Source organism: Bicyclus anynana, chromosome 8, assembly GCF_947172395.1.
Source record: "Bicyclus anynana chromosome 8, ilBicAnyn1.1, whole genome shotgun sequence".
Taxonomy (NCBI): Eukaryota; Metazoa; Arthropoda; class Insecta; order Lepidoptera; family Nymphalidae; genus Bicyclus; species Bicyclus anynana.
Window position 1 is genome coordinate 13,076,755 of NC_069090.1, and position 72,089 is coordinate 13,148,843.

The window sequence follows — 72,089 nt, forward strand, 5'->3', positions numbered from 1 at the left end:
TCGAATTCTTTTATCACTAGAAAGCCACGTCATTTGTGAATTTCATACGCCATATTTTATCCCCATATTCACAGAAAGAAAACCACGGGGCACTGACTAGTATTAAAAAAAAATAACTATCCAACGTTCTACAGGAGCTAACATGTTTCATTTATTTTGGGTAACCGTTAGGTAATAAACACACATATGTGTGTTTATTACCTAACGGTATAACTATAATACATACACAGCCTGAATAATTTAGTGGTAAAGGAATTGGACGTTTCACCGAGGAGTGGTAGTTCAATCCCCACCCGTTGGACTATTATTATACCTACTCCTAACAGTCTTCTCTAGCTAGTTGGAGGGAATGGGAAATATATCATTGAATAGGTAGGTACTTACCGTTCTTGGCTGGTTGATTTGTACTGCAATTGCTTGAGCCATAACTGTTTGAGCAGCACCGGCCGGTGCTTGATCGCAGCGAATTTCACTTTGCCCGAAGTGCCACTGGTGCTAACGAGGAAGGCGTATATTTTCTCTTGGTCAAAGTCTGCTATCCTGCAAAATGTGATGGTACCAATGATTTTAAAGTATTAGATATGGTACTAGCGCATCGAAACTGAGGCGAACAGTTACCCAATTCAGAGTCTCCGAGGAGACATCTTTAGAGAGTCGTTTTGCCCATTTTGCTTCTGCAATCGGACCCCATCAGGCGATGCTTCTGCGCTCGCCATAAGCCCCTGGCCCCCTGGTGAGGTCCCGATAAGAAGCCCACGGCACTTACACAATCGAAAAAAACAGATCGCACAGTCACAGATAAAGCGCTTAACTAGTTTAAGCTTCTTTACGATTGTTTGTGTTCTTTGGGATTCAATTTAAATACCTAGTCAAACAAACAGTGAGAACAGTATCTACGTCACGCCTGGCGCCATTTTAAACATACTACATATTTTAGTACAAAAATGGATGTGGTAAAGGTATTTAAAACTGTTCGAGGCCATATTTTTCTGTCTCATTGGTCCTGTGGTTGAATCTTGTAATTCTGGGTTCGAGTTTGGTATCAAAATCAATTGACATCTTGTTCAAGAATGCTCGAAAAATAACGAATATTCCGTAGCGTGCGCGACATATTTGGGATCAAGATTGGGAGCAGTATGATATCTACGTCACGTTGTCGTCCTGCCAGTAGCGCGTCACCGCTTTGTCCAGTGGTGTAACTATACGGTAGCAGGGCAGGCATAATGCCACGGGCCCATGGCTCGAAGACGTTCCTATCCTGTGAGGACGAAAGCCAAAAGTAAAAGTTTAAAAAACATAAGTGACTATTTGTCTGGCCCCATCCTCTGAATTCCTCACTGACCTCATTGGTATAGTTACGTTACTGGTAACCACTTTCTTCTGAAAACTTTACCTGTTCAGATAAGTTAGTGGTTCGTACAAGACATATGAACAATGAGCGGAGCATATACTCGTAGATCGAAGAGCCGATGAACGTTGGAGACGAAGGCTCAAAGACACGTTGTTTTTAAGTTCTTAAAATAGGCCACTGTCCAGGTGTGAACTTCCATCAGCTGACTGCACGACATATTGTGCAAACATGACGACATTTATTGCACAGCATATTGAGCATATACGATGACATTGATTGTACGGCATATGGTACATACACGACGACATTGATTGCACAACATATTGTGTATACAAGACAACATTGATTGCACGACATATTGTGCATCCATGACGACATTTACTGCTCAACATGTTGTGCAAATACAACGACATTGATTGTATGGCATATTTTACATACACAACGACATTGATTGCACGACATATTGTGCATACACGACGGTATATGCACAATATGTCGTGCATCAATGTATCAATGCACGGTAACGGTAACAATGAAAAAATACTTACTCAAAATCATCCTCGGACCCTTGTCTGTAGTACATCTCTAAAAACTTTTGCATGGTGCACTCTCCTTCGTCAAAAGTCACCAGTTTAACATCCAGCCCGAGGTCCGCTGCAGCCTTCGCGTAAACGTCGTGGGATTCATTTTGGCAAAACGCTATTCTTGGACTCGTTAATTTTAAAAGCGCCCGCACTTCCTCTGAAAAGAAAAAGACGTTCATTATTTTTAGCAAAACAAGAATTCTAAGAAAAATTCTTATTATAACAAAGGCTTTTTTAAAGTTTGAGCTTATAAAATTATTATAGCTTGAACAGAAATATGAAAAACATGGATATGGGGCGCCACGTTTTTAGGCGTCTGTGCTTGGTAAGTAAATTACAAAAAAAAGTTTTATTTGTGTTTTTCGCAACATTATCTTTCCAGTCAGGTTTTTTCTTGTTCTATAAGAAGTAAGTTCTCACTTGATGTTGATTGATGAAGCAGTCCAAGAAGGAAGCGGCTAAGTTAGCCGCTTCCTTACAATTGGTGAAAGAAACGTGAAAACTGAAGTGGTACAATTTTATTCTACCCATACTTTGACGGTTTCTATACGCGGCATCGTACCGGAACGTCGCTTTAGGCTTGGGCGCTTTGGTGGTTCGTCTTTGCCCGTAGGGTGCTGGTATATAGCCACGACCGAAGAATTTTAATGTGGCGCTACATGCGTAGGCACATTAACACCGTGTCATATCAGAGAGACATAATCAAGACCGGGAGCCGCAGCAGACAAAGCTGAAACCGGTAAGTGGCACAAGTATGCCTCTCTGATTGAGAATTCCTCTGTTCCTTTTGCCATGGAAGACCCTTGGACCATAGAGTTCTAGAAAAATTTCTCCGAATGATTTCGCCGCGGCCAGTTGCCTCGGAGACAGAAGGGTTGGCTGTGGAAGTTTTATTTAAACAACTTACCATATTTAAAATAGGGATCGACGCCAACAATTGGTAAACCGTTAAACAGTGCTGCGTAAAACGGTATGCAAAGGTCCAAATGGTTGGGTCCGCTTATAGCGACGACATCTCCCGGGCTCAGACCAAACGCTCTCAGCGCTTGCGCTAATCTGATGGAGCGATTCAATACTGATCCGTAGCTCTCTTCTTCACCTGTCGCTGCATCGATCTGGACATATTAAAAGATGATCATTATCCACCCATATTCGACTCACTGCTGAGCCCAAGTCTCCTTTCAGAATGAGAGGAGTTAGGCCAATAGTCCACCACGCTGGCCCTATTCGGATTGGCAGACTTCACACACGCAGAGAATTAAAAAAATTCTCTGGTATGCAGGTTTCCTCATGATGTTTTTCCTTCACAGTTTGAGACACGTGATATTTAATTTCTTAAAATGCACACAATTGACAAGTTTGAGGTGCATGCCCCGGACCGGATTCGAACCCACACCCTCCGGAATTGGAGGCAGATGTCATATCTACTGCGCTCATTAAAAGATTTATTGTTATTTAAATAGATGTGAATGGATTATATAGTCACTTAGATTTATCTACTTAAAACTACCTTCAAAGTCGGTGCCTTTGTGTATAATTTTTTTATTTGTCGTTTTGTAATTTTCCATTGATTGTGCACCTATTTGTGGAAGGTACACTCTACAGTTCACCTTTGTATGTTCCAAAGAGTAAATTAATATATTTAGTATGTTCTCTTACTTTAATTTCTTATGGACACGACCATATAGAATAAATCACGCCTGACGTTATTAGAAAATTTCTTGACAAGAAAAATATAAGCCAAAGACTCGAACCTTCGACCTAACTAACCGTAAACGAACACTGGTACTAGGTACTCGTTTACACAAACCACAAGGTTCAACAACATCGGCGTGTTATAAATAAATCTGTCACAGTAACATACTTTATAAGATAAAGATAAATATACTTTATTTGCACACCACAAAGACAAAAACAAGTGAAATAAAAAACAAATTAGGAAGAGATCAGCATACAAAAGGCGGCCTTATCGCTAAGTAGCGATTTCTTCCAGGCAACCTTCGGTTTAGGAAAACTTAAGGACATCAGCAGGTGGCGTAAAACAAAAATAACCATAGTATTAGTAATACACATACATACAAATAATTTACATCCTAATACATAAACAATATTACACAAATACCTACAATATTGAATAAAATACATATCAAAATATACTAATAAATACCTTATATTGAAAAAAATAATATATACAGATCGACTTTACTGCACCAGATAATGAGACTTTACCGCATTTTTAAAAATATCACGATTTTATCACGAGTTTTAAAATTAAAATAGCTTTCTTCCATAGACAATGTAGACTCAAGGCAAAAACAAATGACAGGGACATCTTACGAGATATAGTTTGTGAGGGCTAATCTCTGGATCTACCGAACCGTTTTCAAAAATTATTATACCAATAGAACGTACGTTACTTGTGAGTATCTTAAGCTATATTTATTCCTCATATTCCCACGGGCACGGGAACTACAAGAGTAATACCGAGCGTTAGCTAGTTTGTCATAAATTAAAACGTACATACCTGAAAAACAATATTTTCGTGACGACGAAAATTGTCAAACGCTAAATGTCCGAGATGATAATTAAGCGGAACTTCCTCTTCGAGACCCATAGCTAATACGTTAATAATATACTCGTACGAGATAAAAACACTTGTCTCGCTCGCTTCTCGACTGAACTGCGAATGAGTTAAGACACTTGTCAAGAACTGTACCCACCAGTTACGAAGTAATTGTGAGAGGTTGGCATACAAGTATACTAGCGGATACGTTCATTAGGTACGATGATTTTAAATTAACTGTATTTCTTGCATGGCTTCGATATTTCTTTTTAGAAAAAAGGGTAAATGTTACTCTAAAGGTTATTACTAAAGGGTAAATCAGCTCTTAATAACCAAGTTCCAATTATCTATACTAAGTAATGTTATAAAGGGGAAAGATTTGATTCTGAAATCTGTGATTAAACCATGTTTGTAAAATGGTTATTTGTTTTATTTACTTATATTAAATTACATTTCCAAAATCCAAAATAACCCTGATAGTTTAGATCGATACTAATGCCAAAAGTGCAATCAGTAAATTTTTATTCTGTCTGTCTGTATGTTCGTTATAGAAACAAAAACTACCCGACGGATTTTAACGAAACTTGGTACAATAATTCTTCATAATCCTGGGCAGGTTATAGCATTTTTCATTCATACTTTTCGTCACGCTACGATCAATACGAGTTGGGAAAACGGGAGATGTTACTCCATTTTTACAGCGATACTACTGTAAGGCTGTATTAAAGAGGTCTAAGGGCGGACGAAGTCCCGGGCGTCCACTAGTAAATAATAGTAAGTTCAAGTATTTTAAAAGGATTGTTTTAAATTACGTCATCAATCTGGTAGGTACTTCCTGTAAGTAAACAAGGTTCATCAAATGCCTACACGCTTCTTCACTTCAATGTCAAAAATTTTCAAGGGCCTACTAAGGCCATGCTGGCATGCCTTCCTCCATAGAGAGGGCATAATAAATAATATAAGCCTTGGCAAATTCGTTCATAAATGGTCCGAGATGGCGACCCCCCGAGCGCACGACTTCATACCCGCGCAGTCCTTCCCCCTGTCCCGCGCTACATATTATAACTTGGCAAGTTATAATATGTAGAGCTTAACCTCCATGCTCCAATGCGGATTGGCATTTGAAAATGTTGAATTATTTAACTAGCATTTTCAGATGTTATGATAATGAATGGGACTATTCTGCAAAAATCAGCTCTCTCTTCTATTAATTTCCGATAGAATTCTAGCTACGCCCATGAGCGCACGCCAACCTCTGCGCCATCGGAGAGAAAAGTGTAACGACAAAAACATCTTTTGTAGTGAAACAATACACTGTAATCTTTGAGTGAAACTTCTCTATGGACTTTCGGAGTAACCTGGTGGTCAATGTGTGACGAAAAATGTTATTGAAAAGCGCCATCTGTAGTACCAATGCTAAACTACGACATAAAAAGCAACCCAAGCGCACTCTTTTAACGGCATTATTGTGAAATAGAACGAGCTTGTGTAGTAAAGCAAGTCTGATTCGAGAGATGGCGCTACTAACCACTAATTTTTTTAAGTTTCTCAGACATAATTTGTATTTTATTTTTGAAAGCAGTTTTACTTCCGTCGTCTACCACACTCGTTTTTCTGTGCTATGTCTGTCTGTTCATACTTACTTCCGGAACGACTAGACCAGATTATAATGCGATTTTCACAGGCAATTAAATTTGGATCAATAATAAGTAGTAGTTAATTGATATTTCATTCCTACAAGAACCGTAGTCGTTTGCTTTCGCTGATTATAAAATAAAACTACAATTTCAATATCAAAGTATTTTATTTAAAAACATCCTAATTTTAAGACCACGAATTACATACACCATTGCACTTAAAACTGGAATGAAACTAAAACAGTACTTTAAAATAAATAAATGCTTTTTATATACATAACAGTAATACAACTATTCAGTATCCTATATTAAAATAACAGCTGCCGATCTATATTATAAAAAAAAAACATTCGTACTTCACTAAGAATTTGTAGGTTACCTTTTATTTAGGCATAGGCCGCCAATCGTACCGCAAAGCGATTTAGCGTTCCGGTACGATGTCGTGTAGAAACCGAAAGGGTTGTGGATTTTCATCCTCCCCCTAATAAGTTAGCCCGCTTTCATCTTAGATTGCATCATCACTTACCAACAGGCGAGATTGTAGTAAAGAATAAAAAAAATAACAAACAAAAACAAAGGTATAAAGCGCAGTGTTGGAGGACCCACCCGCTAGGTGTACCGAGGACATTAATCAGGTTGCAGGGAGCCGGTGGATTATGGCGGCTCGACAGTGGAGATGGTTTTATTTGGAAGACCATGCAAGAAGTCATGTCCAGCAATGGACAGTGCTCGCCACGGATCTTTATGTTTGTGAAGTTAGCTGCGGAATGCGCTGCGCATTCGTACAGACGCGAACGGGGAGTGTTCGCACCAATGATGTTAAATACCTACTTGTTAGATGTGTCATAAAAAAATGAGGCGCCCAAAAGAGGAAATTTCGACATCTCATTGTTAGTTGTGGTCAACAACGAACGTTATTTAAACAAATAATACCTAAATATCGTCTACAATGTCGAGTTGTGTGTTCAATAATGCGCTCAGTTTTGGAACCTATTATTCGGATCACTTTTTGAGGTGATTTTTTAGGGACTAACGGATCTATAGTATAAATAAAGATATTGGTAATTTTGTTTCACCGCCCTTACAAATCTAACGATCATTATGACCTAGGACGTCATTAATATAATACCATTTTGTATGGGCCGTTTTTCAAGCATCTGATCAAATCTGACCCTTAAATCCCTGCTTTACCATTAGCATACTCTTAATTTATATACAATATAAAAAACTGTCATCATCCCTATTATGAAGTCGTGACATTTTGCAGCAGTGCGCATAAATTTTTACGTAAGTATGTACGTATGTAAGTACTTCACACTAAATCGTTATCTTGCTTCACAATTAACACTTCTTGTTGCAAATTACCGGCGCCGATTTTGCAGCTCGAAGCTATTTCAAGACCGTCCATACTGAAAAGAACATATATTTTAATTAAATAAATTTAACCCTAAACCTCTTAACCCTTGCCTGAGGCTTGTGTCCTGAGTGTAGGCCCGGGACACATGTCTTTTTTTTATTTTTTACAAATTAGCCCTTGACTGCAATCTCACCTGATGGTAAGTGAAGATGCAATCTAACTTGCAGATGAAAATTCACACCCATTTCGTTTCTACACAACATCGTACCGGAACGCTAAATCGCTTGGCGGTACGTCTTTGCCGGTAGTGCCGTCTTGTAATTCCACCGCGCATACCACTGCATCATCACTTACCATCAGGTGAGATTGTAGTCAAGGGCTAACTTGTAAAGAATAAAAAAAAACAAAAAGAAAACATAGTTATTTTGAAATTGAAACTGACGTTTCAATTTTATTTATAATGCAATACTTTTAGCAGAAGACTTCAAAACTGGATTTAAAAAATAAGAAAACTAATGTGAAATTCTTTGATTCAAAATATTTGTCAGGACAACTTAATTAACAAATCAAACGGTAACCAAAATAAGACCCTAGAATGGCAGAGAATGACCTTGAGTGTAGTCACGCACTTGTGAACGTTGTGTGTAGGGTTAAAGGATCATTTGAAAGTTAACAAACACATCCTTTTCCAATGAAGTCACTCTCCCCGCCTATCAAAAGTAACCCATAAAGAATTACATAACAAGAGATGTGGACGGCTCAAACGCACCGAGCATACAGAAGCCGACCGTACGACGAGCACTTTAGGGTTCATTTACACGAGCAGCAACTGCTACCAACGGTTGCAGTCGATTGAAGTCATCGACGTCTCGGCAGCAGTCGACGGCGGTCGCTGACTGCAGTCGAAAGCCGTTGACTGCCGTCGACTGCAGTCGTTGGTAGCAGTACCATCTGCCATTGGCAACGTGCTTCTCCTATAAATAAACCCTTATATCGCAAGTCGTTCCCGCCAACCGATCGCTACCCCTCTCTAACTCCCTAATCTGTACGGAAACAGTACATATTGATAAGTCCTTACGTAGCATTGCTGGACTGCACATTGGTAGTAATTTCGCAGCGAATGCTCTGCTCCGAGCACTCCGAGATGGCGGTGGCATCTAACTTCACGTTGGCGCCCGAGTACATCTGTATGCCGACACCGCATCGCTTTATTGTACAGTTTCGTAGCTCTACCTGAAAATTATTATGCATATTCATACATTTATAAGACCTAGCGGACGCCCGCGACTTCGTCCGCGTGGAATTTAGTTTTTCACAAATCCCTCGGGAGCCATGGATTTTTTCGGGATAAAAAGTAGCCTATGTGTTAATCCAGAGTGAAATGTATTTTTAATCCCAGCAATATCGGTTCAGTAATTGCGGTGTTAAATAGTAACAAACATCCAAACAAACATCCATACAAACTTTCGCGTTCATAATATTAGTAGGATTAGTATAAGTTCATATTATTTTGATACTACCATTTCATAATCTACTCAATATAAAACCTCAAGCCATATAACAAAACTATTAATTCCTACATGTTTAACTGTCGTCTTCAGGCACTGAAGAATTTAGGACACATTTTTTTGCACATTTTTTTTTAGTAAATATAGATGCTTCAATATATAGCACCAGACTTTTGTGATATAGTTATTACTAGCGGACGGCCGCAACTTCGTCTATTTGGAAATCAATGTAAGCTTTCAAGCCCTATTTCACCACTTTAGGGGTTGAATATTAAAAAATTTTAAATTTCATTATATTTCGTATTTGTTTTATGATTTTTAAATAAATTTTTAAAACTGTAACTCTAAAAATTAAGGACTTTCCATACAAACTTTCAACCCCTTCTCATTTTATTTTCGCAATAAAAGTATACCAAAAATTTTCTTAGAAGTCTAATCACCAAAACAAACCCGTCTTGTCACTAAAATCACATATTTCACTTACGTTATACGTAATTTCTAAAGAACAAAGTGTCTAAATCCTTTATTATACGCGTACAGTACGAATTACACCAAAAACTACACCGAATTTACGATTTATTCACATTTATTTTCTGAAAAACAAAATCACAACAAGATTAATTTGCACAGCTTAACTACGATTACGGCAATTTGACATTTCGTAACGCTAGATTGTCTATGAAAAGCAAGGATGGGTAAATAACATCAAGCGTTAACTTATCGATAAATGATAATGAATGATTCTTTAATAATTGATATGTTGTTAGTTTAAAGATGAGAAAATGAAATATTTTATAATCATTTTATTTTAAAAAATAGTTTTTTAATAAAAATGTTATACAATACATATGCTCACGTTATTCTATAGCGTAAAAGATATCTTACGAATAGTAGCATTATTCAAACACTGGTATGGATAACATTATCTCAATACGATTTTTAATAAAAATCGTCAAATCAAGATTTTAACAAAAACTAGCAATGTAAATTTAATTTGCAAAATGCGCGCGATCAGCTGTTTTCCAAGAGGTCAAATAGGCAGGTCACGACTAATAGGTATCTATCTATACAAAGTCACAAACAAACTGCGCGACGTTGTATTGCCGACCGCCGCCGGTGCCGAGGAAAATAATTGCTATCTCTCTCTAACCTAAGCCGCGCGGCGTGGTTAATAGGTATTTTCAAAATATTGAAACTTTAGGTCCTTTCGCTAGACGCTACGCTATTTTTTCTTTAGTTCGTGTTCGGCGGTCTGTTGACAAACAAACCAAAATTCAAAAACCTTTGTGTATGTTCTATGTTATGTTAGTAGTGATTTTCTGTAACGAATACTCATACAATTGTGTCGTTTGTATTGTGTGTGTTTGTGTGTGTTGACTGAGAAGTCTTGAAATGCTTAGATCAAATCAATTCAGTACTCATGAATATTGTACCTACTATGACGACAGAACGTCTCGTAAACGAGAAACAACCTAAAGTAAGTTAATTACCTGTACCTAGTTAAAAACTTGTAAAGTATAAAAAATAGGTATTAGATAGGTAAGTGTAGCCAGCCGATTTGCTGTCGATGCGTACGTACCTACTCGTACGTACACAGTAGATTGCGGAGCGTTGTTATCGCATTGTTCGCTGTACATTGCGTGCTCAAAATTTTCAAAATCTGAATTTTCTCATTTCCCACGTAATTGTTATTTAAAATGTCGTTGTGTAAACTAAATTTAACCTCTTCACGCAGTTTTCGGTATCATGTCCCTTACACCCAGTATGTACGTGGATACGTGCACACTTTTTTGAAGTATAAGCAAATCTTGGACGTTAGTACGTCCCCAAAAGATTAAAGAAAGAGACGGCCGCGTGGCGCAGTGGGTAGTGACCCTGCTTTTTGCATCCACGGCTGTGGGTTCGATTCCCACAACTGGAAAATATTTGTGTGATGAACATGAGTGTATATAAGTATTTATATGTAGTATATAATTGTATATTAATACTATAATATCAACTATCTTAGCACCCATAACACAAGCTACTCTGTATGCTTACTTTGGGGCTAGATAGTGATGTGTATTGTTTAAGTATATTTATAATAATAATAAAAAAAGATTACCCCATTTCTTAACCACGCGTACCCATAGGCCGTGCCCATAGGCCCATAAACCGTGCACCGTTCACCGTTTGTGACACGTGATATTTAATTTCTTAAAATGCACACAACCGACAAACGTTACTATACGTTCCCTTTTAAGATAACGTTGTATAGTAACGGATGTTTTAGTTTAGGTATTTCAGTTATAACGATACCTACTTGATATCGTTCCGATGCCCGCCGTTAACTTCTCAACCCTACTGATTGTCTTTGATTCATAGTCGGCCATTATTGTTGTGTAAAAAAGTCATCTAAGTAAATTTCGAGTATATCCTATAACCTTCTCCGTATTATGGTTTTAAAGTGTGCCAAATTTTATTTGAATTCATTCAGTAGTTTCAGCGTGATGCCCGAATAACAGAACGAAAACACGGACAGACAGACAAAAAATCGAAAAAAAATATTTTTAGCTTCAAAATATCTTCAATGTCAATATCTTGAATGTAGAAAATATACAGAATTCGTATTATAACTACAGATTCTAGATGGCGCTGGCGTCTTTTATGCAACGGTAACATTTGGTGTTACAAATGGTATAGTAAAATCTCAAATTGCTAATAAATGTTTAGAACTCGATCAGTTCTATTATATTATAGTATAGATAGATATAGATATAGAATAGATAGATATAGATATAGAATAGATATAGATGGGCACCATCTCAACTCAATTTATATCAGAATAATCAAATGCTGTATTATCCATGTATTTTGTTTACCTGAGCACCTTCGTGTATAACCAGGCCGGAGTAGAAATTTTCAAATGTGCATTCTTCAAGTAGTATTTTGGCGTCTGACATGGCCACTATTCCTTGTGCAAAGTCACTCTGCAAACAAAACAGATGCAATGAATGTAATATAACTCCAATTTAACATTTTTTTTTTATTTTAGTTATTTTTTATCATTTTGTTCAAAGTACAGACATTAGATTTCTAATTTCTTAGTAGTCTTTTACCGGATATAGTTTGGAGAGACACAGTATGTTTGTGGGCACAGAAAACTTACCATAACTCTAGGGTTATATCCACAACTCGAGGGTTATATTCTTTAAGTAAAATTAATTACATATGTTCAAGGAACATGTGTTCTAAAATGAATATTTTCGGATTAAATAATGTTTATTTTGTATCTTAAAATGTGTCCCATAAATACGTATTCTTATAATAATGACGTAGCGAAACTTATTCATTGATAAATATCACGAAGTAGTTAGTGAAGTACGGAGTGCCAATTGCAACTATGTCGTCGATATCGACAAAGTCAGATACAGGCTGCATCCATACCACTATCAGAAAGTATATCGCTCGTCGATAAGTCGCTCAAACCATGGATAAATTCGGGATAAAAAGTAGCCTATGTATTAATTCAGAGTAAAATCTATTTACATTCCAAATTTCAGCCAAATCGCTTCAGTAGTAGCGTTAAAGAGTAACAAACATACATCCATACAAACATTCGCGTTTATAATATTAGTAGGATCAATATACCGTGATTGTGATAGATTATTTTAAGTTCACCTGCAAATTCTGTGAATCATCAGAGAACAGGCAGTTCTTGACATGTAGCCTGCCAGCTCGCATCACTATGACAGTGTTGACCAGCGCACAGTCCAGGTGCAAATCCTGTATGGTGCAGTCCTCGCTCATCATAAACAAGCAGGACCTCATCATATTGGCTTTGAGAGTGGCTCCTGTAACAGAAAAAGGAGAAACCAAGTCTTTATACAAACTCGGGCCCAACAATTATTCATGACTAGCTGACGCTGCGCGGTTTCACCCGCGTGGTTCCCGTTTCCGTAGGAATATGGGGATAATATATAGGCTATAGCCTTCCTCGATAAATGGGCTATCTAACACTGAAAGAATTTTTCAAATCGGACCAGTAGTTCCTGAGATTAGCGCATTCAATCAAAGAAACAAACAAATGAACAAACAAACAAACAAACTTTTCAGCTTTATAATATTAGTATAAATACAGAGCTGAAAATTGGCCATAAATTAGAACATTTAAGGAGATCGCACAAGGTCAATTTACAGAAAAATCTACATTGGCCAAATCAGTACAAATAAAAGGCAGAGGTAAAATACTTTCCGAGATTAGCACAACTCGAAAAATAGAAAAAGGTTTAAAGTTGGACAAGCTTTTTTATAAACACTATTTTTTTATAATTTTATTTATAGCGATTTCTATTATTTAATTAACTGTATCTAATTGTTCTAAGCTTATTAATAAAATTTATTTTCATTACATTAAGAACAAGTTATAATTATAGGAAACATCGATAGGAGATTAAAAAGTGGATGCACAATCAGTGACCAAAAAAAGTCCCCAAATTACATAGTTATTCAAGTATTTGTTTTTGCAAATTTAACCTTAAACTCAATCATTAAGGTTGAATTTCCTCTGAATTTGGGATTTTATTGAATATTCGACTATATTTAAAGGCCTTTAGGTACAATTTTCTTTACCAATAATTCGAAAACTGTCAAAGCAAAATTGGCCAATTATTAAGTGAATTTTTTCACATGATTGTGCATCCTTTTTATTATAAGAGGTCAATGTTAGGTTACCATTAAAACTGAACAAAGATATTTTCAAAAGCGGCATCTCAGGTATTTCATATTGACTACTGCAAAATACCACTTCCTCTGGTTCCAGCGATAGACCTTCCTCGGCAGAGATCATTACCATCAGGTTGTGATCTTTACTGGCTTTTGATTTCAGAAATTTTGTTATGTTTGTGAACTGCTGTATACTACCACCTTGCCATAAAGCCACCAACTGGAACAAAAATAATATTAACAATGATCTTTTCTATTCTACATACATACATTCTACACAGAAGTGCAAAACTTCTGGTGTGCCCCACGGTATTATTATTATTTTGCACTTCTAGCTAATAGGAATTATTTGAATATTAAATGTTATATTTTTTGAAATGTTCCTTCTTAATAATAAAAATAAAATTGGCGGAAAATCATTTGTCAATTGTTTTTATCACACAATAAATTTCTACGTACGATAGCGTTCAATCAGCACGTAGAAAACATGTCTTTAGATCTGTGGTCCTTCTGTTTCAAAAATGGTTCAATTGCATGAAAAAAAAATTTATATGTAAAAACGACACCCACGAATTCATCTGTGTGAAATTAAATTTTTCACAAATACCGCGGGAGCCATTCTTCGGCATAAAAGTATACGTCGGTCAATAACCTCCTCTATCATCCAGTAAAAGTCCCATTAAAATCGGTTCTGCAGTACCATTGATTAGACAAACTGACAAAAAATTAATGATGAAAATTTAAATACTCAAATATTCACTTGATCACAAAACTCAGGTATTTCGAAATCACAGAGACTTCAATTTTATTTATATGTATTGATATTATTGTAACAAATTTAACATAATATGTACCTACATTTCTTTTAGTCTTATTTTCTTCCCATTTCGCCTTTGCTAACGCCAGGTAATGTTCTCTAACCAGAGGGTCTTCGTACAAACTCCACTTGGGCATCAAACTGTCGAGGTGTGCGTTCATCTCTGCACACTGTGATATGTAATTGGACGGTAATAGTGAATCTAAAACAATAATGGGGATGATGACTAGGTTTGAATATATTGAATTTAATGAGATATTCAGGTAAATAAGGTCATCATCATCCATCATCATCATCATGTCAGCCGATGGACGTCCACTGCAGGAGATAGGCCTTTTGTAAGGACTTCCAAACATAACGATACTGAGCCATCTGCATCCAGCGAATACCTACCTACTACTTAAACCTGTATTAAAAACTTTTATCATAATTAGATGAAAATTCATACAGTTTTATGTCATGATTTAATAGTGGTAACTATATTCGAAAACTTAAAATCAAAGTTACGAGGGTTCCGAACGCGCCTCGGTCCGAGAAGAGCCCGCAACAATCTCAGCCAAGGTTTTATTTTTTTGTTTACCACCATTTTACAAACTTACTTATCTAGAACTTAGCACACAATCGTATATTGCAGCTTGTAACATATTAAGCTTTACTGTCATTAAGTAAATTATCTACCTCAAAAAAAAGGCAGTTTTTCAACTCACCATCTTCATCAGCCATGCCTTCATCACACAACGAGGAGTCAAGGTCTCTCAACTTTTCATGAGCATCGATAGCACTGTTACGCATCATTGTTATAGATCTTGCTATGTAACTTGGTATGGAACCATTGTGGATGTCCAACCAGAGGCTCATTCTGTTCTCTATAGTTTTGGGCAACATAACTTTATTGTCTTGATCGTCCCACGGCATCCATATGTTGTCATAAAAAAATCTGGAATGCAATACAAATTTAAATCATTAATAAAGCTGATTATTTTTAATCAGCTAATTTAATGATGTTCTTTTGTAAGAACAAAATTATAGGAGAGAACCCCAGAAGTAGAAGAAGGAAGGAACCACCTAAAACTAATTCTAATATCCGCTAGTACAGATTCCATTTGGATTTAAAAAGTTATTATATAAAATTTTTTTTTAAATTTTACATTTGCAAATATCCTGTGGTTTTACCTAAACCCGTTTTACACCTGTCTGGACAGATTGAGGTTTCCTTAATTTGCTGGTGGGGTTACCAACCCACCGGCAAAGACATACTGCTAAGCAATTTAGCGTTCCTGTACACTGTCGCGTAGTAACTGAAAGAGGTGTGGATTTTCATCCTCCTCCTAACCAGTTAGCTCGCTTACAACTTTGAGAACTCATCATCAGGTGAGACTGTAGTCAAATCATTTAAATACCTACCTCATCAAGTCTATCAACTGTGCAGTATCCTCAGCATTCACAGACTTCTCTCTCTGCTTGAGAGTGGGCCACAGTTCTATAAGCGGTACAGCAGAGACCTGCTCTGGTAACGATACAGCTGCATGTTGCACACTCAACACATCTACTTCTGCCGTGAGCTCCTCGAAGTCTACTGATGTCACAGTGACTAGAGCTACGCAGGGATATCTCACTTCTGTAAAATCGGTGTAAAATCGGTAGTAGAATCTTTACAAATAGTCAACTAACATTTGAAAAGTGCTTGTTAACTGGACCTACTTGAAAGTTATTTACATGATACTAAAACATAATTTCTAATTACATTACATATTTCTTTCTGTCTATTTTCTGTATTGTATTAGCTTATCTCTGAAATAGCTGAACTGGTTGTTAGCACCAAAAAATATATATCCAGGATTTGTGAAAAACTGAATTACATGCAGATGTCACAGGCTAAATAATCAAAATTAAAGAAAGAAGATCTTACCAAATCTTTTACAGAATCTCTTTGACAATTTCCACAGGGCGTCCCACCCTACTGGTTCCACACGTAACTCTGCATAAGTGGTCAACTGCTCCCTCATAGAGCCTTGGCAAGTGAAAATATCCACCAAAGCTTCAAGGGTCTCTTTGTGAGAATGCATGAAGTTATATACAACTGGCATCTGAAATAAGATTGGTTATTTTATATTAGGAATGCTTAAGTTTAGATGGGTGAATGTATTACTCAATCACACCATAACTAGCTAAATGAACTTGAATGAAATTTAGTACAAGTTACTGTCAAGCATGATTGCAGCCAAGCGCTCGCCTTTGTAATATAAAAAAAAAACAGGGACAGCCTATACTACAGACTATACTACAGCCTTTCTTGATGAGTACCAACAAACAAATTAAAAAACTGGTATAAATCACTAGTCATTTCACAGCTAATAATAATTATAATCAACTTGTTCTTAAATTAATGAAAATAAATTTGATTAATAATAATAGCTTAGAACAATTAGATTTTATAAACAAACCACACATAATTTAAAATAAATAAGTTTAAGTTGCGTATAAATAAATTTGATGTGTTTTCTACCTTCATTTCTAATTTGTTTAGTACTCATCAAGGCAATGGCTGTAGTATAGGTAAAAATCGCTAGTGACATATCTATATGTTTAAAATATTGGCATGATCCCTATAATCCAGGGACAGGATATGTGAGTAAAACTGCAGGGCAGTACCTAGTGGCTAGTGAAAGTCCATATAAATTATTTTTCTGGGATATGTGTAAGTAAAATTATTTAAACAAAATATTTAAATCGATTATAAATTAATAAATAAATGGATGTATAGGCTATAACAATGTTTTCAGAAATCAGAACAATATAATGGAAAATAGTAGCCTTTAAAAGAAAACAAGTCAGCGTTTCGCAAAGGAATGATCACCAAATAAAACTCTGGCTATATAAATTTATATAATAGAAATAGGAAATTGAGCAACATATCTGCACAACATAATTTTTTAATAATTAACGCATCCTTATTAAACATTTAGGTTACTATTTGTAATTTTCTGGACCAATTACTATAATAATGTAGTGAGACGTGAGTCTGAGTCATGATCAACGATCTTTTCAAACTCTAGGTCTAGTCTAACGTTGTGACTATGATTACAATTATTTAAATAGAAAGGTAAACATGCTAAAAAATATATTAATACTCACTTTTCGCTTATGTCTTACTAATTCTGTACTATAATTCGATAACAAATAATTCAATATCACAATCTTATAATTTTCACAACGACATCATCCGTTTTATTTCAAAAATTCGAAGTTCACTGACATTGACATTTGATCTATTTTCTAAACTGACAGTACATTCTACTCTATGGTTGACAGTTGCCAGTTATTTGACGTCTGTGGTTGCCAGCATAGAGGAAATTATTTTTTAGCTTAATTATTTCCTTTAAAGAAAAAGCAAAGGTCTTACACCTTACAGCTGTATTTACCATACATATAAGCATAGGTACAGAAATGGTGTCTTAGTGTCTACAGCTGTCTACAGTGTATTCTCGTTCATATTAGTCTATCGTCCGACGTTGTCTGTCAGTCAGTCCCTGAGTCCAGTCATGTCATGCTTTAGTAAAGCGATGGCAACTTTAACATAGTATAAAAGCTGCAAGCCCAGGCTTCAGCCCTTGCCCACCTATTATAGTCAATTAATAATAACATAACTTTTCATCATTGATTCAGGACCAGGGGTCCACGGGAAACCCGTCGGAGATTATGATGACGAACGTTTGCTGTTGGTATTAAAAAGTCGAGGAGTGTTTCACCTGTCTGCCTTCACGTCGGAGGACCTGTGATGCTAACGATATCCATCGTCTTACTTAGGGTCAGGGTTAGGGTGTTTGTCATTATTTTTCTGATTGTGTAAGTGTCTCAATAATCTCCTTAATGGGACTTCAGCGGCGTCACCGGGGATTTGAGTGGGCGCAGAAACATCGCCTGATGGGGCCCAAAGGCAGAAGCAGAAGGTGTGGGCGGAACGACTCTCTAAGGGCGTCTTCTCTAAGTCTCGGACCTCGACTTAGAGGGCCATTCTAGAAGGGTCTTTTGGCCTGAGTGTCAGTCCGGGCACCCCCAAAATCGGGTTAATAAAAAACATCAGATATCAGTCACCTCGTCTTCACCGGCGAAGACTGTGTACTGTTTGTGTTGCCTGGAAGACATTGTCGGTCATTATGCTATCGTCAGGACCGTTTTTCGGGAGTCTAGATCTACGATCGGCTTTGGGATCGCCAATCGGAGATGTAGTTACAACTTGCAAGCTTCAACCACTAGTTGGTTTAGGGAGGGTTGGGAAAAGTGTTTGGGATGTAGGTAGTGTCTTAGGTGCGTTTGCTTTGGCGGACATCCGCTAGCGGAATTCGTGGTAGTCAGTCCCCTTGTTTCCGCCGCGATGCGATGAAATGTAACTTCATCAAGTTGGTGTTAGTCGGTAAGATTCCGATATAATCTATGCGTCTCGAAGGTATCCAGTAAGATTTCTCCACGTACAAAAAAACATGAATGGGTACAAGTATGTGACCTGAAAAAATTTAGAAAATATAAAATCCTAAACTGATCCGTGCAAGGAATCGAGCCCACAACCTCTCTGTTGAGAACCATAGCACTGCCAACTGGCAAGGCAAAGTTTAAATGTGAGGTGTTAGTTCGAGGCGATCTACTAGTATTAATTACTAAGGCGTAATAATTTCATACGTTCGGTTTATTACCTTAGATACGTGTTAATCATCATCAAGTCATTAGATTAAAACTCAGACCAAATACATATAATATATGGACTTGTATCGTACCCAACTTGTCCAACAAAATAGGCTAGTTGTTTTGAGCTATTTTTAAATGGTCTTAAATTATTTTTCTTTACCGTACTACTAGATTGAAAAAAAAAACATCATATTTTTGAGACATGAAAACATAAAAAAAAAAACGTTAACACTAAATCTTAACCATACGGGGTGTTTGACAAAAATATTAGTTAGGGTTAGGGTTAGGGGTAGGGTAGGGTAGGGGTGGGATATTGGTAGGGTAGTGGTAGGGTAGGAGTAGGTTAGGGTAGGGGTAGGATTGATTCCCTTATCTCTTGTATGGAAGGTAGGGTAGCTGTAGAGTGGGAGTAAGGTAGGGTAGTAGTAGGGTTTCACGCGGACGAAGTCGCGGGCGTCCGCTAGTCTCCAATAAACTAGAAGTTGTTGATCCTTTTTTATATACAAACCTGCACTTTTATGGAGCTCTTTACACAAAGAAAACGATTACAACAATGAAACATTGATTGTATAGCAACCAATTTTTAATGCGTTAGATCGTCGACTTTAACAAAGAGGTAACTAGCGAGGCAGGTCCATAAATAATTTGTCTGAGGAATACAACGAGATATGAATAGGACTTTATTACTATACTTTTGTTCCTAGTTAAGTTTTCCTTAGAAGACAACAATAATTTCCTTGTAATTTAACGGTATGACATTATAATTATTTATGACAATTAGTTGACCCGCTTGTGTGACTCCGGTATGGAACAGCTTGGGATTATATTAATTATCATTATAGTTATATAAGTGGGTTTAAATACCTGTGTAATAATATCTGAGATTATCTTTAAAACAGGTTCTATAACAATAGGAAATATTATATAATTAATTTTCTTACAGTTTCCTATATCTAGTAAAATAAACTGATTTATAAAAAAAAAAAAAATGCTTTTCGTTGTAATCTTAAAAAAAGCAATTTTCTCAATGCGACCGTATAAATATTTTTTCTTAAATCATCGCATTTGCAACGTACTTAGTTATGTAAGTAGTAAAAAAATAGTAAAAAGTAAAAATAGTAAAAGTAAAAATAATAAAAAGTAGTCTAAAAATTTAAAAAACGATGTATGCTATTTTTCCGCTCACTGAGCGTTTTCGATCTTTGAGCGTAACATATTAAAAAATCATCCCCTGTTCTGCTACCCTTAAACTAACTGATTAGATTATTTTTTCAAATTTATAAGTATGGGACCTAATCTATATCTTTACATTTTATCTATATTCTAATTATTCTATATCTACACATATAATAAAACTGGTTAAATTCTAAACATTAATCGCAATTTGAGATTTTACTTATACCATTTGTAACACCAAACGTTACCTTGACATAATGAACTACTAGTGCCATCTAGAACTTATAATAAAACTGTTACAGGTCATTTTGTGCATTTTGTACATTCTGTACATTGAAGATATTATGAAAATTTTTGTTGTAAGGCATTATACAATCGCTAATCGATTTTTTGTTTGTCTGTACACTGGCCTACGACCGGGGGTTTGTTATAGAGCCTCCGACCGTGGCTTCGGCTAGTCATTCTACTCAAGCACATAAAACGCGCAACTTCCGGCCGCGCATCGAATAGTATATCGGCTTTCGGCCGGGGGCATGTGATAGGGCCTCCGACTTCGGCAGGGCATTTCACCCAAGAACATAAAACGCGCGGCCTTCGGCCGTGCGCTTAATCGTACGGAGGTTTGTGGTAAGGTCTCTGACCGTGACTTCGGTTCGGCAATAAGGTTTCCAAAATCGGTTCAGTAGATCCAGAGATTACTCCCTATAATACCACAAACTTTACCTCTTTCTAACGTTAGTATAGGTTTAGCAGACTCAGAAGTGGATTACAGAAATTAGAAAACCAATGTCAAACAAAGGTGATGATGATAATTCACAATATTTTCCGGACAACTTAATTAACAAATCTAACTGTAACCAAAATAAGACCCTAGAATGGAAGAGAATGAATCTCTCAATTTCAAGTTATTATGCTTGGTAGAGAACTCTGTTTTTCTTAGTCACACCGCAAGTAAGATACGGGGTCACTTACACCTCGTATAGCATCAAACGTGTTAACACAAAACGTCTTGTTTTAGAAACGCCATGAATAATGACAATATAACAAAGTTTAACCTTCATTCACTCAGAACTAGGTCGCATAACAAAATGTTATTAAGAAGTCATAAGAATTACCTACTCATATTAATATGTCCCTAGAAGCATAGCTCATGCGCGTGATCCGATTTAGTCGCGTACAAGTTAAGGTGGAAACACACATGCAACATTTTTAATAAACCTATTTTAAAGGCCCACACACACGGCCAGGCCTCCCTCCTTATAGTCAGCGGCGTGCACTTCAAACATGCATAGCCTAAGAAATGATTTTCTTAGTGCTTATTCAATGCAGATTTTCCCACTTAGGTATTTTTCTTAATAGTGCATACCCTGATCTACATCAGGGTAGATGACACTTTTTTTTAAATGGTCTTGAATTGTTCATTATCGTTCTATTACATTTCAAAAATCCGGAAACACTAATGAGGCAGTTGCAACATTTGATGCATGTTCCTAGCATAAGTAAGTACAGTCGCCAAATTATGGAGTTTGGACCGTGTTGGCTTTGAGAGGTAGCAGGTTTTAAGTATCCAGACCCTCAACCGTCTAAGTTTAGAGTAAGTATATTTTTTTTTATATTTTTATCGGCTTATTATGAAAAATCTATAAAATATACCTATCCCCATTTCTCAGGCTCTTGGCTTCATGGCAACCCTTCGCAAAACACTATTTAATTTGAAACTTTAAGGGTCTCTAGCGAAGGGTTGCCATGAGTCTGGCAAAAATGGCAAAAATATAAAACCAACCATAACTTTTTATCGAATTAAAGGTACGATTTTGATAATTCTTTTTTGTCGGAAATTTATATTGGACCATCTTCAAAATATACTCTATTCTGAAGATGGTCCTATAAAAATTTGGAAACAGGGGATTATTGATTTTTTACCCAAATATTATAATGTAAAACCAGTTTAGATATAGGCAGTTTACATCTGCCTATATGCAAAAAATCTTGTAGCTTCAGAGTAAGCCCTCATTCACACGAGAGTTTTTAAGCGTCCGTTAAAAAAGCTCTCGTGCGGCCGGTCAAGCTGCGTAAAATATTCTCTTTCTATTAGAACTCTACTATAAATGATGTTTTTGTTTATTATAGTCGTTAAAATTTGAGTCACGTTAGAGTTGCAACCTCATTTACCTAGTTAAGGGTCATATAAAAATATGTTGCGCAGTACGGTACAAACAAAATAAATTTGACACTAACAAAATTACATTTTTGACATTCTTAGACATTGATATTTTAATTTATATAAATAGGAAAAATTAGATTATAAAGAGGTAAAATGAGAAATCCCACTCCCCATACATTGTTTGCCCCAAAAAAATAAGCGTCATGATGAAAGTTTTACCTTTCGGTTAATATTCTTGGATAGATCCTTCTAATATTATAAACGTGAAGGTTTGTATGGATGATTATTGCGTGTTTGTTTCGATGTTTGTTACTCTTTATCGCCGCAACTACAAAACCAATTTGGCTGAAATTTGGAATGGAAATAGATTTTACTCTAGATTAACACATATGCTACTTTTTATTCCTGAAAAATCCATGGTCCCCGAAGGATTTGTGAAAACTAAATTTCACGCGGTGAAGTCGCGGGTGTCGGCTAGTTGAGTAACTACTATAAGAAAATTGTGCAGGTTTTCTCACGATGTTTTTCCTTCACCGTTTGAGACACGTGATATTTAATTTCTTAAAATGCACACAACTGAAAAGTTGAAGGTGCATGCTCTGGACCGGATTCAAACCTTCACCCTCAGAACCGAAGGCAGAGATGATATTCACTGGGCTATCACAGCTCTTATCTTATCTACCTGAAAGGTACCTAAAAAATTATACGATTTTTCAATAGTACGTGAAAGTAAGTTGCCTTTTCAAAATTATTAACTGACTTCCAAAAAGGAGGAGGTTTTACGTTCGGTGTACCTATGTATGTTTTTATATGTATGTCCAACGATATATCCGTCATGAACCGATTTTGAAAGGGTGGTCCCATATTTTTCATGTTAGGAGCTGATGATGGCATCCTTGATAAATCGAGGGAAACTTTCAGAAATTGTAGAGACTACTAGTACGATTGTTAGTTTTTTCATTTAATTTAGTCAGTATTTTATTGCACAACTTGTCGTCGAGTGATTGTCACAACAAAAACAAACTATAGTAGGTACTTAATATTTTTTTTTTCGACTAAACAGTCTATTCTTAGGTATACGGAACATTCGGCTGTGCCCAATATAGGATTCTTCGCTACTTAAAATATTATGGAAATTCTAATATGATACAGTTAATAGACTTTGTGTCGGGCGCCAGGCCCACCCTAAATAATCCTAGATACGCTACTGACAAAGGCACTTGAAAAACTCCTTGATATCAGCCCGAAAAAATGTAAACTGGCTCTTATATAACAATGGCATTTTGGTACTGTTCTATAACTAAACGTGACTAGATAGATGTTAAAAACAATCTTCAAACCTTGTGCTGTATTATATTTCACGAGTAACTATCTACGATGCCTATTGCGATATATCATTGCGGCTTCTTTTACCTACCAGTTTTCCTTAAGTGTTCTATGAGAATTGTCGTAATAAAGTGTGAGGTACGTATGTGTAAGCAACTCTGAAAGTGTTTTTTTTTATTTGTTTACAAAGTATAGTTGTAATAGAAAGAGGCAAGGACATTGAAGCCTTTATGTCAAATTCGGAGAGAGGTGTAAAAGTGTATAAAAATCAAATCTCTGTAAAGATTTTTCAACATTTATTCCGTATCGTAACTCGTATTTAACCCGCGACTTCGTCCGCGTGAAAATCGATGTATACTTTCAGCCCCTATTTCACCCCATTCTATTTGTATTTTCGAATGTTTTGTGTATAATAAATATTCCACTAATCATTATACAAAATATAACTGAAACTATGAAGGATTTATACCTATTTAAAAAAACTTTCAACACCTATTTCACCCTCTTCAGATTTTATTTTCACTACAAAAGTATCCTATTTGTATTATGGTCTGAAATCGTGCTACGTTTAATTTGAATTCATTCAGTAGTTTTTGCGTGATTCCCGGTCAACAAAAAGATAAACGGGCAGAGGGACAAAATATTTAAAAAAAATATTTTGTCTTCAGTATCGAGTATTTATTTATAATGCCCTCCCAACTAAAATTTTCGAAATATCTTCAATGTACAGAAATGAACCTGATACAGTTTTAAAAACAGATACGCTCAAAAAACATTAGCTTCTTTCTGACACAGTCGGGTAATAACACTTCGCAATTAACAATTACAAACTTTGCGCGAGTCAATTTGAGTACCTGTAATTTTGCCAAGACATACTCGAGCAGACGCCCTAAGAGAGTCGTTACGCCCATCTCTTCTGCTTCTGCCATCGGGCCCCATGCTTTTGCGTCGTTAAGGTCCCATTAAGAACACTCATTTACATAAATATTTAGAAAAATACCACACTTCAACCCAATTTAAAAAAACGGAGAAGGTTTTAAAATGGGCGCGTATGCTTATATTTTAATGTTTGTTACCGTACAACTTCGTCATTTATAAACCAATTTTGAAAATTCTTTTTTTGTTTAAAAGAGTATACTTCCAGATTGGCTCCATTTCATTTTCATGAAAATCGGTTTAGTAATTTAGTATTAAAATCAAATCAAACCAAAATACGTCTTTGAAGTCGGTTTAATTTTTTTGGAACAGACCAGAAATGCCATAGCTTCTTAGCGGCTGAAATAAGTATTGTGGTAGGTCATTATCACATAGCCGGAAGCTCTGGTGTAAATTGTAATAAAAAATGCTCCGTTAGCATGTTACATAGAGATACATATATATAAATAAACAGGAAAATAGTCAGTTATTAGAGTGTGTATAAATATATCAGCCTATTTGGATTGCGAATGATAATAGCAGTTTACGTCTTCCAGCTACTACATGCACTTGCATTTACGTAAGTCTTAAAAAGTTAGTAATTGTACTATTATTAATTGAATTTTTTTTTTAAATTCTTTTCAAGTTAGCCCTTGATTGCAATAATATATATATAGCCCTTGAATGCAACTTGTTAGGTGTAGGATGAAAATCCACACCCATTACGGTTTCTGCGCAACATCGTACCGGAACGCTAAATCGCTTGGCGATACATCTTTGCTGGTAGGGTGGCCGAAGTCAAAAAAATATAAAAATTAATTGTACAGTTAAATGCTTACTCAAAAATATATACTTTTTTTTATTTGTCTAGACATAAATGACAAAATCAAAGCAATCGTTTTAAAGATACGATTACGATACGAGATTTGTGTTTTTTTTAATATTTTTTAAGCTTTTTTGGAATCACCTTGTTTATTATAGTACAGTACAGTACAGTCCTTTGACCGGACCAATCTAATTATTAAAATTCACCACCAAAAATATCTGCAGTCTTACTAGGTTATTCTAGGTCTGAAAAATTTTAATTAATAATAATTTATTTTTAATGGATACTCTATTCTTATAAATATTTTGAAAATCCGTTTAATAGTCCTGTAGAAATAAAAAAGTGATTTAATGGTGGTACTTACTTACGTAGTTTTTGTATGTTGTACCTATACCAAAAATAAAGGAACTCTTTATTTGATACCCGAAAAAACGTATTCAATGCAAATAAATAATATTTAAATGTCTGTCTGTGATATTAAAATATCTATAATAAATGTTTGTTTGATTGTTTGCTTGAACGCGCTAATATCAGGAACTACTGGTCCGATTTGAAAAATTCTTTCTGTGTTAGATAGCGCATTCATCGAGAAAGGCTATAAGCTATATCTATATTATCTCCGTATTCCTACGGGAACGTTAACCACGCGGATAATACCAGTGTCAGCTAGTGTGCTTAAACGAGTAATTATTAACACGATACCAAAACACAAACAAGTTTTTTTTTTTAAATTTATGCCTGGCTGTTTATCCAGGCTTATCTTTATAACAGGTGAATCGAATTTTAATGGAACTTACACTATTTTTTATCCCGAAAAATCAATAATTTTTTTTGAAAAACTGAATTTCGTCCGATCGTTTGTACTTACTCGTAGATACCTAATGTACCTTCCAGAATGATGTGGATAATAATAGCGAGTGTTTGTCTACTGTTTGGTGTCTCGCTGCACTGGATCTACAGAAACCACCGTATGATGAAATTGTCTAGACAAATCCCCGGCCCGCCGGTCTTTCCCGTCGTTGGAAACGCCTTTAAATTCATGGTCCGGCCTCAAGGTAATATTTATTAATTGTGGAAATTAAACTTAATCTATACTAATAATATAAATGCGAAATTATTGTATGTCTGTCTGTTATCTTTTCATGGCTAAACGGCTGAATCGATCAAGATGATTTTTTTTTAATGGGACCTTAGAGTAAAACATAGGGGTACTTTTTGACCCTAAAATGAAAATAGAAAGGAGTGAAGTGAAAATGAAAATAGGGGTTGAAGTTTTGTATGGAAAATCCTTTATTTTGATAGTTACAGTTTTAAAAGTTTGATCGTAAATCTTAAAAAAAAATACGAAATATAATCCGATTCAAGAATATTAAAAATTCAACCCGTAAAGTGGAGAAATAGGGGTTTAAAGTTTACAAAGACATTTTTAATTTTTTTTATTTCTTTTTATTTTATTTTATTTTTTCATTTTATTATATTTTTAATTTTTTAATTATTTATTATTTTTTTTTTAATCTTTTAGTTTTTTTTTTAGTGGTAGGTAGATTTAGTTTTTGTTTCTTTTTTTTTAATGGTAGATTAAGAATTGTATTAAAACAAACGCATGTTGAGTTAGCCTGTAAGTGGGGTGTATTATGTAGCATATTACTTTTTAATGCATGTTATGTTTAATTAGTCATAATTTTTTTGTATACAACGTTGGCTTCCGAATAAATAAATAAATAAAGACGAAGTCGCGGGCGTCCGCTAGTATATAAATACAATAAACATAGCAGCAGCTTGTCTAAATATATCAACTAATATTACATACTTTAATTAATCACGAAATCCATTGTTGCAGATTTCATAAGGGCTATAGGTGATCTTATTAAAGAGTATGGAGACGTGTTTAGAATCTGGCTTGGATCAGACTTAAATATAATTGTGAGTAATCCGGATGACGTCAAGGTCAGTAAATTATTCTAATAACTATTAGATAATAATTTTGAAAAAATTTAACACACATTCGTGTCGATGATGGATTGTGCAGGCGCTGCTGCATCAGCAGAGACCCTCAAGCATATTAAATACAGCAATCTTGTCGAGAATTACATAATTATTTGAGCCTTTTGCGGTCGAAACACTCAGCCCGTAAGCATAGGCGTATATAGCGGCTGGGCCGGGTGGGCCGGGCCCACCCTAGAATGGTCCAGTGCCCACTCTAGAATTCGGGGCTGCCGATTTAAAATTCTATGATGGACGCTTAAATACAAAATATACAAAGAAAAATCAATAAAATCAGTCCACCCGTTTCAGAGGCCAGCGCCCACAAACATTGTAAACGACATTTCTATAATGAGTGTCAACTATGTTCAGCGGTATGTCTGGAGCCGGTACCTTAAGGTGGGCCTGGGCCCACATCATCATCATCATCATCATTGTCAGCCGATAGACGTCCACTGCTGGACATAGGCCTCTTGCATGGACTTCCAAACAAAACGGTCTCGAGCCGCCAGCATCCAGCGGCTCCCTGCAACCCGCTTGATGTCTTCGGTCCACCTAGTGGGGGGTCGACCAACACTGCGCTTTCCGGTGCGGGGTCGCCATTCCAGCACCTTGGGACCCCAACGTCCATCGGCTCTTCGAACTATGTGGCCTGCCCACTGCCACTTCAGCTTCGCGACTCGCTGAGCTATGTCAGTGACTTTAGTTCGTCTGCGGATCTCCTCATTTCTGATTCGATCACGCAGAGAAACCCCAAGCATAACACGCTCCATCGCCCGCTGAGAGCCTGGGCCCACGCTAGGCAATAATTCTAGATACGCTAATGCCCGTGGGTTCCGAGTACTCGCTCTATGTTTAAAGGAATCGCAAATCGATTAATCGACGCCTCCCTTGATAGGCTGGGCTATATTTAAGTCAGATAAAATCAGTAATGCCATACAACGTGGCAATACTGCCAGTCGACTGGGCACTTTACCAATGAACATCGGTATGGACAAAAGAAAAAAGAATAATTTTATTAAAGAAGTGTCCCTTCAAGAAGTTAGTTAGTTAGCAAATGACTTCTTCAACTCTCAAGGTTCGAATCTCGGGTTGTGTTAATAGCCGCTTCACGACACAAAGCTTATTATTTCGAAATTAAAAAAAGTAATAAAAAAAATACTCGTCGAAATTGAGAACCTCCGTTTTTTGAAGTCGGTTGATATAGGTTCCTTGCATATTATAAACTAGAAGAACTTTAACTAGTGATTTCTTAGAAACCATGAATAGCTCAGTATTTCATAATAGACTCGTGAACCCAGAACCTATGCAAAATTAAAATTGTAATTTAGGTTTATTATATTAACTTAAATTGTAATTAATATAATAAATATATTAACTTTTTAGCTTCTACTTACAAACAATAAGTTAAGTGTGAAAGGACCTCAGTACAAATTTATGGCAGATGTTATAGGCGGAGGAATACTCAGTGGATCAGGTACCCACCTTTTTAAATTTCATCATTATGTTATTGAAATTAGTTACAAATATTCGAGGATAGTAGGGTGCTAACTTATTTACCTAGTTTTTATCTTTCTATCTTTCCTCACACAAAATGTAATCAGTAATTTGGCCAGATAGCAATTCCTAGCGTATAGAAAAACTTTTTTGCTTTCCGTAGTTACAGTGGAGGATCCAGGGGGGAGGGGGGCTGAGCCCCCCCCCCCCCGGATCTGCTACGCGAATCTTCTTTGTTACATGTTTTTTTTTTTGTTTCGATAAGGCTTCGCAATATAGTGTCAGTAGCCAGTCATCAAGTAATATTTTTTATCAAATATTTTTTCTTATTAGGGCGAAAGTGGTCAAATAAAGACATTATAATATTTCGACCGTCAAGTCAGTCCTAGTCAAGTCATATCATGGCTTCAATGCAACCTTAGTAAAACTTTTGATAGAGACCAACGAGAAAATTTAAATGATCACTTCTCACTCACTTCAACCTCAAAACACTTATGTTTACTAACAAACTAATATAATATATACATGTAGGTACCCCGTGGAAGAAACATCGTAAAATAGCAGCACCAAACTACAGCAAACTGGCAATCGAAAATTATACCGACATTTTTAACCACGAGATCGACTTTCTGCTTCAAAAATACACGGAAACGCCTAAAGGACAACAAATAGATATTTATAAGCACATCGTTCAGACTACTAGCTATATTGTCTGCCGTAAGTATATCTATACTAATCTTATTAAGAAGTAAAATTTGTATTTGTGATGTTGTAATCAATCTCTGGATCTACTAAACAGATTTTGAAAATTCTTTTACTAATAAAGAGATATTATATGAAATTTTTATTTTATCTTCGTATTCCCACGGGAACGAGAACTATACGGGTGAACCGCGGGCTAGTCGTTTATATTTTTGCAAAAACCCAACGTCTATAAAAGCCACACAATACTGAAACATCTGAATGAATTCAAATGAAACTTGGCACGATTTCAGACCATAATACGAATAAAGTTATACGAGTATTTTGTGACTACTCGTATAACTTTATTGGTATTATGGTCTGCTACCTTCAATAGCAATGAAAACATTTTCTATTTCATTTTAGAGACGCTCATGGGTGTATCTAGAAAAGAAATGTTGGAGTTACCACACTTGCAATACCTTATAGATAAGTCACCTAGGTAAGTCAAAAAATGTACTCAGAGTCACAATCATCCGCCCACTTTAATATGACGGGAGTATATTAAAGTGGGCGGATAATTGTGCCTCTGAGTATATGTAACTCGTAGTAGCTATAACATAAATCGTCATTTTGATCGTTTGATAGTATGCTAATTTGATCACAAATAGATAATTCAAGCAAAGCTCTATAAATTACGTATCTTACCTTGTCTAATTAGTTATGACATAAATTGTTATTTGCAGAATGTATGATATCGTATTTGATAGAATGACAAAATGGTATCTTCAATTAGATCTGGTGTTCCGGCTCACAAAATACCACAAACAGCTGAAGAAATTCTTGAAATATTTATTAGAATTTAGTAATGCTATTCTAGCATATCGAATGGATAAACTAAATCGTTGGGAACAAAGTGAAAGAGATCTCATAAATTCTGAAGATGATTCCAAAAGTAATGCGCAGCTTAGCGTTATAGATAGATTTCTACTGTCACAAGAGCTTGATTCGACTGAATTGATAGAAGAAACTTTTACCATTTTCACATCGGTAAGGTATACTTCATTTTTTTTCTGGACGTATTCAAACCTTCAATTTATTGTGGCAAACAGATCTTTATTACTTTTTTATCTTCTCTAGTTTTCTGACGCCATTTTCTTTATCTTTTAGAGTCAAGAAGCTACGGCGAAAATAGCATCGACTGTGCTATTGATGATGGCTTATCATCCTGAATGTCAGGTATGTATTCTGTTTGTATAGTAGATTATCCTACAACTGTAATGTTACAAATTAGTTCATCATCATCATTAACAACCCACATTCGATTCACTTTTGAGCACGAGTCTACTCAGAAAGAGTTAGGACAATACCTCACAGCACGCTGGCGCTGGTCCAATGCGGATTGGCAGACTTTACACGCGTAGGGAATTAAGAAAATTCTCAGGTATGCAGGTTTCCTCACGGTGTTTTTCCTTGATCGTTTGAAACAATTGTTACTTAATTTCTTACAAATCAGTTATGCCTGTAGTAGTACATTTTAGCTAATTCTAACTAAAATTTGACTTTTCATTATATGATCATTATATAATGAAAAGTCCTATTATATGGGGCCTATAACCTTACTTTTCTACCACCACGGTCAATTCTCAGACAGATATATTTTTGATTGCTTACAGGAAAGGCTTTATAAAGAAATTGTAAGCGTAGTAGGTAACAAAGATGTACCAGTCACAAACGAAGACATTAAACAAATGCAGTATTTAGATATGGTATTCAAAGAGGTTATCAGACTGTTTCCCATAGCGGGTCTGTTGCAAAGGACTGTTACTGAAGATATCGCTATTAGTAAGTATTTGAAACAAGTGATGTTTGTTTAATTTATGCTACTAACCCACGCTCCGCAGTTTCATCCACGTGGTTTTTGTGCCCGTCAGAATATAAGAATAAAATACAGCCCATGACACTCATAAAAACGGTTTAGTCACAAAGATTTTTCAAAATCGGTTCATTAGATTCAGAGATTTGATTATTATATTAGTATCTAAAGGTTTCTAATATCCCCCCCTTTCTCAATCAATGCGGCACAAGGATTTAAAATTTGAACTAGGGTAGGCACTGTAACTTCTCATAAGTGAAAATATCAAGAGTTTCTTCTCTAATACAGGTTCATATTCAGCTTGAAGTTGAACCAGTAGAGTTTCTCCTCCAAATTTTAATTGTTTTAAATACGTAGTCGTATGACACAGCTACACTTCATAAATTCAAAAATGCTCGCCTACCCAGGTCTGAGTACGAGTCTGAAAAGAAAAAGGAAATTTCCATTTTGTATAATTTGTACATGTAGTGTCTAGTTAAGAGTCTTGTGCACACTGGTCTGTCAATAATCAAATTGACGGTGATCGAATCAAAATCTCTCGGATTTTGTTCACAGACAGTTCAGCATGTTACAACTTCAGAGCGGACTAGAAGTCTGGCACATACTAAACATATTAATGAAATTGTCGAACATCTTCAGGTACATGCACAATACCGGCAGGCGCATCGCTCGTCGTGCCAATGTATCATATACACCGTGACCCAAGACATTGGCCAAAACCAGACGCCTTCGACCCTGAACGATTCAATCCTGAGAATATGCAAACACGTAACCCATACAGCTATATTCCATTTAGCTTAGGACCTATGGATTGTCTAGGTAATTAAGTTTATTTGACTTTAAAAAGTTATTTTTCAAATAGTAAAAAAAATGTGAAACCATCTTCTGCGTTTAGTACAAGATCTGAATTAGAAACGACCATCACCCATCTGATTATTAGATGATATTTTTGGCAACCTACTGTCATATCTAGGTTATTCCGATATGAAGGGACAGCGAATCTTATAAGGGTTCCGTTTTTTCCTTTTGAGGTACGGAACCAACTTTTATCAACCCATATTCGGCTCACTGCTGAGCTCGAGTCTTCTCTCAGACTGATAGGGATAGATAGGCCAATAGTCTACCACGCTGGCTCAATACGGATTGGCAGACTTCACACACGTAGAGAATTAAAAAAATCTGCGGTATGCAGGTTTCCTCACGATGTACACGTGATATATAATTTCTTAAAATGCACACAACTGAAAACTTGGAGTTGCATGACGCGGACCAGATTCAAACCCACACCGTCAAACAAGTTTTGGTCGGATAATTAAGTACTTATTGTAAGTTACTCAATTGGGTAACCCACCCCCCCCCCCCCCCGATAGAATTCTGGCTACGCCCTTGGATATGTAATCATAGAATTGCATGATACGAGTAGCATAAGCTAATTCCTCTATGAGCATATGCGATCGATCCGACTTCCGTCATCCGATTTCTCGATATTTTCGTTAAATGACATTATTTTTTGTTTTTTCCAGGCAGGCACTTTGCGACAAAACTTGTGAAGAGCATAGTAATAAGATTTATGCTCAATTATAAACTTACAACGATTCATAAATATGAAGATCTTCGAATTATGATTGCAATATCAGCTACGACAATGGATGGTTTTCCTGCTACGTTAACGCGAAGATGTACCTAATTACCTATACATATAATATATAAATTAAGTCAATATTACTTTGCAAATTTTCGAAATACATTGTACTTAACTTAATAATTTTAATCTACGACTAATAAATATCCTAAGAAAAATTTTTGTTTTTGTATGTAACGAATAAGCTTAAATTGTACTGGACCGATTTGATTTTTTTTTCAAGTAATAGAAATCTACATTATTCAAGAAGTAGGTACTGGAGTAATATATAGTCTATATTACTCCAGTACTATTACATCCCGATACGAATAATAGGAACGGAGCGTAAATGAAAAGTGTGGCTAAAACGGGAAATTAAATTTCTTTTCGAAAGCTTGCATGGGCTGCATTTCGAATTGGATTTTGATATACGCGTTAGATCGTTGATTCTTTGACAGTGGGGTAGAGAATCTGGCTAATGAAAGTAGAGACTGAAATCGCCCGTTAAATTAAAATTCACAATACTACCTATAAATACTTTAAACAATTTTTTTTTTAATTTGTTCGATTTTTTAAATTTGGCAAACGATTTTAGTCTCTACTTTCATTAGCCGGAATCTTACGTCTAGCGAGTCAGGTCCTATTATAATTGGTCTGAGATTTCATTTCCGGTTTTGCGCAAAATTAATCAAGATCATACAGACCACAATACAGACTACACTCAACGTCAACTGTCACTCTGTTTGACGTCTGTAACATATCACTTATGTCAGACCATAGATAATAGATAGCGTTAGACGTCAGACGTTAGCTGCACTGCAGCTGCATCCGATGTTTTTTTTTAATTATTTAATAAAGTGAATTTTACAGTGATTCTTGAGTTGACTTTGAGGTAGTGTTGGGTAGGACATGACTTGAAAAAGAGTTTGTAAGTGTTGCCTCTTTTTTGTACCGAGGCAGTACAATGTCCCACTTCAAATGAGGCGAGGCGTACTGAAGCTTGGCACTACATTTGAATTTTGAAATAACGAATACAAATGTCATATTTGAACTTTGTTTGAAGCAACGTGTACAAATGTCATGTTTGTACTAGTACAATAATATAGCTTAGTAATCATAGATTTACGATTCGGTACAAGTATTCTATGTTAGTAATAGTTTGTCTTACATACTGATATTAAATGCCAAACTTATTTTTAACCTATATAAAATAGATCGATTCACCTTGGTTATTATATTTCAGTTTTTAAATTATTAAGTAATTTTTATTTTTATAAAATGTCAATTGAATAAATCCAAATTCAAAAAATAATATTTCTAAACGCATCGTATACTATTTCCGTCGCGTTATGGGATATAGTACAAAATTATATGACAGGACCACAGAATGACGTCCCATTCGACTTTTGTACTAGTGTCTCGCTTTCTCTCGCGTACGGGTAAAGCAACTACCGCGACAGAAAATGTGAAGTAGTACATTTTTAAATGTTGAGCCGCTCTTACATTGTGACGTCATGTACGGGACAAATGTCCTGCCTCTTGTATGTCCTACTCAACGCTACTTTGAGGTTATGTCCGCAACTGTGGCCTAATTTAAATTTATCATAAAGACCGGGGCAACTTTCTGTAAATAAATTTACAACTAAAAGTAGGTCATAAATATAATGGCGTCTTTCTCTAGGTTACAAAAGATAGCTCTCCTGAGTTTAGGCGCGGTTGGTGGCAGCTTCGCATATTATCAAATAGGTAAATTGGAGAACAAATACGATGTTAAAAATTCGTGGACCACGAATTATACGCCCAGTGTAAAATGGGACAAAAATTGGGACCAGTAAGTAAACTTTAATTTTTTTATAAATTGTAGGAAGATTATAGGTAAGTAGGTAGAATAACTATTATTTAATAAAAATGTTTAGTGAAAATGAAATGAAAGTATAGGAAAAATTATTATGATGATGAAGTATAATGGTCAAAATTCAACCATGATATTTTTTTTAATGATCATAAACCATATGATGATAATAATTTTTCATGATTGTAAAACTTATTATACTAGACCTCTTTAATCCAACTCTTACAGTAGTATCGCTGTAAAAATGGAGTAACTTCTCCCGTTTTCCCAACACTTCCCTTCTTGGCTCTGCTCCTATTGACCGTAGCATGATGAAAGTATACTATAACCTGCCCAAGAGTATGAAGATTATTATTTTACCAAGTTTTATTCGAAACGAAACCTACTTGATGGATTCCGTCAAGTAGTTTTTGTTTCTGTAACAAACATACAGGCAGACAAAAATTTTATTAATTGCATTTTTGGCATCAGTATTGATCACCGCTTAATAGTTATTTTGGGAATATATTTCATGTACAGAGTTGACCTCTTTACAGATTTATTATAAGTATAGATTAACAATAAAGTATTGACATTAATAATGGTTTTTTTTCTGTCTTTGTTAGTCATCTTCATAGCAACTAATCCCAAGCATTAGTATCATTGATTTCTTTGTCAGCTACTCTTGCTGCAGATTTTCTATCAACGACTCCCTCCTTGGCTGGTTATATGTATCTGTTGTCTAGGTCTGGGATGCTGTGTCTCTGTGTAGACGAACAAAACCAAGTTCACCCTCACAACTCAGAGCCTGCTGATACACAGTTGTTGTTGATCCAGAACTCAAACTTACCTCATGGTCTAAAGGGGCATAGATCAACAACTGCACTAGTGATGCAGTTCTATAAGTTAAGACTTGTAGCAGTCATTTAAAAACAATGTTATCATTACAGCCGTGAACCAGAGTCAATCGTGAAACCTCCAAAGTCTGATAAACCAGAGGATGACAACAGATACAATGAACAAATTGAGAAATCAAAGAGCAAAGCAGTGCGACACTTGTTCCTTATTAGACATGGACAGTACAATCTTGAAGGTGCCACAGATAAGGAGAGAATCCTCACTGAATTAGGTACAGTACAAACTTGAACTAAACATATTGTATCATTAGATGTAAATCTTTTGTCTTGTAACCCAAGTTATGCCTAGTGTATCCTTCAGACCCTGGTTTCAATAAGAAATATTAAATGAAAATTAAGTATGTTAGGCATTCTAATGTATAAATTAATTTGCTTAGGCAGTAAACAAGATATTATTATTGTAAGAAATATATTGAAAATAATAAATAGCCTTTACAGCTCAACTCAACTTAACATTTTGTATAAAAAAATTATATAACATGGTATTTGTATAAAAACTATAGATATCTCGATTATATAATGATTTATTTATTTTGCTATCATCCGCGAAATGTCGACGAACCCATGCGACAACGTCACCCAGGTCCAACCGTAGGTAGAGTCAACATCTCCAGAGGATGCTCCGGTTTCGGGGTGAAACGTACATAGAGAGTATTTTGTTGGACCTGGGTGACGTTGTCGCATGGGTTCGTCGACTTTTCGCAGATGATAGCAAAATAAATAAATCATTATATAATCATGATGAACTTCCGCAAAGTAACGCCTGCTTCTATCCAATATATAGATATCTCGATAAAACTTGAGACAATGTAAGTTACATAACTACTTGTATTAACATAAATTGAAAAGATACACATATTTCAAAGTCAGTAGCTCGTTAGATACAGAGGAACCAGGTAGAGGATTTTCAGATAATTCATAATAGCCAAGCTAGTATGTTTATGCACAAAATCCAAGAATTTTTCCTTAACACAACCATTGCTAAGCCAAAATATTCAACTTAGATGGCCAAAATGAAAATTTCACTGCATTTCTGTTTCTCCTATCTGTTATTCTGTTACTCGGCAATCAGTTTGCTTGAGATTATGTCTCATCAGCCATGAGATGTAACAAAATAACGAGGCAATGTAATTGAATATGTTTGACCTGTCAGAAACACAAACAATGAGTGACAAGATACATTTTGGAGTGTGTGCTCAGGAGCTATTTGATCTAATTCTCCTTCACCATTCTATAATAATGGAACTGCCAGACTTCGCAATAGTCGACTATATAAAAATAAGTCTGGTTTTCCTTCCTGATGCTATAACTCCAGAATGTTTTGCATTCGTTGGAAAGGTCTCGGGCTCCGTGAGGTTTATGGCAAAGAAAATTCATAAAAAAATTTAACAGAAAAGCGGGAAAGGGGCAGGGTAGAGTAGGGTAAGGTAGGGGTAGAGTAGGGTAGGGGTAGGGTAGAGGTAGGGTTGGAGTAGGGTAGGTAAGGGTATGGAAGAAGTGCACTAAAGTCATAGCGAAGCTTGCACTTGGAACCGGGTCCGCTAGTCTAATATAGTTGTAGATATTCCTTTGATGTGCACGAAGCACTTTGATTCCTCATTTCTTATAGTCACTGCAAATGTATGGAATGCTTTTCCAGCTTTTGTTTTTCCTACTACCTACTACAAGAGTATATTTAAGTCAAGACTGAATAGACATCTTATACGCAAGCAGGCTTTACCGATGGTTCCTTCATCATTTACCATCAGGTGTGATTGCAGTCAAGCACTTATTTATATCATTTAAAAAAAAGTGCTGACTTCACTGTGCCACGCGACGGCGCGTAATGGCGGCAATCAATGTGTTAAAAAACAATAAAAATTAATTACAGGTAGACAACAAGCAGACCTCACAGGCAAAAGATTGGCCCTTCTAGACATTAAGTGGGACCTTCTAGTCAGATCGACGATGACCAGAGCACAGGAGACTGCGAAAATTATAGCCAAGCATTTACCAAGTGACATAGAGGTGAAAGATTGTCAGTTAATAGAAGAAGGAGCGCCAATTCCCCCTGAGCCACCGGTTGGTCATTGGAGGCCAGAACCAAAAGTAAGAATAAATTTCAAGAAAGTTAATTAAAATAGAGGTGTTGGATATAGATATCTGGTACTCACAGAGGGTGTACAAAGCTTAGTAAATACTATTACTTGTCTGGAAAGTGAAGTTGCTATTTCCAAATATATATATAACTACTAGCGGATGCCCGCGACTTCGTCCGCGTGAAACTCGATGTAAACTTTCAACTACCGCTCAGAATACAGAAAACCACCAGAAGCCACGTTTAGATGTCATTCTATAGTGCGCAGTGTGTCCAAAAATTGTACACAACAGCCTGCACTCGTCGCAATTCTCACCCGCGTAATGTTGCTAGTACATGAGGCTGTTAAATTTTTACCACAAAATAGGGAAAAATTTAACAGCCTATAATGTTAAAAGGAAAACAATAAGTGTACAGTTCATCACATTAAATGTTAACTTGTATGGTAAATAATAAAAACAGTGGGACCGGTTTTCTAGTGATTGCTAAGAGTCAGCAAGAAAATGAACTCTAAAAAATTTAAGACAAGGACAAATAAATAATAGATATAATAAGACGGTTATTATAAAACTTATCAACTAACAAACTAAAGAAATACATATTTACAATAATAATTTTATATATTCCATATAATTATATTATATAAATATGTATTTCAATCGTGTGCACAGTTATTATTATCTCGTCTTATTTCTCTAATTTTTATGTCTCTTAAAATTCAAGTATAAATAAGGCCATTGAATTGGTTTAATATCTTTTAAGAATGTGTTTTGAAGATAAAAATATTTTATTTAATCCTCTTGCTCAAACAAACAAGCAAACAAGTAGGTACACAAACAAACAAAAGACCAAACAAGCACACGAAAACAAACAAATGTGCAAACAAACACACAAACAGACAAGAACGAACGAACTTATTATAATATAGCACGCCATTGTTATTTGTAAAATTTTAAAGCTTTAAGATTATTTTACACTTTCTTTATCTGCGCTGATTACCACAATTTTATTTCAACTTAATTGCCGGAACCTATGCCTACCTATTTAGTTGATTAATATTTTACATAAATAATAAATCCTTGAATTGAAATTAAAAGTAGGGAAAATCAAAACAATTACATTGGCAACACTTACAAAATGAAGTCATCGGTTTCTATGACAACTAAATTCACGTAAAAATTATTCATTATTTTAACATAAGAATATTTATTTGTGCTACTTACACGTGAAATGTGATCCTATTCAGTTTCTTTTTTCTACCAACGGCATTTTTACACGAAGGAATAGCACAAGACGGCTTAATTTAATTAAATTTGTCACCTGTATAGCACGTCAAACAACACGACAAACACAGAGTGAGTAATCGTAAAATGTGTAGTTTAAATGGCTTCACTTCTTTGCGCTATCACTCCTTCTGGTGGTTTTCTGTATTCTGAGAACTACCGCTACCCTACCCCTACCCCACCCCTACCCTACCTCTACCCTACTCCTACCCTACCCCAACCCTACCCCTACCCTACCCTACCCCAACCCTACCCCTACCCTACCCTACCCCTACCCTACCCTACCCCTACCCTACCAATACCCTACCCCTACCCCGTTTTCTAATTATTATTAATATGAACTTTATACAATAACAATAAAGCTCAAATTGACTACGTTTTAGTTACAAATCATTTGTATGGGAAAAAGAAAAGGGCTATTTTAGGGTTTTTGCCAAAAAATTAAAGTTTATAATTAACAAATAAAAAATAGGGGTTGATCGTAGAGGGGTGAAAAATTGAAAGTATTATGAGATTTTTTATTGTAAGTCATCAAAAAATAAAAAAAAAATATAGTTTTTAATTAACAAATAAAATATAAGGGTTGATCGTAGAGGGGTGAAAATTTAGGGTTGTATGTATTTTTGTATGCTGTGTCATAAAAAAATAAAAACAAAAAATTTTGCCTAAAAAATAAAAAAAAAAATTTAGGGGTGGACTACCCTTAACATTTAGGGGGATGAAAAATAGATGTTGGCCGATTCTCCACCCTGGCCGACAATCACGCTAAGGATCACAAAAATCGGTCGAGCCGTTTCGGAGGAGTTCAAGTTCGAACACCGCGACACGAGAATTTTATATATTAGATACACTTCATAGATACAAAACAATTGCAATGTAATACAATGTAAATACAATGGTAAATTTTTCTTACTAGTGCATACCCTGATCGACAAACTTATGCACGCCATAAGTTTGTCGATCCGTACCGTACCGTATCTCACTCCAATAATCCACTCTCTGGAGAATAATGGATATCTATACTTTTACCAAATAAGAAAATTTGTACCAGTCTGTGGTTCCCATTGAATTGCACCCATCATACTAATGTTGCAAAATTCTAACTCTAATCTTTATTAATTTGTTAAAAAACTTATCATTAGAACTGGATTGAATATTTTAACACATTTTGTATTGAATTAACAATACATAAAATGAAATAAAACTTTTAGATAGTTCCTCAATATACAATGCATGTAGAAAATGTGATTGTTACTGACCAGTTTTGCTGAATTTAACTTACTCATATCATAGCATAAGTAACTCAATAATCACTTACTAACTCATATTAATTTTGTAATATTTATTCAGCATGTGTTTTGTGTTGGAAATAACATGGATAACAATATTAAATAATATAATTCATACCATATTATATGGATAACAATATAATTCATACCATAATAATTGTAATATAATATTAATATAAGGAAAATGGCTTGGCTTTGTATAAATTAAAAACAGAAAAACGCTTGAGTGTGTAAAATTATAAACAAAACTAATGTCAGCACAGAAAAAACACATTGTTAAATTATTTAGACTGATACAAGGAGAGGATGTGTATCGTTGGTAACAAAAAAAACTATTGCTTAGCAGTTGCTTGTCTCAATACCTTATACTACCAAAGCCAATTCGTTTTCTGAAAATAAAGATCTATACACATATTTTTCTTTAATATATTTGACATAAAAAGTACTCGCTAACAGAGCAAGATTTCAATTAAGAAAAAATCATTTTTCTTATATAACTTTTTTATTATTATTAATACTTTAATTACTGGCAGACACCTAATTTAAGGCTGAACTGATTTTCATTTAACATTCAAACAACAACCCTTGCAAACTGAATGGACAGTTAATTTAACCTAGCAGTTTATAATGATCCTTGAATTTTATATGATTCATCCAGAAAATAACATGATGCCAAGGAATAGAAATACCTTCTACAGGCGAGCTATAGATTTAATAAAATTAACCAAGGCCACATTTTTTTTTTAAATTGTTTGGTCGTTAAAATTCTTCAATAGTTATTAATTTATTTGTTAATTAGTTATTATTTTTGTAACATAGGTTATACTTATAGGCTATAGAATTAAAATTGTTATTTTTTAATTATATAATAAGGCTTAATATGTAAGCTCAGACCAATTACCTGTGTACTTGTATCACTCACAAATTCACTAACAAAATCGTCTGTCATTTTTTTGTCACTCACACATCGAAAATATTTAACACCAATAAATATTATCCTGTGAGCTTACACACACACAATTATAAATTAAAATCGTAATACACATGTGTAATTTTAACACAATGATACCTCTATAGATGCAGTTTTTATAAACATGTTATATACTTTTGTGAGAGGGGTAACGTCTAGCGAGGGCAGGTCCTATGGTAATTGGTCTGAGTATGTAAGCAACAAAAATTAATTTTTTTCGCTTTTTTTTTAATGTCTAAGCTAGCAAAACTGGTCAGTGTATATCCTACTAACTAGTGTCGTCTGGTGTGGCATGTGTAGCAGTTCTTCCAGGACAGCGCGCGCATCGAGGCAGCGTTCCGGCGCTACTTCCACCGCGCGCCGCCCGACCAGACGCAAGACTCCTACACGCTGCTTGTGTGCCATGCGAACGTCATACGGTTCTTCGTTTGCAAGTGAGTGGTTTTTTAACTACATTGTTTTATCTATATTTCTATTCTATACTATTATTATTATAAAGAGATAAAGTTTGTGGTACTGTAGGGGGTAATCTCTGAATCTACTGAACCGATTCTTTTACCCGTTATGCATGAGTGTTATGGGCTATATTTCATCCCCGTATTCTCACGGAAACGGGAACTAAGCGGGTGTAACCGCGGAGCGTTGGCTAGACGTGAATAGGGTTATCTCTTTGACTTACGAGCAAAACAACGTGCGTTTTCCGCGAAATGTTCTCGCATTCTCAATAATTCCATTGTTGACGTCTGTGTAATCCGCCTACAGTAAAGAACATTAACAGGAAGCATTAGGCTTATTTGGGAAGCCTCATTACTCGTATAACTTTTAAATCATACAACTATTATAAAGTTGAAAGTTCGTGTGTGTGTAAGTTTCTTTGTTCCTTTACGCTGCGACTTGCAAACCGATTTGGCTGAAATTTGGTATGGAAATAATTTTTACTCTGTATTAACACATGGGCTACTTACATCCCGGAAAAATCATGGTTCCCGTGGGATTTGTGATGAACAGAATTTCACACGAACATAGTCCCGGGCGTCAACTGGTTCAGAATAAAAGGCTTATTATGATACAAATACTTAATAATAAATTAATATAAAAAATCATAATGATATAATAAGACAGAAGTACCTACTACTATAAAAAATTCAATGGAAACCATGCATATTCCAGGGCCCTCCAGTTCCCACCAGAAGGCTGGCTCCGGATATCCCTCAACCACGGCTCCATCACGTGGGTCTCCATACTGCCGAGCGGGAACGTAGTACTGCGGTCACTGAGCGAAACGGGTCACATGGACCCCAAGTATATCACCAGCCGGTAAACTATGAAAGGTGCTATGTAGTTAGCATAATGTGAATGGAGCCTTATAGTCTCAGACTAATTACATAAGGGGGTAGACGAATATCTTAGCAATCCATGGATTCACCGTGCAGGTGCCGAGTCTATCGCGTGGTAGAGAGAAAAACACCGAACAAAGTTCAAGACTTGTAACTATTATATTTGTAGGGTTAAGGAATTCCTTGACGATCGAATCGCATATCTATAGTATCGCATTTGCTCACAAAACGACAGATAATATTGTTCATGAGTTTAACAATATTATCTTAGATTTTGAAGCGTAGGTTTTTGCCTGTTTTTGTACACCATTCAACAACTCAAAAAGATATTTTTACGGAGCTCTGTAACCGATGAACACAATTATGGGAGCTCTAACCGATGAACACAACTATGAACCATTGATTCTATAGAGACTTTTCTAGAGTTTTTAAAATCGCATTAGATCATTGATATACTTTGACAGAAAACTGACATCTAGCGAGGCAGGTCCTTATCTAATTAGTCTGAGATGTGGCTCCACCTTTAGAGCGCAAAAGTTAGCAGCTATGTTTGAATGTACGGGGGCAGACGGGAGAGTGTAAGAACCACGGACTTATGCTTAGCTAGATACCGCATGTCGTATATCTAAGTGTGCTCGTAATATGTGTGCCATGCATCTAGTTACCTCGTTTCTTTTATATGTTATGTCTTATTTTAATTTTTAAATCAATATTGATTAGATGTAAGTGGTAATTACGTAAACAACGCGATTATAGGTCCGTTTATATCTGCAGACACAGTGCGTCACAGACAAGTAGCGTGGCAGACACCCACAGACACCGTCTATTCACACTGCCCAGCTAGAGACCACTAAAGTTCTTTTCATGAAAGAAGTCCCCCAGACGCGACGCTAATGTCTTTATGGGTCTTATTGTCATTTGTGTAAGGCGCTGTCAAATTTAGGTTTTATGAATAGGTCTCTACAGACATGAACCGCACAGACAAAATATTCTTTTTGCGAATACTGGCCGGGCGCGGCCCGTGACTGTCAAAGTCTGCGCGCCCGCGTTACGATAGATGTAAATACATAAACTGTATAGAAAAATATTATTTTGTCTGCCACGGTACGTGTCTGGCACGCTAAATGTCTGTAGATATAAACGGACCTTTAGCGTGCTATTCACGTCTGACTGGAATATGTCGCTATGCATTTTTACTGGTAAGAAGTGGTAAATAACCACAACTGAAAGGCGAAACCTATCATCAAACCAAAATATACTACAGCCCTGCTCGATGTGTACTGTTTACCAACAAAGAAATTTGATATGAGGGTATAAATCACTAGTCATTTCACACCTAATAATAATTATAATTAACTTGTTCTTAAATTAATGAAAATAAATTTGATTAATAAGCTTGAAACAATTTTATATATTTTGAATTACATTTTATAAACAAACAATACATAATTTATAAAACAAATAAGTTATGACGTCCATAATACGTACTATTATCGTAAATGGCGGCAAACTTTCAAGAGTGAAACAAACTGTAACCGCACCCTTGCTATCTGAAAAACTAAACCTTCATTTCTAAATTGTTTGTTAGTAAACAGTACACATAGAGTAGGATTGAAGTATAGGTTGTGGCAATTTAGAAAATCCTTGATTGGAATTTGAATTTGAAATTGAAATTTGAAAAAAAAATGAAATGGACCTGAGCTGGAAATCGAACTAAGGACCTCTCAATTACAAACCATTCTTACATTAGAGATCTAGAGAGGATGTTAAAAGATACACCGATGACAAAAGTTTATGAAAGCATTCTACTCGCAATTTAAAAATAATAACAATTATTAGGTAATAATTAAATACATATCATCTAAGACATAATGAATACTTATGACGATTATAACTACCTCTCTGGTGAAACTATTTCGTTATTCACAAAAATTCATTAGCCCATGAATATAGTGTGAAAATGTAATGAAAATTATTAAAATAACACTTTTATTTTGCTGTAGATGTTCAAAGGCCGAAGGTATTTGCGCGGTAAAGGTATAAGAAATATTTTGTTTTTTTTTTTATCTCAATCGCCTTACATACCTTTAATGACTGTGTTCTATATGATAATTATATTAATAATATATAGTGTATTACTTATTATTTAAATTATAATATGAACATTTTGCTGGGTGCTATGTAGTAAAATATCTTATTATAATTATTGTTGTATACTGTAACTAATTTAACTATATTTCAATTGGTTGTGGGCTTATTATATTTATAGTGATTGTCTTAGATCAAATATTCATAGAGCAAGTACATTTTACCAGCAATTTAAGTTTACATTTATCAGAAAAATAAAAATCTGGACTGAGGGCACTAGTTGTTTGCTAGAGTTTGGCTAATTTAAAAAATAATTTAAACAAATTAAAAAAAACATACGTTTTCATATTTTTTTTAAATAATTTTTTGTTTGTGAATACAGTACTACATAAACTATAGGTATTCAACTCAGTTATTCAAATAATTGCACTATAATTTTGAGAATGAACTCCGATTTTTTTTTATTTGACGGGCGATTTCAGTCTACTTTCATGAGCCAAACTGTAGTAGAAGAAATTATATAAGGCTCAAAAGGGCTAGAACTCAGAGCCGTAAAGCCAGTTCAAAAAAGGAGAAGATCCATTTACTTCCGCAAAATGGCAAAGACCTTGCCAAAGTTTATATTGTGGCTATAATCCAAATATTCTAAAGATACTAAAAGGTGTTCATAAAATAATATACAAAACTTTGTTTTCTAAAAACTGTTGTTTCATAGTGAATAATCAGATGACATATGATCTCCAAATATAAAAGTTTTATATTTGGAGATCATCTGTTTGGTTTTGTGTGGTGATGGTTTATTAGTTTTGATGCAAGAAAAGCCTAAGGGAGGTTAGGTGATAATGCTGTTTCATATAGATTATAAAAGTAAAACGCTCTACCAGTGGCGTACACAAGGTTTTTAACTAGGGTATGCACTATACGCAAGAAATGTACAAAATGAAAGATTCCTCTTCCAATACAAGTTTATATTTAATCTCAGAGTAAGCAATGTATTAGTGCATCTATGCAGTGCACGCCGCTGCGCTCTACCACGGTTTATTATGTTCATTTATTTTGTCTGTTTGTTGAACGAATTCATTGACACAGTTTATTTTTATTTCTTACCCCAGTTATAACATAAATATACATCTGTTACACCTAGTCGATGTTAATGTTACCTAAAAATTAATCATTTTTTAACAAGAATTAAATCCGCACTCACAGGAATCGACCTCCAAAACCGAAAACTCCAAATTCGTTCTAGAAAGCTGTTGATACGAGAAGATACTGTATTTTTTTTTAGTAAAATTATCATTGAAAATTTCACTTGAAAACTGGTCAATATGCTTTGGCCAATATTCAAAAAAATCCCAAATTCAGATCAAATTCAACCTTATGGTTGAATTTGCAAATGCGACTACTTAAATTGAGTGCCAAGAAGTTGTGTTTTACGCTCATTGAGTGGGGACGTTTTTTGGGCGCTGATTGTCCATCCACTTTTTAATAGAAGATCGTTGAAAATTATACATCATGCCACCGCTCCTGTCAACGCACAGTTACATTGCAAATGGTATTAGGTAGAAATTTTTCAGAATTTTTATCTTGAAGTTTTTTACTAAACTCTTTAGTACATGCAAGACCCTTAGGGCTAATTTATAGCCCCGCGTGCCTGTAGCGTTTGCGTGAGGTATATACATATAATAGAATAAGCTTTTCCGTTCTTGTATTAACTAAGGAGCCAAATGAATTTTGTCATTTGACTGCCTTCCTTTAAAAAGAGAAAATATGTAAAACGCAATTAAGTTTTTTATAACCCAGAAATAAAGTTCTGTTTTTCAACAAAAAGATATTTTGTAAAAAAAAAACTAATTTTATCCCTTCAGTTTTAAGCAAATACTTCTATAAGTAGTCATCTCATTTTGGCAAAAATCATGGTTCTCTAATGACCACAGTTAAAGTGAATATAACTTACCAAGACTTTTAATGACTTACATACCAAAGGCAGCTTTTATAAAATAAATATTTGTTTGTAAAGCGAACTAGTAACTTTGTATAATATAAGTTGATGTGGTATTTCATAACTGTAATTACTTATTATTGGTTCTGGTATTTTTTTTAAAGCCTACAAAATCTTATTTGGGTTTCATACTGTAATGATAAAATCCAAGAGAATAAAACAATCAACAGGCACACTTTACAACACTTTGAAACTTTTATTATGAAACCTAGCATAATGCCTTTTTTCAAAATCAGAAATTATTAAAAATCATATTGAAGAAAATACCAAATGCTTAAATGCTACCTCTCAGTTTCTTAAAGTTTAAACTTTACTCTCTTCCAATTAATTATTTAGTTATTGTGTTCACAAATATACACAACAACTGCCATAATAATGCCTTGTTAAAATTATATATCTACTATTAGGTCTAGTAATCAATAGACAACCAGTCAAAAGTGGTTCAAATCAAAACTATCGATCAATAACTTCACTGTTGGTTAACACTTTCTGTTACGGGTATGGAGGATATGAAAATATGAATATCCTGGCCCACCATACTTCACCAAACAATTATTTTGGAAAGCAAAATTCAATAATTTTTTTTTATTGAATTTTGCTTCTTTCTAAAACCTGTTGGACTTTCCTATCAAAGCCTAGAAAAAAGTAATCAAATCGCCTCTAAAAGTTATCAAATAATTATGTACTGAAAATGTTTAACATTGTATAAACTTAAGTGTAAATATTTTCATATGTTAATAAAAAAACTTGTATCATCTTTTGTTTCATTTATAAACGCTTTCATAATCAAAAAAGTTGGCGAATATTTAAATTTGGCAGGATTATTACAGTCACTTACAGAGTTGATATTTATTATAACTTATACTGCCGTTTAAGCCATAGGATTCTGAATTTTTCATATTTACCGGTATTCAGAAACAAAAAATTCGCCTAAACAAGGCGGATAAAGTCCTTTTCATGAAAAAAGTCCATACTCCCCCGGACGCGGCGCTAAAGCCTAGTTCGGACTATAGTATTTTAGACGATTAAGAACAATTTTTGTATTTACCGCCCCAAAATTGTTCGTACTCGACTAAAATACTAAAGTAGTCTGTACGGCCTTTAAGGCCTAGTTCGGACTACTTTAGAATTGTGTCGAGTACGAATGATTTGTATTCTGTAATGTAATGTTAAATTGTAATGTTTTTTTGTATTCTGAGCCTAATGAATTAATTTACGCTTTGATGGTACCTTTATGAATTAAATATTAAATCCCTAGGAAAACTGGCACTTGTCAGTTTGAATGAGTGATGTCAAACGAACCCATTAACCCCCTCCGTATGTGTGTTAATAATCTGTGGGTACAACGGTTCACAAAGCTAGAACTCAGAGCCGTAAAACCAGTTTAAAAAAAATAATTCAAAATTAACTGTCAGTTGCAGCCGGTGTGTTTATTTTTGTGATAAAAATTTAATTTAAATCAAAGTAAAAACTAAAAAGATTTGACAATATTACATTGAATAAAGGGTATTTAAATTTTAGTCTTATATCGGAGCATCTTATGTAATGGCGACTTTCTCTCGTCTACAAAAGATATCTATCCTCAGTTTAGGCGCGATTGGTGGCAGTCTCGCATATTATCATAATTTAGGTAAATCCGAGCATAAATATATTGTTAGAAACTCGTGGACCACGAACTATACGCCCAGTGTGAAATGGGACAAAAATTGGGACCAGTAAGTAGACTTTATATTTTTAAACATAAACATTTTTTTTTGTAAATAGTTATAATTTAATTATTGTGGTAAGTACGTACAGCTACACTATTATTAATTAATAACTACATTTATTGCCTATTGGTCAAAATACTTAAGTCCGAACGATTAAAGTATGTCTCATCCACAGACTACTCATAATACTCTGTTATGGTCTCAGCCATCTGGCATCTGGTTAAATTAGTCAGTAATTTACTCAAGATAATTTAACAAAAATATGAAGATATTTGACCAAGACTAATTAAGTGATTAAATGAACCATGAGTTCTAATCAAAACAGAGGACTTCCTAACTCTTGGCTGCGAATTTCTTGTAAGAAAGAAAAACTTATCATTTCCTCGAACATGCTCTGACCACCAGTGGTGTGCATAGGGTTGCTGATCAGAGTATGCAATAGTAAGATTAATAACCAAATTAGAAAATCTGCATTAACTAAGCATTAAAAAAACATCTCTTAGGGTATGCAGTACTTTAATGCATGTATGAAGCGAATACCACAGCTGACCACAAAAAAATGGCAGTCGTATAAAATTTACGTTATTTACATTTCAGTCGTGAACCAGAGAGAATTATGAAGCCTCCAAAGTCTGACAATCCAGAGGACGACAACAGATACAATGAACAAATTAAGAAATCAAAGAGCAAAGCAGTGCGACACCTATTCCTTATTAGACATGGACAGTGCAGTCTTGACAGTGTCACAGACAATGAGAGAATTCTTACTGAACTAGGTACAGTACAAACTTTCATTTTTTGTTCTATTATTCTCATGCAGTCAGCAGATTATAAGCAGAGGTGTAGGGAAATTTGATGGTTACAAGCTCAGACCAATTATTGTATAGGACCTGCCTCGCTAGACGTTACTTTTCTGTCAAAGTAACTTCTAGCGAGGCAGACAATCAACAATCGTCAACGATCTAATGCGATTATAAAAACTGTCTCTATAGAATCGATGTTAAATAGTTGTAATCGTGTTTGTTGGTTAAAGAGCTCTGTAAAAATATCTTTTTGTGTAGTGTAAGATATATACCAAATCTAAGCTCGTTTTCTTCAGAAAATGACAGACAATTTTGTTTGTGACTATGAGTGTGATACAGGTCCTTCTATAATTGGTCTGAGGTTACAAGCAATTTTCCCCAGCATTGGCTTTCAATCAAGAATTTGCTGTCTTTTCAATCATCAAATAGCTACATTATCACTATCATGTCAGTACAAACTTGAACTGAAAATATTTAGTAGAGTACATAAATTTCAAGTCAATAAGTTTCATTCAAGTACATAAATAATTTAATTATTTTTTTTTTGTGTTGAGTTAAATCCATCAGTAATCACTTGACTATAAACAGATGTTTTGAAGTTGTTCCATCATTACTCCTTGTTTTGTACAATTTTTTTGGTATTCACTGTCCATCACACAATTCTTCCAAGTACTATATTTAAATAATACAAATTAATAACCAACTGATATGATGTTTATTTGAAGCTTGACTGGCTAGTATTACTTACATTTAAATAAAGAATAATTTCAGGTAGACATCAAGCAGATCTCACAGGCAAAAGATTGGCCCTTCTAGACATTAAGTGGGATCTGCTAGTCAGTTCAACAATGGCCAGAGCACAGGAGACTGCAAAAATTATAGCCAAGCATTTACCAAATGACATAGAGCTGAAAGACTGTCAGTTAATAGAAGAAGGAGTTCCTAATATCCCTGAGCCTAAAGAGTATTGGACGCATGAACCAAGAGTAAGAATGAATGAAATAATAATGACTTCATATAATAAGGGAGGTTGTCTATATGTAGCTTGGCAACTTCGTTCGTAACACTCCTGATGGTCCACGCAGACCGGGAGGCGTGTAGCGAAGAATGGAAAACCCATAACTGATGCTCACTCCTCACCTCACTTCCCCGCAAGCACAATTTCACACCAGATCAGTCTTTCCCGATCAACAAACTTGCCAGACTATAGTGGTACTGGTGGTAGAGTATACAAAGACTAAAAAGCTGTATTTCCCGCTTTTGGGAAAAATAAAGTTGTAACCTCTCTGAAAAAATGATATAAAAAGGCTGCACCAATCAATTTGATCTATGCATAAAATAAGCATTTTGGAAACATTTTTAAGTAATATGAATGATAAAAAAGCTTGGTGGTAAAAATGCAATAAACGACTGTGTGCTTAGTTTTAAATAAGTTTTTTTAAAATAGTGGTAAACAAAAAAAATAAACATTGGCTGAGTTTGTTGTGGGCTTTTCTCGGCCCTAGGCGCCTTTGGAACCGTCGTTACTTTAATTTTAAGTCTTCGACTATTATTACACCACCATTACATTAATTTAAATTATGACAATTTGACTTTTCAAAAGTGCTTGTAAAGTAAGCCTAATTGAAATAAATGAATTTTGAATTTTAAAAAAAAGTTTAATTTGGAATTAACCTGTCGTCTGTGGCATTTGTAGGTCTACCAGGATAACGCGCGTATCGAGGCAGCATTCCAGCGATACTTCCACCGCGCGCCGCCCGACCAGACGCAAGACTCCTACACACTCATTGTGGGCCATTTAAACGTCATACGGTTCTTCGTTTGCAGGTTAGATGTTTATGGTAGGGGAGCCCGGGATGCTAAATTTGCAGTTACTCGAGCGTCATTGAGACCGATTACATTTGGTAGATTAAATTATAGGAAGAATAAATGGTTATTTACTTTTTCCGCTTTTAGCGGTGGAAAAAAAACTACAGACTTTAAAAACAATTTTTATTACTTTGGCTTACTGAAATTGTAAGAAAATTTTAGCGATTAATTAGGAAATTATTTCCTTAAAAATAAGTAAAAAATTAATCGCACTCGTACCTCGAGCACTAAAATGTAAGGGTTTAATTTTGTAACTTTGAAACCCTCCCATTCCATTACGTTACGCTCAAATCGTCAGATTTTCGAAATGTGCAGTTTTTAGCTATCAACTCACCTACCATATCTTAATCTGACGTGCTGGTTGAGTATTTATGAAGTTAGTTTTTTTTTTTTGTTGCCCTAAACATACCCACCAATATTAAGGGCTCATACTCGGTGGAGGTACTCGACAAAGTGTAAGGTATAGTCCCTTATGTTTATCTGCCGCGCTCGAGTAACTGCAAAAGTCCCCTCTTCGGCTCCTCTACTATTAACTTGATTTTTAAAGTAAAACTTTTTTTATACACATGTCGGTGAGAGTGAGTCAACACGAGCCGAGATAGTACGAAGTGTTCTGTGAGTGCTGGCTATATAGGTGACCGATCAAGAGTTCTAGCTGACTCTGAGTTGTGACGTTCGATCTATCCACAGCTTTTCTTGGATAATCTTTCATGGATTATTTTGAGATACATGTATCGATCTCCTATTAAAAAGTGGATGCACAATTAGCGACCAAAAACGTCCACACTTAATGAGTGCCAAACACAACATCTTGGCACTCAATTCAAGTAGTCGCATTTGCAAATTCAACCTTTAACTCATGGTATTTTATTGAATATTGGACTATATTTAAAGGCCTTTAGGTATAATTTTCTTTACCAATTCTACATGATTGTGCGTCCTTTTATTATAAGAGGTCAATGGATACATGGATTATTTGAGGACAGTGGCTTGAGTCTCAGACTAAATACATAAGGACTAGTATCGCACCCAAATTTGTTTTTACACATTTAAATACAAAAAAAGGTATTTTTACGGAGGTTTTTAACCGACAGACACGGTTGTAAACTATGAAACATCGATTCTATAGAGACAGTGTTTATAATCGCATAAGATCGTTGATCATACACTTTGACAGAAAAATAATGTCTTGTGAGGCAGGTCTTTATCTAATTAGTCTGAGGCTTGAGTGGATAATGGAAGTGTTAACTAGTGACAGGATTTTCGATACACACTGTACAAAATTCAACGCAAATCATTTAAATTCCAGGGCTCTCCAGTTCCCACCAGAAGCCTGGCTCCGGATGTCCCTGAACAACGGCTCTATCACGTGGATCTCCATAAAGCCGAGCGGTAACGTGATACTGCGGTCACTAAACGATACAGGACACCTGGACCCCCAGGATATCACCATCCAGTAAACTATGTGTATATGTCAACATCCTAGACTGTCAATAGATGAGTATAAATACAAGCCTCGGACAAGAGGGGTGTTAGTTACACTTTGGTGCTACAGCAGTACGTACCACGAGGTACTAAGTAGATACAGTGTTCAACCAACTGGATGTGATAACCCGAGTGATCAACTGATCACCCAGAGAGTGTGTGCAAACACTACACTATGAAACATGCCTTAATTTGTATAACACGGTGACATAACATGGTGATAATGCACAACCCTTTCGGTCTGTACATGACATTGTATGCTAGTAGTTAGCATTAGCAAAGGGTTGTGCATTATCATCCTACTCCTAACAAGTTAGCCGCTTTCATCTTAGTACTCGTCCAGAAAGGGCGAATTCGTCGCGAATTGTATCGCGCGAATTCATACGCGCGATGTCGAAGTACTATGACTTTGACCAGAAAGGGCAAATTCGCCGCGATTCTCTCGCGCGTAATACGCGCCTTGTGGACGCAACAATCGCGCGTAACACGCACGAGAGAATCGAGGCGAATTTGCCCTTTCTGGACTGAGCCTTAGACTACCATACCCCTGCCCTACCTCTACCCTACTCCTACCCTATCCCTACCCTACCCCAAACCTACCCCTACCCTAAAAAACATTGATTTTAAGATGTGTTCTGCTATTCTGAGCGGATACAAATCCAACAAATCAAACCATGAAAATTAGTCCAGCAGATCTTAGGTTAAAAGTGTTGTAACAAACCCGTCTTTGTTTTATATATATTACGCTCAAAGATCGAAAACGCTCAAATCGCAGAAAAATAGCTCACAATGCATTGTGGTCACAGTAAAACATCCACATGGCGAAATTTGTGTTATGCTTTTAAAAAAAATTGTGGCAATCACAGAAAGACCAAATAACGCAATTCGTGTAGTGGCTGACAAGCTTTTCGATCTCACCGCTTTGTGGCAATGAAGGAAAGCCATGAAGCGACCAACATGTTGTAACTTGTCGGTATCGGCTCAAATGCAAAGAAGCATTAAAACATCAATTTTATTTATCTATTTAGATATTATCCAATGAGTAATCTATCTAGTAAACTTTTATTATGTTCAGTAAATGTCAAATGTTATTCAATCATATTTTAATAAGTTTTAAATCCTCACTCACAGGAATCAACATCCAGAACCTGAAAAATTAAAAGTTGTTCAACAAAGCTGATAATACATAATATGAGAAGATACTGTTCTATTAGTAAACTTTATACAAAACTTGCACAACACACCAACGCTCCTGGCACGCCAAATGGTGTTGTGTAGATTATGCATTCCATGTAGAATTATGTTATTTTTACTCATAGAAAATTTCCCCACGTGCCAGCAACGTTTGCGTGAGGTAAATACAATAGAATAAGCTTTTCTGTTTTTGTATACCCTAGGTAGCTACCATGAAAGGACAATGGTCTATTTCCAAACAAATTTTTGCTGACATTTTTTTTAAGCGTCTATGAATGAAAAAAATATAAAATGATAGATAATTATTTTCTTAACAATTTATTCTTATGGTTTAATATTATGTGAAGTCTGGAATTCGAGATATTTATGTTTGAAGTTTTAGAGGTTATGTTTTGTCAACAACGAATAGAGACCTACTTTTTAAATTGAAGTCTTAATTATTCCATGATTATGAAGCCGGGTATTTGGGTTCGATCAAAGAACATAAAAAGTAGGTTTGATCCCCATTTTTCTCTTAGTCATGGATAATATACATACTTTATAAAAATAAACCTTCCTAATTAAATCTAAAAACCAACGTTGAATTTAATACAATAGTGTTTTAAGTCAGTAGTTTAGCGGGAGAATCGGTGTCATGTTAAGCATAAGCGGTCGTTAAAAAAGAATGTAGGTACAGAAAATCATTTGATAAGTATGGGAAAAATGCAACAAGATTTACGCAAACAACGAAATTACGACGCGATGTGACAACTGACTGACAGCTCACAGTTAAATTGTTAGTGCTGACTTTTCATAGGAACACGTAAAAGTATCGATACTTTATAGTATCGATTATTAATTATCGATCTCCTTTCGATATTGTTATTTTTGTAATGAATAAGTAATCTTCAGGAAATTACTTACAATGTATATGCAATATTATATATATGCAATATTCGTATAAATAGTATGGTTGCCATACTCAATTATTTAAATGTAATTGATGTGAATATATTTTAGTTTTTGGACTTAATTAGACCTTTTGCTTTGTTTCAAAAAATTAAATAAATTATTTTCTACAAACTGTAATAGTTTACATTAGTAGACGCTTATGAATTCTATCAACAAACACCAGACCATTGTCCTTTGCCTCCCTGTAAAACTTTTTTGGGTTCCGTACTAAAATGATAAAATCCAAGCGAATAGCGCACAACAACCGTCTTTTTACGAAGAGCTTTATAACTTTTATTAAGAGGTTTTTCCTAAAAAAAATAGGTATGCTATTTCTTAAATTCAATCTTGCGATTCTGCGAAACAGTCTGAAGTATTTTTCATTGTATATACATATAACTAAAGTGGCACAGTAAAAACATTTTTGGATTCGTTTTACTTTTTTTCTTACATGCGGAACCCAAAGAGCACTAGTCTGCCTCGCACTTTTTTTTTTTTTCATTTATTGAACTATTATATTTTTGCTATTTGTATTAGTTATTTTTTTTTAAGTTTGTTGTAACTCATCAAATATACATACGAATATAGTATTTAAGATCAAAATGTGTAATACAATAAAGCCGGAGAATCGATTTTCCATACATCACTTATATGATTACTCGATTACCAACCAAGCAGAAAATAATCATATTATAAGTGGCCTAAAATGTGACGCTGCTTATAGAACTATTATTAAATAAATAAAAAAACATTTTTTGAATTTTTTTGATCGGACTTTTTAACCATAAAAATCTAAGTTTTTTACTTGGACAGAATGGTCAGAGACTAATGGAGATACAGGAAAATGTTTCTTGATGTTAGTTATGCTTCAGTTGTCTTTACTTAATTAATGGAAAATTTATAAAATGTTTTGAATGAATAATGAGCATTTTGGTTGAAAAATAATTTATGAAGCTGCTACGATTTTTTGAATACAGATAAAATGTGTGTTTTAAAAACACTTGTAATAAACATTCAATTTCACAATCATTGATGTGATCAAAAAGTTGAGTATGCCAAAATTGAATACCAAAAATCATCATTGAACCTGTTTCCCTGACTTAGACACTGTATAATAGTTAAATACTCGTACCTACTCGTAAAATTGTGAAAGTAAAGTATTTGAATCTCCTCTAAAAGTTATAGAATAAAAATGTATATTTTTGTACCGAAAATCTACTGTACTGTAAAAAGTGTACCTAAATAAATTCATATAGATCTATTAATGTTAATAAAAATAACTTTTATAAAATCATCTGTTTTATTTAAGAACCTGCATTCTTAATTTATAAAGTTAAAGCAATTTTACACTGTCAATTATTAGAATTTTTTAATGTCGATATTTTGAAATTCTAAATTTAAGACGATTTACCTTTCTTGAAAATGAAACGTGTTGTTAAATTATTTAGAACGATACACAGAGACATGACATCGAAACCGGTTTATCAATATTTTTTTTAACGTTAAAAATAACGAAACAAGAAAATAATTCAGAACGAAATAGACAAAAATAGTCAAAGTAAAGCCTTGGTCATATTATGTTACCCGGGCTATTAGTTAATACTGCGAGTTTTTTGACACCTCATTCAGTAAAATCGATACAGGCGCTATGTGGAACATACATGCATACCCTTCCTTTTGGCTTTGCCGTAGTCTGGTAAAAAAACGTTGCTTAGCACTCGCAGGTCACAATTCAACAATGCACATCCAAATTCAAAACATCTTCGATGTAGAAAATTCCGTACCATAATTGTAGCTTGGTGTAATGTGTTTGTCGAAATAAAACAACATATTCAGCGGGTACTCCATTTTATTGTTATTTTTTTTCTAATTTTATATACGCGATCATGATATATCTGTATAGGAGATAAAAATTTCGAGAAAAATATAAAGATTATTAATTATTATGTTACAGAAAAGTAGATATAAATAGACATTTAAGAAGTTTAAGATATTAAAATCGGTATATTTCAAAAAACATGCAGGCTCGTTGAATTTCAATATAATATGTATTTTTATTGATAAATTATCTTTACGTAATATTAAAATGCGATTTATAATAGGTGTTAGATGAATTAGTTATAAAAGTAAGAGAAATATTAGAATCTTATTTTAAATACTGTGAAGGATATTTTTAAATTTTGTATTGGCAAAGATTTCTTACTTCGTCAATAGTACGAGATTTTTTGGCTTTAAAAGTTTATAATTATTTATATTTATAAGCATCGATAAGTAATGTCTAATATTTCGTCTAAACTAATTTCAGCCAAGGTGACACAAACTCACTGGAGTTTCACCTTTATCATGGTTGACGTGTTAACCCGTCGACACGCAATGTAGTGGCGTGGTGGTCTTGTCTTAAGCAGTAACTATAATATCTGAGGTCTGGAATTTATTAAATCGTTCGTTAGTTTTTTAATGATGGATACAGTGGCGGATTTGTAGTCTTAGCCGCCCTAGGTCCAATAATACTAGCCGCTCCTTTGTTAGCACGACAGCACCTATATTACAATAGTCTATTAAAAAAATGCACTTTTAAATAAAACATCCACTCGATTTACAGCGTTAGGACCGGTCGTATCCTTAACTGCTTTTGGGCGTGACTATCGCGTATAGGTACTCTCTCCCAATCGATTTAAAGTTTAAGGAGGAAGCCCGGAACTGGTGCCAGTGACTAAATAGATGCGGAGTAAAATTGTTTATTTTACTCCGCCTTAGTTCAAAAAAAAATACAAAATTCTAAATTATTATATTGTAATTGGTGAAAATTGGGTATTTTCTATTACTTTCCACATTTGTTACGAATGGCTTCTAACATCTGGTCACTCAAAGCCTGGTTCTATTGGACCTTAGTGTAAATCCGCCACTAAATAGATAAGATCTGTTCATGACCCCCGAGCTGGGGACCCTTCGATCCGTGAGCCCGTGACATTTTGCAGGCTCTGCCACTGCCACCCTATAGTTTCAACACTGAGATTAGGTTACAAGTTTATTTATTTCTTTCTATTTCTACTGTAAGTAATTATTTATTTCGCCCTTTTGATCAGCCCTTGCCCCTTACACATAACAAAACTGTTGTCATTGCAATCCCATGACACTTGCACATTAATTTTATCCCTTGGACGACTACTTAGGTACATTAGATAGGTACAACCAATGGCGTAGCTACCCAGGGGCTAGACGGTGCAATGCATCGAGGCCCTCTAATCTTTACCAGAAAAACGCGAACGAACTGAACGAAAAAATAGCTGATGAATATTTTTACTTGATAAAACATAATCAGTTTCGATGGCAGTGGGGCCCATTTTTTATTTGCACCTGGGCCCTTGATTATCTGGCTACGCCACTGTATACAACATAAAGTAGTAAACATTTTCAAGTTATGTATTACGAGCTAGTGAATTTAGCACAAATCTCATACTTAAACATTTCCCTGGTCTTTATTAGACATTGTGTTACTTACTGGTTGAAAGCTATTATGGATATAACTCATAGCTGGGGAGTGGTAGATAATTTTTTGGTAAGTATTTGAGGGAAGCTCATATCTTTTTCAGGAAAAAAAATTACCTGAAGAAAAAATATTTTTTTTGCATAAATGTCAGCATATATACTTTGGAAATGTAGGGGTTGATTTTGCCTCACTACTATCCAATCAGGTCTGCAGTTCTATATTAGAGTAGGGCGAGGTATAACGCAAATTTTAGTACCCAAACATACATACAGCCGAACGTAGAACCTCCTCCTTTTTGGAAGTCAGTTAAAAATATCTACCAACTCTCGAATCATCAAAGTTGTCATCACAACCAGAGTCACAACTTTCTTCTGCGTTTAGACGTTATATTGAGTAGACGATTAAGGAAGATTGATTTGTATGTATGTACTTGTAGAAGGTATTTCATAATACTAAAATCACAAGCGTTTTTAAATATATGAATGGCAAAATCCTTTGAATAAATTCAGTTAGCGGCAACCGGTCTTGCTAAAGCGATGTCGATTCCATCGTTCAGATCTTCGTCGTCTTCATCGTCGCAAGCATCTTCAGGTTCACCCAAAGCTCTCACAAATTCTGAAATCATTTGTTAATAGCATAACTTAACCACTATTCTCTTTAAATCACATAGGATGAATGATGTAAAGATTTAAAGAGAAATGCCCACAGGCTCTTTAAAGACCGGCCGAGGGAACCTAGGTACTTATACCCCCGTATAAAAGTATTATATGGAGATGATAACAGGGGCGTAGCTACTAGCTTATCAGCCGTATCAATAATTCGAGGGACCCAGACTATAGGAGCCCCTTACGTGTGAAAGAAAAAAAAAACAAGTAAAAACTGCAGATACTGCGGGTAGAGTAAATATAAACTCCTCTATTGGGCCCCCCAACTAAATTAGATACAGGGTCCCTCTAAGGCACGCTAGGCCACTTGATAATATGATGTATAAATAAGGATCTGGTTAAATAATTGGCTTAATAAAAGTATGTTTGTTGAAAAATATACATTTTTTATAACTCTTCTAGGGCAAAATGTTCGCCGGTGTACTATTAGGTATATTTATTGATGTTAAATATTTTCGATGTGTGAGCTTTGTTCGTCCCCCTAAAATGGTAAAAAATTTTAAGTGTGAAACAAGTCCAAAGGCAAAAGGTTAGGTACGATAAGATCTGAGGACAAAAGAGTGCGCTCTCTTTTGTCCAGTTTAGGCCTTAGATGCTCGCTCTCCCGTAGCGAGCGTCTAAGGTCTGAACTGTGTTCTAAAACCTGTGCTCATACAATTCCACAATTTTTAGGATTAGGCACTTAGCTACACAGATAATGTTGATAAATCTTTATCGCAACAATTTATCTTTCAGTCTATACATTATAGATATAATTATGGCTTACTGGATTATACTTACTAATCCTAATCCTGTAGATATTGGATTTCAACCTAATTACTGAGAAGTGGGTAATCAATTATCCGCCAAGGCAACCTACCTAAGAAATCAATGCGTCCGTCTCCATCGGAATCCACTTCTTTTATCATGTCTTCAACTAAAATAAAAGATAAATTGATTAGACGCGCTGATTTCGCTAATTTATTATAACAAATTATTTTTAAAAGGTAAAATATTTCCAAAGATTTAACATTATTAACCAAATGGTATATAATAGATTGGTAATTAGGTAATTTGAGATTAAGATAAAGCTAAGCTGATCGATAAAAAAGATATCGGCAAAGCAGTAAATATCTTATAAACAAACTGGTTAGCCTTTCGGTAGAATCCTGCATGGAAACCAAATTAGAGATACCTGCGGGTCTGCTATCCAAGTTAGTGTGCTACATTGTTTAGACTGTATAGTATAAAATCTTTGGTAGATAGTAAGCAAAAAATAATATTGTGAGCTCATAGATTACCCTAATTTTTATACCAAGGGTTGAATACAAAAGGCACAGTTAAGACAGCGCATATGAGGAGTTTCCTAACTCTGGAACCCTCTGACCTCGAACGAGAGGGATGTTTTTTTCAATGTTTTGTATTACAGGAAGTATTTTGTATGTTTTTATAATCGTTTATGATTTATTGTATGTAAGCACTAATATGAGAGGAAATTATTGCACATATTACAGGAACAATGTAATGGCGTCCTGCACTAAAAACGCAGTGTAGGTAGACCCCCACCAGGTGGACTGACGACATCAGGTCTCAGGGATTCGCTGAATGCAGATGGCTCAGGATCATGATATTTGGAAGTACCTATAAAAGGCCTATGTCCTGCAGTGGATTTCCATCGACTGCTATGATGATGATTCATGAACAATAGCATAAAGGCAACTCACTCTCTTCCTCGGAAAGGTCTTCTCCAAGACACTGCAGCACTGCTCTCAGATCCGAAGCGCAAATGTACCCGCGGTTGTGTTTGTCGAACACTCTGAACGCGTCCCTCAGTTCCCTCTCCTCTTGCTCAGCGGAACTTGTTCCACCGGCGGCTCCCGACATCGACTTGGAGAGGATGTTTACGAACTCTTCGAAACTGACGTTTCCATCGCCTAGAGATGAAAGCAGAAAGTCGAGAATCAATGATAATTTTATTATTGTAAGATTAGCCATTACGTAGCAATGGCGTAGCGATGCCAGGACAACGAAGGGTAATTGAAAGGGTCTCGATTTTGGGAATTAAAGATTATTTTTTTTTTTTAATCAAATGTGTAGGTGAGCTGTGATAGCCCAGTGGATATGACCTCTGTCTCCGATTCCGGAGGGTGTGGGTTCGAATCCGGTCCGGGGCATGCACCTCCAACTTTTCAGTTGTGTGCATTTTAAGAAATTAAATATCACGTGTCTCAATCGGTGAAGGAAAACATCGTGGGGAAACCTGCATACCAGAGAATTATCTTAATTCTCTGCGTGTGTGAAGTCTGCCAATCCGCATTGGGCCAGCGTGGTGGACTATTGGCCTAACCCCTCTCATTCTGAGAGGAGACTCGAGCTCAGCAGTGAGCCGAATATGGGTTGATGACGTAGGTACGCTTCAACTCATTAGATAAAATCTAGCACAAAAAAAATAATAATCAGCCTTTTATACGGAAATATACAAGTTGAATAATACACATCTATCATATTATGTCGAATAATTCGGAGTGCCTGTTGGCATAGACCTCCTCCAGCCTTTTCCACTCCGTTCTATTTTGTGCTACCCTCCTTCTGTGGTTTCCTGCAATCGCGAACGAACCTTGTCGACGTCCGCTAGTACCTACTTATTAAGCCTTCCTAGTTCTTAAGGAGAGAAAATTGTGGCAACACTTTAAACTAGATTCATATCGTCCAATAAGCGGATACTCGCTGTGCGGAGTTACCTATTTGTTGGTTCTTACCATCGCTGTCGACCTCCTGCAGCATGTCCTGCAACTCTTCAACTCTCGCGAACTGTCCCAGGCTGCGCATCACTCGGCCCAGCTCCTCCTTTGTGATCGTTCCGTCGCCATCTTTGTCAAAGAGGCGGAAAGCTTCACGGAATTCTGAAAATTTGATTTCGAATACCTTTAATTTCCTGTTAGTTCTCATCATTTGATTAGCAATTAAACGTCTTCCACGTTTAGTCTGTATCCACAATTGGGTTAGTATTTCGAGTAAGTATATAAAGATACAAAAAATACTTGTAAACTCAACCATGTTGGACTAACCACTCAACATGGAATAAGAAATTGTTTTATGGTTGTGAATTCCAATATAGACCACGAACCCTACAAAGGAAAAAACAAAAGTAAATAATAAGAACAAACCAGAAAAGTGGTTGAGGAGGATCCGCAAAGGGTTGTAGCGCAGAAAGGAAGAAGGAGAAAAATAACTCGAGTTTCTATCGTTAAAGATCTATAAATTCTGTTGTAGTAAAATTTAAAAGGGCTCATAAAGCAAAGCAAAAAGGTGTAAGTATGTAAAGCATTGAAGCGTCTTTTTATATAAAAAGGCTAACGAGATCTACGTGCTTACCTACTCGCATTTATAGACGGTATTTTGTAATATCGCTTCTTTGTGAGGGGAAAATTCAATTGAACCGATCTCGGGACGATGGTTACTGGCGCCGGTTTGCGATATATTTTAGGAACAATTTTCTTTTATTTTCTTTGGTTATTATTATGTTTAATCTTAACTGCTTTAGCACTATTTATGTACAAAAGAGATCTTCAACTTAATGTAACTAAGTCAAACGGCTATTGCTTTTAAGTTTTTTTTAAACTATGAGTATGAAGTACCTAGTACTAGTAGGGACTTATACCTACCTAAATAGTTCTTGAACAAAAAATTGGCATTTTTTATGGACATTCACTTGTTTTTTTTAAGTAAGTAGATGGCACTATCTACTATTGTTGTAGGCATACAACAATAGTAGATTGTGCCAGCTCTGAACGCATTCATTACGCTGAAATCTCCGTACGTAGATACGGCTATGAATAGGTTACCTATGTTAACCTACAAGTTTTTCTTTAATAAAGAAAATTGGAATTCAGAGTCATTGTTTAAGAGTTCAATGTCAATCAATAATAATAAAAGAGGAAGTACCCAGATAAAAACATAAACACAGTTGAAAATTTCGTTTCTGGGTAAGTAATATCTTAGTTTAGCAACTTCTGTGTCAGAAATTCCTTTATTATGATGGGATAATATTAATATCTTCGGATTGAGCTATGTTTATGTTAACACTAAAATATGCCTATTATGAAACTTACCTTTCATTTGCGTTCTCGTTATCCCAGTGTTCTCATCAACGATCGAAGCTTTACGGTCGAGGATTGTGTTTGCCGCCGGTTTTAGAAAAGCCACCTGACGTTGCGGCTGCGTTGGAGTTATGGACCTCTCCGATAACTGGCTGTAAAACATTTATACTGTAGGTACATTCGTCGTAACCAACCACTATTCGGCTCACTTCTGACGTAGCTGACGACGTTTTCCCGCGTGGTTCTCGTTCCCGTAGGAAAACGAGGATAATATATAACCTATAGCCATCCTCGATAAATGGGTTATCTAACACTGAAAGAATTTTTCAAATCGGACCAGTAGTTCCTGAGATTAGCCATGTTCAATCAAACAAACAAACTCTTCAGCTTTTTATATTAGTATAGTTAAAGATTGATCAAAAAAGTCGAAAATTTAGGTCGTGAAAGTTTTTTGTTAATAATTTGCCACTGGTTTTAGTAGCAGCCGAGTGTAAGTAAAAGTTAGTATATACACAGGCTAAAGTTTGCATAATGGAAATGAGTCGACTGCTTCTAGGAATATATACTTATCCATATTTTAATATTCCGCACGTGGCCAAGGCATTACCGCCTGCCGGTCAGGCTGTACCCTGATCCAATTTACTTTATGGAACAAAGTTTGCATAAAACGAAGCTCTGCGGCCGAGATATACTAGATTAATAATATTGTATTTACGATCAAACACAAGAAACAACATTTTTAAAATATAGGTACGTGGCTTAAATTAAAACATGTCTTCGTATCTCTTGGTAGCTCTTGCGATTCTTTTTTGCGTGCGCGTATATTTTATACGTGATAGCCTAGCGGATATGACCTCTGCCTCTAATTCCGGAGGGTGGTGGGTCCGGGGCATGTACCTCCAACTTTTCAGTTGTGTGCATTTTAAGAAATTAAATATCACGTGTCTCAAACGGTGAAGGAAAAACATCGTGAGGAAACCTGAATACCAAAGAATTTTCTTAATTATCTGCGTGTGTGAACACTGCCAATCCGCATTGGGCCAGCGTGGTGGACTATTGGCCTAACCCCTCTAAGACTCGAGCTCAGCAGTGAGCCGAATATGGGTGATGTGAATATGAGTGATGAATAAATATAAACAATTTAAAAAATAATACCTTTTAATTTATCCATATGATGAGTTCGTTACGGGCATCGAGCGGCACTTAATAAGCATAACCTATCGTAACTAAGATTTCCTCGTGGCACAATACGCCCGCACCGGAAGTGCCGCACTCACACACAATCAGCATACAGATATGGCCGCACCCCCTCGGGAGGGAGTTACGACTCTTTACCGTTCTTGTCGCTCCCCCAACTCTGTTAACTACGTACTATACCTACATAATCGAACAAGCGCGTCACCAAAAGGAGGAGGGGGCAGGAAGGGGCGAGGAGGAGTTGATTAAAAACAATTATGTATAGCCAAATGCAAAGCATTAAGCAACCAAATCCTAAAGCTTCTTGATCAGTCTTCTTAATTTGCAATTAAAAATAATCGCCGTAGAAGTACCTACCAATAAGCTAAAAAAAGCTAATATAACTTCATGTTTTTGAATACTCTGAATACCCTATAATATAATAGGGGTAACTGACTCCTTGGACTAGTGGGTAGCCTAGCTAAGTAATCGGGTTATTGGTTAAAATATTGAGCATTTCTGTCTTCCGAAATGTTTAATAATAACCTGGAGTTGGGAAGTAGGTGGTGTTACCCATTTGTCCTTTATTCTATCCAAAGGATTATAGTATTGATTAAATCACAATAGAGTTTATTTTGGATCAAAGATTGTGTGATTATCATAGGCGTATATAGAGGTGTTCGGATGGACCATGCCCACCCTAGAATGGACCTGTGCCCACCCTATTCTATATATGAACTCTTATTATACTAATATAATAAACTTGATGTCGGGGGTCAGGCCCACCCTAGGAAATAATCCTAAATACGCCAATGGTGATTAAAATTAGCTAGCTGAAAATCAGCGCTGTATGTTCTTTGTTTATGGGGAGCATATAGCAATATGCTGAGCTGGGACCTTTTTCTAGGTTATGCCACATATCGTAGGGTATTATCTATACTTATACCTACTTATAATAAATCTGTAGAGAGGTCAATTCTGTACATTAAATATATTTCCAAAATAAATATCAGGAAGTGATTAGTGGTTGATACTGATGCCAAAAATGCAATCAGTAAAATTTTCGTCTGTCTGTCTGTCTGTATGTTCTTTATAGAAACAAAAACTACTTGACGGATTTTAACGAAACTTGGGTACAACTATTTTTCCAAATTCCGGGGCAGGTTATAGTAGGTATACTTTTCATCACGCTACGATCAATAGGAGCAGAGCACTAAAGGGAAATGTTATGAAAACGGGAGAAGTTACTAAATTTTTTAAGCTTCCGTCGCGTGGTATGTTCGTTATAGAAACAAAAACTACTCGATAGATTTAACAAAACTTGGTACAATTATTTTTCATTTCCTGGACAGGTTAAAGTATACTTTTCTTTACGCTACCGTCAATAGGAGCAGAGCAGTGAAGGGAAATGTTGAGAAAACGGGAGAAGTTACTCCATTTTTTAAGCTTCCGTCGCCGTCGCATGATCCCTACCATAGGGGTAGTAGGATAGGGGTAGGGTAGGGGTATGGTGGGGGCAGGCGTAGTAGTAGGGTTTCATATTTTCTTTCTTTCTTTCTTTCTAATTATGTTATGAAGAGTAGTAGTAGACCTAGAAAATGACAGCTCACCTTTGAGATGGGCTGATAGCAAAGCTGACGGAAGGTGTCCGTACGTTGTCCGGACGGGTCTCATCCGGCGGGCCCGGTTCTGTGCTGCTTGTTTGTCGAGTCTGGACAAATAAATATCAATGTAGCAGACGCCGCACGGTTTCACCCGCGTTGTTCCCGTTCCCGTAGGGATGGATATGGGGATAAAATATAGCCTTAACACTCGGGGATAGTATAGCTTTCCAACAGTGAAAGAATTTTTCAAATCAAAGTCAAAATTATGTCATAACTTAATTTAATCTAATGGTGGTAATAATAGTCGAAAACTTAATTTCCTCTTTGTAATATCAGTATAGATAAATAAAATATTGAACCAATCATCATTTCTAGCAATCCGAGTCAACTTCGTTCACCACATGACGCGACTGAAGTTCGCTCGCAGCCAAGATGCGAAAAGCGGTTTTGGTTGACTCGATTAAGACACAAGTTAAAAATTTAAACTTTGAAAAAAAATGGAATTAGATATAGCCGTAACTTGACTGTAACTGTAATGTAACTGGTTTCCATGATTCCATGTAATTTACAGTTTTGTGACGTGTAGAAATTATGCTTTTTCATTTGACGCACTTGGGTATATTTGAACTATTCCATTTTATTTGAAGCTGCTGAATTGAGTTTCAAATTTAAACGTATCCAAGAATCATTTGAAACCTTTGAAATAAAATAAAAACCGCATCCAAATCGGTTTTAACCGTTTGAGTCAGACAGATTTACATAGAGATCAAAGTCTCTTTTGTTGCATTGGAGGTACTTCTACATATATTATAGGACTCAAAAGTGATAACAAATATAAGAAAACTAATGTCGAACAAAGATTATGTATGATTCACAACACTTGTCAGGACAACTTAATTAACAAATCAAACTGTAACCAAAATAAGACCCTAGAATGGCAGAGAATGACCTTGAGTGAAGTCACGTACTTGTGAACGATGTGTGTAGGGTTAAAGGTACTTGGGATAGGCGGGGAGAGTGACTATCGACTAGTATTCCTTTGTTCGACATTAGTTTTCTTATATTTGTTATCACTTTTGAGTCCTATAATACATACGAGTATGTATGTTGGAGGTAGGAAAGATACACTAAAGATCGACGAAGTATTGAAATTTGAAAATGAACCTATTTGTTATTTACTTTATACTTAGACGGTTGAGTATCTATACTTGAAACCTGCTCACTTCCAAAGCCACCACGTTCCAAAGTCCATAGTAGTTCGGCTGGTGGGAGGCTTTGGCCGTGGCTAGTTACCACCCTACCGACAAACACGTACCGCCAAGCGATTTAACGTTCCGGTACGATGTCGTGTAGAACCCGAAAAGAGTGTGGATTTTCATCCTCCTCCTGACAAGTTGGCTCGCTTCCATCTTAGATTGCATCATCACTTACCATCAGGTGAGATTGTAGTCAAGGGCTAACTTTTAAAGAATAAAAAATAAAATAAAAGTAGGCTAGCGTACTTACCTATGGTTTGAGCACCAGCTGACAAACTTTCAGCTTTTATAAAATGACGAAGTTTTGACGGTCGCTGGCTCTCCGTCTATTACAAGGTTTCTCAAAGTGGGGTACGCGAACCCTAGGGGTTGGCCATTAGACGGCAGGGGGTTCGCGACAAGATTTACGTAACTGATACTAAGTCAGAATTAAGGTTAAAAATGTCCAAAATTACTCATAACATTGAATCCATTCGTGACAAGAAACAAGCACACCAATCACATTAATAGACAAAGACATTTCTTTTGGTGCTTTGTGTGCTACCTTTTATTTAAATAAAAACCTTATTTTCTTCAACAGTCAAATTCGTAGTTCGCTGTCACTTGGAAATTTTAACAGGGTTTCGTGCAGCTGAAAGTTTGAGAAACCCTGGTCTATTACAATACGCGTTGAAGGTAACTTTGTGGTAGCCCATCAAAATTTTCAATACTCCGCCAGTTAAGTCCGCTTACATACAATCATCAATTGAATTTATGAAGAAGAAGACGAAGAATAATGAAAGAAGAGCTTACCATAATGCCTTTGAGCTGATTCACCAGCGGTGAATCAGCGAAGAAGTTGTTCACCGCGGAGAATATGTTTGTATATTTGCCTGTCGTACTGCAGCAGGCGTAGTCCCGCCCGCCCCTCGCTTGGCTGTGCAAACAGTATAAATCAATGGTTTTATGATCAAAGACCACTAGCATATTGTACTTAGGACTAGATTAATACTGGCAATGTCCGTTTACGTTCTGTTTTTAGGGTTCCGTATAAATGTTGATTTGTGAGTACATTTTGTAACCGGCTTTCAATATTTTTTAAGCTTTACGTGAACATGGTTCCTCTGTTTGTCAATCAAGGTCTGTTTTTCAAATTTTTGTTTTTTTGTTTATGTTATGGTTGTTTGTTTCCAAAAGCGTAAATCTCTTAAACATGGGCTCGTAAATGTGGAATGAGTAAAATATAAAAACTAAATATTTTTTTTCTTTACTAGTTAGCTCTTGACTACAATCTCACCTGATGATGTAATCTAAGATGGAAGCGGGCTAACTTGTTAGGAGGAGGATGAAAATCCACACCCCTTTCGGTTTCTACACGGCATCGTACCGGAACGTTAAATCGCTTGGCGGTACGTCTTTGCCGGTAGGGTAGTAACTAGCCACGGCCGAAGACTCCCACCAGCCAGACCTGGGCCGATTAAAAAAACCTCAATAGGCCCAGCTGGGGATCGAACCCAGGAGCTCCGTCTTGTAAATCCACCGCGCATACCACTGCGCCACGGAGGCCATCAAAATGTGATTTATCTTCCTATCTTATACCTAATAGACCATCAATATAGTAAGAATATGTTGACCCACATTATTATTGGTATAAAATTGTAAATTGTAATCTACTTAATCACAACATACATAACTGAAGTTAGATTAGAAATTTAAATAACGTAGTCAGCTCCCACGACCATTCAGACAACTATGTCCTTCAATATTCAATGGTTGACGGTGCATTGTCGTAAATTGACATTTATAGGGGCATATTCATTGAACGACAGTCACTGAGATTAAGCCATTTAACTTATTTAAAACCCATATTTACTTAAATGCATAGACAAACAAATACATCGAACTCGATTGCCTACTTCTGTAATATGTATTAATATTATAAAGAGTGAAGGATTAATTGTTTGCATTGTAAAAGACTTCGAAACTATTGAACCGATTTGAAAAATTCTTTCACAGTTGGAAAGCTATAGTATCCACGGGTACTATAGGTAGGCTATATTTTATTCCTGTATTCCTATGATAACGGGAACTACGCCGGTGAAACTGCATGGCGTCTGCTAATAATACAAAAAACGGTTTAAGTAGGTCAGCAAATTAAATTTAATTTAATCTAAGTTTCAATAGCATATAGCATAATTTCTGCTAACCTTCAAAGCTTATTATTAAGCCTGCATCATTATATTATCAGCCGCTCTCCATAAAGGAGAAGAGTTAACTTGATTTAATCTTAGACCCAAAACGCTGTTGATTGCGTTTGCGATTTTTGACCATGTTTTTGGCTGCTGGGAGGCTTCGGCCGGGGCTAGTTACCACCCTACCGACAAAGACGTACCGCCAAGCGATTTAGCGTTCCGGTGCGATGTCGTGTAGAAACCTAAAGGGGTGTAGATTTTTATCCTCCTCCTAAGCAAGTTAGCCCGCTTTCATCTTAGATTGCATCATCACTTACCATCAAGTGAGATTGTCGTCAAGGGCTAACTTGTAAAGGATAAATAAAATTCATCCCCACTTTACGTGTAGGGAAGTACCCTAAACGTTTTTTTTTTCAAGATTTTATTTTACGACTTTGTTCACATTTTTAATTTACATATTTTTGCTAATTTACAGCTTTCTAGTAGTAATAGTCTTTGCGCTAAACCGCGGACGGACGGACAGACGGACATGACGAAACTCTAAGGTTTCCTTGTGGACTACGGAACCCTAAAAATGACAAGGTCCGACGACTTTTAACGTGCACACCGAGGCACAGGGGTGTAAAACTACAATTACTTAACTGATTTTTTTTTTACACACAGTAGATAACTCAATGTTTCAATCCGTCCGACCGACCTCGCGATCCGAAACCACATATTGTAACCACTGGACCAATAAGGTAGTTAATTTATATAGCGCCATATGGACAACTTTAGCTGACGCCCTGCAATTTCACCCGCGTAGTTCTCGTTCCCGTACGAAATCGGGGATAAAATATAGCCTCAACGATATTTTACAGTATAAATATCGTTGAGCCTATAACACCCGGGGATAGTTAAGCTTCCTAACAGTGAAAGAATTTTTCAAATCGGTTCAGTATTTTCGGAGCTTATTCAATGCAAACAAGCTAATCTTTCTTTCTTTCTCTTTAAATAAACTGTAAACACTTTTAATAAATAATATAAAATAGGTACTTAAGTATTTTTAAAATGGGTATTTATATGAATAATTAATCATATCATTTATTTGCATTTAACTACAGTGGCCATTGTTTTTAAAATATTATCAGGACTTATTAGAAAAATGAAAAATCATATGCATGTTATTTAAAAATCTATTTAGACTTTTTTTTTACTTTAGAATTAGATTGTTTAACATTCAGTATTTCTAGATTGACATCTACGTACCTACATAAAATATATTACCCAATAAAATAAACGTAGTTCTGAATTCATTGCTGTGATTCGTCATTGATCAAATTCGTATTTAACACGAGTTTAAAAACGAAGCTAAAATGTTCATTGCACATTTAAAATAGCTTAAAACAACTCCGTTATTCAGGCGTTTTACAAAAGGACATATAAAATATTCAACAAAGAGATTGTGCAAATGTTTACCTTATTGTTATAATTGTAGAGCACTTTGTTGAATGACACTACGTGGCAGACAAGGCACGGTACGCGCAGGTATTGAATGGAAAGCTACAATCACACTGAAAGAAGCTGGGTCCAGAATACGATGTCAAAATTTTCGCGCATGCGAATTGGTTTGAGATGTTTAAGGTGATATTTCATGTGTGATTGCATCGACAAATTTATATAATAATGATAAAATGACAGAGAAGACAGTAATTTTCCTGTGTGGAGGTTCCTCAAAGGTAAGATAATCTTGCGCTTCATTAGTCATGGAAAGACTAAGCTTTCCATCAGACTTTTGCGATTAAAGTTGAAGTGCGCTCACCTTTTAGGTGTTAAAACTCGAAAAAAAGTTATTTTTACTAATTTCATGAAAATTGCTCCAAAATTTGTTAAGTAAGATTCGGAAATTAATGTGAACAGTCTGATAGGTAGTTGGATAAAAATTAAAATAGGTAAGTATAGTTTTTTTTTAATAACATTCTTATCAAAAGAAAACAGTGGTTCGTTAATAGGCAAAGTGGCAATGTTATTAGGTTAATGGCATCACAACGTACTTCAATTCCAGCGCTAAATATTTACACGGTTGTACACATTTTATTTTTGTAATAACGAAAATAATTTAGTACTTCAAATATTTTTATACACCAACACACCTTTATGAAAGGAAATTTTAAGTCTTGCCGATTTTATAAAACTGCACCTTAATTGGCTTTACACACAAAGCTAAATGAAATACATTTTATAGTTAGGTATAACCAAGGCAAGGGTTACTCAGTCAAGAGGGCAATCCAGTGTATCGATGTTTCTACAACTGTGCCTACTACATAATTCTGAGTTCCGACTGCAGACTAATTAATATACTCGTGCCTGCTCCTGTTAATTATTATTTATAAGCAAGTTGTATAACTTTGACTTACTGTAACTTTGTATAATTTTACCTACTTCTTTATAAAAAATTATAGACAGGTTCCTATTTCTACTTGTATACAAAACTCTCACTTACTGAGATTACTTTCAAACACCAATAATTACGGCCATAAAAAGTTAGAAGAGAAAAACAATGATCAATAATCTTTACCTACTCAATAGCTGAAACTACTGCACTATCATGCAACCTTA

General features: G+C 35.5%; 6 protein-coding genes across 9 annotated transcripts in view; 3 read left to right on the forward strand and 3 right to left on the reverse strand.

Moving 5' to 3' along the window:
- LOC112046026 (luciferin 4-monooxygenase-like) overlaps positions 1-4,717 on the reverse strand; it is a 15,890-nt gene extending 11,173 nt beyond the window's left edge. The window contains exons 1-4 of the mRNA XM_024082471.2: positions 4,460-4,717; positions 2,843-3,050; positions 1,900-2,092; positions 385-540 (exon numbers count right to left, since the gene is read on the reverse strand). Coding sequence (XP_023938239.2) covers positions 385-540; positions 1,900-2,092; positions 2,843-3,050; positions 4,460-4,549 — 647 coding nt within the window. The 5' untranslated portion in view covers positions 4,550-4,717. The remainder of the gene's footprint in view (positions 1-384; positions 541-1,899; positions 2,093-2,842; positions 3,051-4,459) is intronic.
- A 1,572-nt stretch (positions 4,718-6,289) lies between these two features.
- Positions 6,290-17,809, reverse strand: LOC112046025 (protein nessun dorma). Its single transcript, XM_024082470.2, has 10 exons — positions 17,657-17,809; positions 16,431-16,608; positions 15,926-16,139; positions 15,229-15,458; positions 14,563-14,723; positions 13,714-13,924; positions 12,661-12,833; positions 11,862-11,969; positions 8,571-8,725; positions 6,290-7,544 (listed from the first exon to the last, which is right to left on the reverse strand). Exons 2-10 carry the CDS (start codon positions 16,606-16,608, stop codon positions 7,448-7,450), a joined length of 1,527 nt encoding a protein of 508 aa, XP_023938238.2. The 5' UTR covers positions 17,657-17,809; the 3' UTR covers positions 6,290-7,447.
- A 7,422-nt stretch (positions 17,810-25,231) lies between these two features.
- Positions 25,232-33,448, forward strand: LOC112046024 (cytochrome P450 4C1). 2 transcript variants are annotated; one of them, XM_024082468.2, is made up of 11 exons: positions 25,232-25,365; positions 26,506-26,666; positions 27,452-27,558; positions 28,981-29,071; positions 29,623-29,808; positions 30,199-30,274; positions 30,519-30,822; positions 30,943-31,011; positions 31,449-31,617; positions 32,288-32,467; positions 33,172-33,448. In XM_024082468.2, exons 1-11 carry the CDS (start codon positions 25,316-25,318, stop codon positions 33,333-33,335), a joined length of 1,557 nt encoding a protein of 518 aa, XP_023938236.2. In that variant the 5' UTR covers positions 25,232-25,315; the 3' UTR covers positions 33,336-33,448. The 2 variants fall into 2 exon arrangements, with proteins under 2 accessions (XP_023938236.2, XP_023938237.2); XM_024082469.2 differs by having other exon boundaries at positions 25,310-25,379.
- A 576-nt stretch (positions 33,449-34,024) lies between these two features.
- LOC112046036 (serine/threonine-protein phosphatase Pgam5, mitochondrial) lies at positions 34,025-43,212 on the forward strand. 2 transcript variants are annotated; one of them, XM_052882970.1, is made up of 6 exons: positions 34,025-34,161; positions 34,838-35,100; positions 36,051-36,229; positions 37,888-38,105; positions 41,937-42,070; positions 42,807-43,212. In XM_052882970.1, exons 2-6 carry the CDS (start codon positions 34,934-34,936, stop codon positions 42,955-42,957), a joined length of 849 nt encoding a protein of 282 aa, XP_052738930.1. In that variant the 5' UTR covers positions 34,025-34,161; positions 34,838-34,933; the 3' UTR covers positions 42,958-43,212. The 2 variants fall into 2 exon arrangements, with proteins under 2 accessions (XP_052738930.1, XP_052738931.1); XM_052882971.1 differs by having other exon boundaries at positions 41,940-42,070.
- A 5,219-nt stretch (positions 43,213-48,431) lies between these two features.
- LOC112046055 (serine/threonine-protein phosphatase Pgam5, mitochondrial) lies at positions 48,432-54,297 on the forward strand. Of its 2 annotated transcripts, none has more exons than XM_052882972.1 (6): positions 48,432-48,775; positions 49,367-49,545; positions 50,344-50,408; positions 51,269-51,399; positions 52,751-52,897; positions 54,058-54,297. In XM_052882972.1, the coding sequence occupies exons 1-6, from the start codon at positions 48,606-48,608 to the stop codon at positions 54,104-54,106; spliced, it is 741 nt and encodes a 246-aa protein (XP_052738932.1). In that variant the 5' UTR covers positions 48,432-48,605; the 3' UTR covers positions 54,107-54,297. The 2 variants fall into 2 exon arrangements, with proteins under 2 accessions (XP_052738932.1, XP_023938286.2); XM_024082518.2 differs by having other exon boundaries at positions 48,436-48,775; positions 50,344-50,558; positions 54,058-54,295.
- Positions 54,298-58,093: 3,796 nt separating this feature from the next.
- On the reverse strand, positions 58,094-71,049 carry LOC112046062 (neo-calmodulin). Its single transcript, XM_024082530.2, has 8 exons — positions 70,950-71,049; positions 68,113-68,236; positions 66,071-66,171; positions 63,297-63,436; positions 61,944-62,087; positions 60,909-61,118; positions 60,065-60,121; positions 58,094-59,155 (listed from the first exon to the last, which is right to left on the reverse strand). The coding sequence occupies exons 2-8, from the start codon at positions 68,113-68,115 to the stop codon at positions 59,046-59,048; spliced, it is 765 nt and encodes a 254-aa protein (XP_023938298.1). The 5' UTR covers positions 68,116-68,236; positions 70,950-71,049; the 3' UTR covers positions 58,094-59,045.
- Positions 71,050-72,089: the final 1,040 nt, after the last annotated feature.

Coding starts and splice junctions, on each gene's coding strand:
- LOC112046062 (XM_024082530.2), bottom strand. Junction 60,122..60,908: donor AGACCTTTCCGAGGAAGAGA/GTGAGTTGCCTT, acceptor CTTTTATTTTAG/TTGAAGACATGATAAAAGAA. Junction 59,156..60,064: donor CGGACGCATTGATTTCTTAG/GTAGGTTGCCTT, acceptor AAATGATTTCAG/AATTTGTGAGAGCTTTGGGT.
- LOC112046036 (XM_052882970.1), top strand. CDS start 34,934: ATGGCGTCTTTCTCTAGGTTACAAAAGATAGCTCTCCTGAGTTTAGGC. Junction 35,101..36,050: donor TGGGACAAAAATTGGGACCA/GTAAGTAAACTT, acceptor TTATCATTACAG/CCGTGAACCAGAGTCAATCG. Junction 42,071..42,806: donor ATACGGTTCTTCGTTTGCAA/GTGAGTGGTTTT, acceptor TGCATATTCCAG/GGCCCTCCAGTTCCCACCAG.
- LOC112046055 (XM_024082518.2), top strand. CDS start 48,606: ATGGCGACTTTCTCTCGTCTACAAAAGATATCTATCCTCAGTTTAGGC. Junction 49,546..50,343: donor GAGAATTCTTACTGAACTAG/GTACAGTACAAA, acceptor GAATAATTTCAG/GTAGACATCAAGCAGATCTC. Junction 51,400..52,750: donor ATACGGTTCTTCGTTTGCAG/GTTAGATGTTTA, acceptor TTTAAATTCCAG/GGCTCTCCAGTTCCCACCAG.
- LOC112046025 (XM_024082470.2), bottom strand. CDS start 16,608: ATGCCAGTTGTATATAACTTCATGCATTCTCACAAAGAGACCCTTGAA. Junction 11,970..12,660: donor ATGATTCACAGAATTTGCAG/GTGAACTTAAAA, acceptor TTTTGTTTGCAG/AGTGACTTTGCACAAGGAAT. Junction 7,545..8,570: donor GTGCAGTCCAGCAATGCTAC/GTAAGGACTTAT, acceptor TGTTCTTTTCAG/TATGGACGGTCTTGAAATAG.
- LOC112046024 (XM_024082468.2), top strand. CDS start 25,316: ATGATAATAGCAGTTTACGTCTTCCAGCTACTACATGCACTTGCATTT. Junction 26,667..27,451: donor ATTCATGGTCCGGCCTCAAG/GTAATATTTATT, acceptor CCATTGTTGCAG/ATTTCATAAGGGCTATAGGT. Junction 31,618..32,287: donor TACTGAAGATATCGCTATTA/GTAAGTATTTGA, acceptor GAACATCTTCAG/GTACATGCACAATACCGGCA.